The sequence below is a fragment of the Simochromis diagramma genome, unplaced genomic scaffold (assembly GCF_900408965.1).
Source record: "Simochromis diagramma unplaced genomic scaffold, fSimDia1.1 OVJJ01000746.1, whole genome shotgun sequence".
NCBI lineage: Eukaryota > Metazoa > Chordata > Actinopteri > Cichliformes > Cichlidae > Simochromis > Simochromis diagramma.
This window is the reverse complement of record NW_024386757.1, coordinates 407,389-479,477: the sequence shown is the minus strand read 5'-3', so window position 1 is coordinate 479,477 and position 72,089 is coordinate 407,389. Positions and strand designations below refer to the sequence as shown.

At 41.4% G+C, this 72,089-nt stretch overlaps 2 protein-coding genes and 1 pseudogene across 3 annotated transcripts; 1 reads left to right on the top strand and 2 right to left on the bottom strand.

Moving 5' to 3' along the window:
* Nucleotides 1-23,784: 23,784 nt before the first annotated feature.
* Nucleotides 23,785-28,410, bottom strand: gja1b (gap junction protein alpha 1b). Its single transcript, XM_040026783.1, has 2 exons — nucleotides 28,283-28,410; nucleotides 23,785-26,863 (listed from the first exon to the last, which is right to left on the bottom strand). The coding sequence occupies exon 2, from the start codon at nucleotides 26,845-26,847 to the stop codon at nucleotides 25,681-25,683; it is 1,167 nt and encodes a 388-aa protein (XP_039882717.1). The 5' UTR covers nucleotides 26,848-26,863; nucleotides 28,283-28,410; the 3' UTR covers nucleotides 23,785-25,680.
* Nucleotides 28,411-31,577: 3,167 nt separating this feature from the next.
* Nucleotides 31,578-35,360, top strand: LOC120730381 (annotated as a pseudogene).
* Nucleotides 35,361-35,980: 620 nt separating this feature from the next.
* On the bottom strand, nucleotides 35,981-69,379 carry mcm9 (minichromosome maintenance 9 homologous recombination repair factor). Of its 2 annotated transcripts, XM_040026747.1 has the most exons (15): nucleotides 69,253-69,379; nucleotides 68,362-68,551; nucleotides 66,184-66,349; nucleotides 63,505-63,611; nucleotides 61,895-62,101; nucleotides 61,651-61,732; nucleotides 61,159-61,359; nucleotides 60,946-61,071; nucleotides 59,703-59,822; nucleotides 46,822-46,996; nucleotides 43,576-43,778; nucleotides 43,226-43,429; nucleotides 42,370-42,452; nucleotides 38,345-38,490; nucleotides 35,981-37,905 (listed from the first exon to the last, which is right to left on the bottom strand). In XM_040026747.1, exons 2-15 carry the CDS (start codon nucleotides 68,530-68,532, stop codon nucleotides 36,387-36,389), a joined length of 3,510 nt encoding a protein of 1,169 aa, XP_039882681.1. In that variant the 5' UTR covers nucleotides 68,533-68,551; nucleotides 69,253-69,379; the 3' UTR covers nucleotides 35,981-36,386. The 2 variants fall into 2 exon arrangements, with proteins under 2 accessions (XP_039882681.1, XP_039882691.1); XM_040026757.1 differs by lacking the exons at nucleotides 66,184-66,349; nucleotides 69,253-69,379 and having other exon boundaries at nucleotides 68,362-68,474.
* Nucleotides 69,380-72,089: the final 2,710 nt, after the last annotated feature.

The window sequence follows — 72,089 nt, the reverse complement described above, 5'->3', positions numbered from 1 at the left end:
AACATAATAAATGTTGTTCCAGGTTCAACATTGCAAGTGACCAATCACATTGTTGTGACGTAATACTTTTGCGACTTCGGAAAAAACTACCTTAAAAAAAAATCTGTTTAACTTGCGAGAAACCGCCTCTGTCTGCCAATCCAGCAATTTGAATTCTTTGCATTTCAGGATACTGTTCTTTAATAAATGGTAAACATTATACATATTGTCCTTGCAACATTGGAATTTCATAAATGAATGAATCGCTTGGCTTGCAAAAGTATTACGTCACAAGAATGTGATTGGGCACTTGCCATGTTGAACCTGGAACAACATTTATTATGATGATGTGGGAACAACACCGACACGAGGATATCAGATCATCCGGCTTGGCACGTTCGTGCTTCTGTTCTCAAGTAGATTGACTCACATTGTTTCTTGTGCTTCAAGACTTTTCTCCAGTGTCGACTGCTGCTCACCAATTGGATATTGGTTTGTTTCCACACACTGGGAAATATCTCCAAACCTCACCTGCCTGCCCTCCTGCTCACTCACCACTTTGGATCCAACGAACCCCAGGTCAGTCGTTTCACCTTTTCCAAACTCTGAGGAATTACATCACCTCCCCCTCAACACCACACCTCCACCTCCTGCAAGTAAGCTGGAAAGACTGTTATACTCACCCTCTCTGGTAATCCACTTTAACCCAGCTCTAACTCTGCTCTCCTCTCTCCCCAGTGTGACCATTACTTACCTGCCCAGATCCAGGTGTCCTTACGTTCATGCCACTCTAATTCACAACTACGCTTCCAAGCCACAGTTTGCCACATCCCTGTGTTTTCACCTGTATTGTACATTCACCAATAAATTGTGTTAAAACGCGCCCTTGCCTCTGCTCTGGGTGTCTGCGCTCGGGTTCTGTTCAAGTTGCTGGCCTCCGTCCAGTGTGACACAGGATAAAAGACATGCTGTGGAAGAGAGCCAGAGATTAATAACAAGTATGATTCAGTGCAGAGAGGTCTATTAACACATAGTGAGGGAGAAAGGTGACTGAAGAAGAAATACTCAATGCATCATGGGAATCCCCATTTAAGGTCATTACGATAAGATGGGGCCTGATTATTTAAAACCTTGTATGTGAGGAGCAGGATTTTTAATGCAATTCTGGATTTAACAGGGAGCCAATGAAGGGAAGGCAATACAGGAGAAATCTGCTCTCTCTCTCTTTCTAGTCCCTGTCAGTACTCTCGCTGCCGCATTTTGGATTAACTGAAGGCTTTTCAGGGAGTTTTTAGGACATCCTGATAATATTGAATTACAGTAGTCCAGCCTAGAAGTAATAAATGCATCAACTCGCTTTTCAGCATCACTCTGAGACAGGATATTTCTAATTTTAGAGATATTGCGCAAATGAAAGAAAGCAGTCCTACATATTTGTTAAATATGTGCATTGAAGTACAAATCCTGGTCGAAAATGACTCCAAGGTTCCTCGCAGTGTTACTGGAGGCCAAGGTAATGCCATCCAGAGTAAGAATCTGGTTAGATACCATATTTCTAAGATTTTCAGGGCCGAGAACAATAACCTCAGTTTTATCTGAATTAAGAAGCAGAAAATAAGAGGCCATCCAGGTCTTTATGTCTTCAAGGCATTCCTGCAGTTTAACTAATTGATGTGTGTTATCTGGCTTCATGGATAGATACAGCTGTGTGTCATCTGCATAGCAGTGAACATGTATGCTATGTCTTCTGATGATGCCTAAGGGAAGCATGTATAATGTAAACAGAATTGGTCCTAGCACTGAATCCTGTGAACCTCCATAATTAACCTTAGTGTGTGAAGAGGACTCTCCATTTACATGAACAAATTGGAGTCTACTAGATAGATGTGATACAAACCACTGCAGTGCAGTACCTGTAATACCTACAGCATGCTCTAATCGCTCTAAGAAAATATTATGGTCGACAGTATCGAATGCTGCAATTAGGTTTACCGGGAGAAGCAAAGAGATGAGTCCACTGTCAGAGGCCATAAGAAGATCATTTGTAACCTTCACTAAAGCTGTTTCTGTGCTGTGATGAACTCTGAAACCTGACTGAAACTCTTCAAATAAGCCATTCATCTGCAGATGATCTGTTAGCTGTTTGACAACTACTCTTTCAAGAATTTTTGATATGAATGGAAGGTTAAAGATTAGCCTATAATTAGCTAAGATGGCTGGGTTAAGAGATAGGTTTTAAAGTAACTCTTTAACTACTGCCAGCTTGAAGGCCTGTGGCACATAGCCAATTATTAGAGATAGGTTGGTCATATTTAAGACTGAAGCATTAATTAATGGCAGGACTTCTTTGAGCAGAATTCACTATGTAATTGTGTGACTTTATTAGCAGCATCCTGCTAATAATCATAATAATCATAATAATTGAGAGTAACATATGTTACTATTCTATTGTTTTTCTTTTGCTGCTCTTAACTTTGTACTGTGCACTTCAAGGTTCAAGGTTCAAGGTTCTTTATTTGTCACATGCATAGTTATACAAGTATAACACACAGTGAAATGTAGTCTGACACGCTCATGTGCAAAAAAATTGGGGGGGGGGGGGGTGTAGAGGAAGAATATATATATATATATATATATATATATATATATATATATATAGTATATACATTGGGTGAATGTGCAGTAGTAGCAGCAAGCAGGTGAATTCTGTACATTAATATGAATAGACATCTGACTATTTTACAGGATAGACAATATAAACATATTTAAAATTAAAGGAATTGAAATGTACATTGTGCCTTGGTTTAGTGTCTGGAAGAGTCCTGTCTCAGTCAATTATAGATGATGTGAGAGGGCGGGTGTGTGTGTTTAGGGCACGGATGGCTTGGGGATAGAAGCTCCTCTTGAGTCTCTCTGTCCTTGCCCGGAAGATGCGGAACCTTCTACCAGATTGCAGAAGTTGGAACAGTTTGTTGCCAGGATGGGACGGGTCCTTCAGTATCTGCGCTGCTCTAGTCCGGCATCTCCTGGTGTAGGTGTCCTGAAGCGGGGGGAGAGCAATCCTGCAGCAGCGTTCTGCTGTACGGATCACTCTCTGGAGAGCTTTTTGGTCCTTCACACAGCTGTTCCCAAACCACGATGTCATGTTCTGTGTGAGGATGCTCTCCACAGCGCCTGTATAGAAAATCCTGAGGATCTTTGGAGAGACCCTGAACTTCCTCAGTTGTCGTAGGTGATACAGGCGCTGCCTAGCCTTTTTGGTCTGGACCTGAATGTGGGCAGCCCATGTCAGGTCTGAGGAGATGTGGACACCAAGATACTTGAAGGACTGCACCCTCTCCACTGGAGCTCCATTGATGATAATGGGCTTGTAGTCTCTGTGCTGACCCCTTCTGAAGTCCACCACCAGCTCCTTGGTCTTGCCGACATTCAGCTGGAGGTGGTTGTCCTGGCACCACGATGCCAGATTCTTCACTTCATCCATGTAGGCCGCCTCATCATCGTTGTTGGAGATGGCACCCAACACCACTGTGTCGTCAGCAAACTTCACAATGGTGTTGGAGCCATGGGTGGCCACACAGTCTGAAGTGTAGAGGGAGTAGAGCAGTGGCGAGAGGACACATCCCTGAGGTGCTCCTGTGTTGATGGTGATGCTGTTGGAGACGCATCTACCCACCCTCACCACCTGAGTTCTGCCAGTGAGGAAGTCCAACACCCATGCACACAGACGGCTGTTAAGTCCCAGATCCCTCAGCTTTGTGAACAGTCTGCAGGGCACTATTGTGTTAAACGCTGAACTGTAATCAACAAACAGCATTCGCACATAGTTACCCTGTTTCTTGTCCACATGGCTGAGAGTGGTGTGTAGGACGTGGGCGATGGCATCCTCTGTGGATCTGTTGGATCTGTAGGCAAACTGCAGCGGATCTGTGGTGTCTGGGATGGAGGAGGAGATGATGTTCTTCAGCAGCCTCTCAAACACCTTCATTACTACCGAGGTCAGTGCAACTGGCCGGTAATCGTTCAGGGATGAGGGTTTGCTGTTCTTGGGCACAGGGATTTTATAAGGGACACTTTATACCACAACCAAGCAAATTTCACACTTGTGGGACTAATAAAGGTTTATCTTATTTCATCCTATCCTATCTTATCGTAATAATAATAACCAATCTTTTTGTTTGTTTGTTTGTTTTGCAGTGTTAATAACGATTGTTTCATATTTTACATAGGTTTTTTTTTTTTGCTTGTTCTTTGCAAATGAGGGCCAGAGTATTTTGTTTTTGTGAGAAGATTATTATAGCCCTCTAATGTCTTTGACTAAAGTAAGCAGTGCTTAACACAGCAATTGGTGGAATGACAAACAGAGCTAAAAATTAACAGATGGAATTAAAACAAGGTAGAGTAGAGCTTCTTGAAGGGAACTCCGTTGCTAAAATAGCTTCAAATGGTCTGGCTCAGTTTTTACTCCAAAGCACAAAACACACACACACACATGCATGCACACACACGGTCAGCAGTGGAAGAATGAGAGCAGTAGCACCAAGCTAAGAGAGAAGGCAAAAACAGAACTATACTTGTAACACAAGTCTTGTGTTACAAGTATAGTAAGAAAATGACAGATGGAGGCAAGAGTATTTCCTTTTGAAATCCATTGAAAAGAAAAAGAGTCACTTATTTGAAATTCTTCTGTATGAGTTAGTTGATTCCATATGAGAGAAACTTTCACTGAACATCCTTTAACTAAATTTGTGCCTGTTTCCATTTTCTGCTCCTTTACAACAGTGGTCTTGTGTTTGGACTTAAATGTCATGTGGTTCCTCCTAATGCACTTAAAGCCCTTTTCAGTGCTTTGACACAGATGCATTGTTTGTTGTTACTGTCACTCTACGGGTGACACTGACAATTTTCTGTCGCCCATCAATCATCTACCAGTTAGTTCAGGAGGTAGAGACAGGTCATCTGCGAACCGGAAGGTTGGTCGTTCAGTGCCTGGCAGCTCTAGTCTGCAAGCCAAGTATTCTTCTTCAAGATGTTAACACCGTGTTACAGCCTTTAGAGCACAGGTGTCGGACTCCAGGCCTCGAGGGCCGGTGTCCTGCAGGTTTTAGATGTGTCTTTGATCTAACACAGCTGATTCAAATGGCTAAATTACCTCCTCAACATGTCCTGAAGTTCTCCAGAGACCTGGTAATGAACTAATCATTTGATTCAGGTGTGTTGACCCAGGGTGAGATCTAAAACCTGCAGGACACCGGCCCTCGAGGCCTGGAGTTTGACACCCGTGCTTTAGACTGTGAATGTTAGAAAGTAATCAGTGAATGAGGTGTCTTTAAAGTGCTTTTTTGAGTCCTCAGAGTAGAAAAGTGCTAAGTTTGCAGCACTTCATTGCCCCAAACCTTAGCACCTGGGTTTCTTGCCAAGATTCCAGCTCAATTTACCATTAGCCAGTTTTGATGCTCTTCCATAACCATAAAAACATGTAGTTTGTCGTCAGTTCAAAGTGAAATAACCTTTAAGGTGGTTTTAGAGTTCTCCATGGCAACTAAGACTAATTTTTATAATCTTTGCAAAAAAACAAGCCTTGTCCATTTCTCTGCACCACCCTTACGATTGCGAAATCCGTGATTCTCCGGCCAGCTAAAGTCTACAACCTCCCACATCCCAATAGAGAAGGAATGGAAAAGTATATCAAGGAGTCACTGGCAGCAAGAATAATCCAATTATCTCCTTAAATAAGTGGATTAAGAATGTGCTGTTTTTTTCACTGTTAAAGTGTGCTGTGATTTTTTTCTTTGTGAAGAATTAAGAATAAGCCACTCAGGCCATGCACAGACTACTGAAAACTGAATCATATCACTGTTAAAAACAAATACCCATTTCTTCAGCTTTTTGTTTGTTTGTTTTTTTTTTTGTTGTTGTTTTTTTGTTTTGTTTTTTTGTGTCCCGTTTGGATCTTTAGCCATCAGAATTGTTGTCTTAAGGCCAAGAAAGATGCCAAGCGGATTTATTTTACCAAGTGGATCATCATGGCCTTGCCATATTGGTCCATTTGATTGACCTTTATTATAATTATGAATTTATTTTATTTTCAGTTGCTACAAACGGGACAGACATGTTTCTTCAGCTTTTTGAAGAAGATGTGTAATGCATATCACCTAGTGTGGATAAGGGCAGACTGCTTTCATCACCCCCCTTGGACACTGAATATTTATCGATGCCCTTTGGCCTCACCATTCCTCCTGCAGTCTTCCAAGACCTTGTGAATGCCATTTTGAGAGATTTTCTTAAAGTTGTGCTAAAACAACTTCACTGAAGAATTTTCTGAGTGCCTTTCCTGCTGGGCAAAAAAGAATCGGTTATGGCCTTTAAGGACTGCAGCAGAGACACAAGCCACACCGTACCACAAGTAGATTTAGACAACAAGATATTCCAAAACCTGACTGACATGAATTATTTAAACTTTGAAAATTCTCCATTTTGCTTATTATGAAAGAGTTGCAAAGTCTGCTGTATTACAGAAGTGGACTGTTTTCTGGAATAGGAACCTGGATGCATTGGCCCTGTCTACTGATGATCATCAGTGTTGTCATAATGGTAGTAAGCAATAGTTAACAGAGGAGCTAGAGTTGCTATTGGCTTTTGTACACTAGAAGGAGGATCAGGAGGACCAGAAACCCCTCCCAAGAGAAATGTAATCAGATCTATTAAAGATCAGGCACCACAGCGCCCACGGAATTGTAGTTCTGTTCCACATTTCAACACAAGTTTTTTAACAAGGAATTATTTGACACAATTGTAAACAAAACTACTGACCTAAGGACAGTTGCTCCCTTTAGAGGGGAATTTTGATGCTTTTGGTCATATGGTTGATCTTGTCAACAGCCTTAATAATGACATGTCACTATAAATGCCATCTGGTTAGGCTTAACCCAGGGGACAGCTAGAACTGTATGAATTATTATTATGGCTTGAATATTTTATACACCACTTAATTTAAACTATGAGGGCCCGAAGGCCTACCTTCCCATGAGGAAATTATATCTCAGTGGGGGTAGCTTGTTGGTGGTGTACTGCTGTTACGCCCCCAGTCTAGGCGGGTAGGGACGCACATAAGGTTGGAGGAGAGAGAGACAAATCCCCGCCCTGGTTCCCAAGCCAAACATCCAAACCAGTTGTGAGTGAAAAGGTGTTTTTATTTAAGGAAAAGAAGCATAGCTCCAGGGTGAGCCCAGGCCAAAATAATAAACAAAACCAACTAAATCCCACCAAAGAAAACTAACTAAACCCTAGGAAAGAAAAACAGAACAAACAAATGACAGAGCTATCCCTCGCTCCCTACCCGGAAAACAGGAGAAAACGATTCCAAAAGAAAAGGCAGCTCACCCCTTCCGCTTCAACCCAAGAGTGCCTAAGCGCTCAACTAATTCACTAGGAGCGGCTTTCACAATTTCACACTCTCACAAATACACAAGATAAGCACGGGCTGGGAACACCAGGGTCAGGGCCGCGACGGCTGGCTGGCTACTCGCTCGTTCCACTCTCTCTCTCCCCCCCTCTCGGAGCTGTCAGAGCGGCCTTTTGAAAGTAGTCAACCGCTCCATGGTCCAATCAGTCGCTCACGACTCCTCATTAGGGGAGGGACCTGGAAAAGTCTTAAGCACAGTACAGAAAACACAGACAGAAAACAGCCCACACATGGCCACAGCCGTAACACCCCCCTTCCCAAAATCAAAGACATCTCCTTGATAGATGTTTTGAACAGTTACTTTTAAAGGAAAACACGGGATAAGGCGTCTGCTAGCACGTTCTCAGTGCCCTTCTTATGACGGATTTCCAAATTGAAGTCCTGCACCAGGAGAGACCACCTCATTAGCCTTTGGTTCGAGTTCTGCATCCGCATGAGGAATACCAAGGGATTGTGGTCGGTATAAACAATCACAGGCGAGGGACTGCCACCGACATACACCTCAAAATGTTGCAATGCGAACAGCAGAGAGAGAGCCTCTTTCTCAATCGTACTGTACCCCCGCTGATGGACATTAAATTTCTTTGAGAAATAGCCGATCGGGTGATCCACACCATGATGGTCTTCCTGCAGCAATACGGCACCTGCCCCGTTTGCACTGGCGTCCACTTCCAGCTTGAAAGGGCGTGCAAAATCAGGGGCGGCCAGCACTGGCGCACTGCACAGGAGAGTCTTAACTGCTAGAAATGCACTCTGACACGTAGAGGTCCACACAAAAGGTTTCAACACACTAGTGAGGCTAGTGAGGGGTGCGACGACTTCCGCGAAGTTCTGACAGAAACCTCGGTAGTAGCCCACCATGCCGAGGAAACGGCGAAGCTCACGCCTAGTCTGAGGGGCAGGAAAGTCCAGTATGGCCTGGATTTTGGCTGAGATAGGGCGCACTTGCCCCTGACCCACCTGCTTTCCTAAGTACGTCACCATGGCTTTACCAAAATCACACTTGGCGAGATTGAGGGTGAGGGATGCCCTTTCCAAGCGATGGAACACATCAGTGAGTGTCTCCATATGCTCTGACCAGGTGTCTGAATAGACGACAATGTCATCCAAATACACTTCACACTTGCAGACACCGCCCAGCACGATGTTCATGAGCCGCTGGAATGTGGCGGGAGCGTTGCGCAACCCGAAAGGCATGACAGTGTACTGGAGAAAATGGTCAGGAGTGACAAAAGCAGAGATTTCGGCCGCACGTGATGTTAGGGGAACCTGCCAGTAGCCCTTTAACAAATCCAGCTTAGTAACAAACGTTGCAGAACCGACCCTGTCAACACAATCCTCCATCCTGGGAAGAGGATAGGAGTCAGGTTTGGTGACGCTGTTCACCTTCCGAAAATCTGTACAAAACCGTGGGGTCTTATCCGCTTTAGGCACTAGGAGACACGGGGAACTCCACGCACTAGAGCTAGGAACAGCAAGACAATTTTCCAACAGATAAGAAACTTCTGTCTGGAAAAGAGCACGTTTAGTGGGATTCACCCGGTAGGCATGCTGTTTGATTGGAGGATGGTCCCCCACATCAATATCATGCTCCAACACGGTGGTACAGGATGGAGTGTCCGAGAAAAGATTAGGATGATTCTCAATCAACCGACACACGTCATTTCGAACATCACCATCTACCTCAGTTAAATGTGACCGTAAATCACGTAGGATTTCAGAGTTCCTAAGTCGTGCGCAACCCGCCGCACCACCGAAAACCAAATCGTCATCCACAGGGTCATACCGAGTTTCAGAAACTGGCACCACAGTCGCAACTGTCGACACACCGCCAGCAAAGTAGGGCTTCATCATATTAATATGACATACACGACACTTTTTCCTTCGTTCTGGGGTGTCGATGACATAATCCGTGTCACTCAATTTCGCCTGCACCGTATACGGACCACTGAACTTGGCCTGGAGGGAAGATCCAGGGACCGGTAAAAGTGTTAAAACTTTATCACCAACCTCAAATTTTCGCTGCACAGCCTTCACATCAAACTTCCTCTTCATCCTACCTTGTGTTGCAATGAGAGCATCACGTGCAATTGCACATGCTTTATGCAAACGCTCTCTGAAAGAGCTCACATAGTCCAACACATTTTCCTTAGGAGCAACAGTGTCGGACAGGAAGTTCTCCTTAAGCAATCGCAACGGGCCACGCACTGTGTGACCGAACACCAACTCAGCAGGGCTAAATCCTAACGACTCCTGCACACTTTCTCTCACTGCTAAAAGAAGCAGCGGCAACCCCTCATCCCACTCCTTTTGAGACTCAAGGCAAAACTTCCGCATCATCGATTTCAATGTCTGATGAAACCGCTCGAGCGCACCTTGCGACTCTGGATGATAGGCACTAGATTTCCGATGTTTAATGCCAAGTGACTGCACAACTTGAGCAAAAATCTTAGACATGAAATTAGAGCCTTGGTCAGTTTGAACAGCTTTTGGTAAACCAAAGATGGAGAAGAAGTCCACCAATGCTTTAACAACTGGTTTCACCTTAAGGGTGCGCAATGGAATTGCCTCGGGAAAACGGGTAGCAACACACATCAGAGTCAAGAGGTACTGGTGACCCGATTTTGTTTTAGGGAGTGGACCAACGCAGTCGATGAGGATGTGTTCAAAAGGTTCCCCTAAAACTGGAATAGGGTGTAAGGGAGCGGGTGGAATGACTTGGTTAGGCTTACCACTAATCTGACAGGTGTGACAAGACCGACAATACTTAGCAACGTCATTCTTCAATCCTGGCCAAAAGAAATGACGCAGAATGCGGTGATAGGTTTTCCTAATACCTAAATGTCCAGAAAAACTGTCATGGGCAAGACTAAGAACTTTGGGTCGGTACTGTTGGGGCACCAGAACCTGTTTAAACACATTCCAACCCAAGTCACCAGCTGTAGGCGGATACCAGGTACGCATCAACACGTCATCCTCGACACTATAAACACGAGGGTACTGGTCGCTAGAGTTGGCAGCGGAAAAACAACTCACAAGAGTCGGGTCACTCTGCTGTGCCAAAACTAAATCCTTTTTGTTGATTTCCAAAGACAGTAGAGGTGTCACTGATGGGCTAACAGACAGCATCGCCTCAGGGTCGCCCGTCAGTGGAACACGGGTTTCAGATTCAGACTCCGGCCCACCACCAGCACAGAGAAAAGAATCAGATAAATCCACGTCACCGTACTTGCGCCTATGCGCACGAGTTACCGCGCAAGCAGGAAAAACAGAGGAGGAACGCTCCTCAGCGACAGGGTTAGATAACAAAGTATCAGGCACCGGTATCTCAACCACTCTCGGAGTAGAAAACACTTTCCCGTTAGCCAAATCATTCCCCAGAATCATCGCAACTCCGGGCACTGGCAACTGGTCGCGCACGCCAACCGGTACCGAACCCGAAACGAGCGGCGATTGAAGAAACACATTGTGCAATGGCACACGCAGTACATCCATTTTTACACCCCAGACAAGAGCATCCGACCCACAAAAAGAGTCATCAGAAAAAGGTAGAATACCCTTCAAAATAAGAGTCTGCGCGGCTCCAGTGTCACGCAGAATCATGATCGGCACACGATCCTCCTCTTTTTCGTTCAAAGAAACAAACCCCTCCGACACAAAAGGACGGTAGCTCTCATCAAAGCCTTCACTTCCCACTTCATTGCTAGGTGAAGTGGAAGCTGACATAGAACGAACGAAACCCACACTTTTCGGCTTCCTCCCCGTGTTGGCCTGCTCCCTGCGCTGTAGTGATGGGCAAGCAGCAACGAGGTGCCCGATTTCATGACAGTAAAAACATTTGCGATCCGACACAGGAATAGCAGCAGAACGTGTCTGGCGTTTAGGGGAAAGCCTATAACTTCTGACAGGACGAGTTGAGGAAGTGTACTCACGGCGCTCTGTCGAAAGCGCAGCACGATGAGTTAACACAAACTCGTCGGCAAGGACCGCGGCTTTAGACAGTAACCCCACCTTCTGCTCATTAAGATACACCACAATGTTTTCAGGGAGACATGTCTTGAACTCTTCCAGCAGGATCAACTCCTTTAGCTGAGTAAAGTCCTCCGCGTGACTGGCAGCCAACCACTTGTCAAATAAGACAGTTTTCTCACGTGCAAATTCCACAAAGGTTTGACTGTCAAACTTGCGACAGGCACGGAACTTCTGTCGATACGCCTCCGGGACTAGTTCATAAGCCCGCAAAATAGTGGATTTGACAACCTCATAATCCAAGCTGTCAGCAATAGAAAGACTCGCACAGACCTCCTGCGCTCTTCCTATTAACTTGCATTGCAGCAACAGGCTCCAGACATCCTTTGGCCATTTCAAAGTGGTTGCGATGCGCTCAAAAGCAGTGAAATATGAGTCAACCTCTCCCTCCCTAAAAGGAGGTACCAAAACAATCTGTTTGCTAGCGTTAAACTGGTCTATGGCGGGAGGGTCGGGGAGTGTACTTACAGGAACGGGAGCAGCGTCTCTCGCTCGAGAACGATCAAGCTCCATAGCTCGAATACGGAGATGCATGAGCTCGACTTCCTTAGCCTTAGCCGCCAGCTCCACCTCCTTCAAGCGAAGGGCAAGCCTGAGATCCTCCGTCACCAAACCCGCCCCAACCTGGCCACTTGGGTCAAATACAGGAGATTGAATGGCGACAGGAGCTTCCGCCCCCGACGTCATCCGCCCCGTGGAAGGTTTCGGGACGGCCCCAGCAGCTTCCGCCCCCATTGCCGTCTCAAAACTCCCAGACCCACTCGGTGAGGGTTTTTGTCCCTCAAACACTCCCCTGTCCACCAGTCTCTCCACCAAACACTGTTTAATTTCCGCCTTCTTGGCATGCAACGGAACATCCACCCTGAACAAGTTAGCCACTACCAACAAATCTGCTTTTGTGCACCGCTCCAACTTTTCAATGGAAGGGTGTTGCGCAAAATCATCCATGTCAAACGACATCTCGAGCAAAGCAACAAAGAAAAACACAACTCTGCAGACAAACAACCACATCCGCGCAACAGAGCCACAAAACTCACGCCTAAAGCACAGACAAACGAAACTCTCCGCCGTCCGACACCCACCACGACGTTTCCCCCCCCACCACAAACGCAAAAAGGAAACGAACCAATCACACGAACGAAAAGGGACGAGCCCCCATTTATGTTACGCCCCCAGTCTAGGCGGGTAGGGACGCACATAAGGTTGGAGGAGAGAGAGACAAATCCCCGCCCTGGTTCCCAAGCCAAACATCCAAACCAGTTGTGAGTGAAAAGGTGTTTTTATTTAAGGAAAAGAAGCATAGCTCCAGGGTGAGCCCAGGCCAAAATAATAAACAAAACCAACTAAATCCCACCAAAGAAAACTAACTAAACCCTAGGAAAGAAAAACAGAACAAACAAATGACAGAGCTATCCCTCGCTCCCTACCCGGAAAACAGGAGAAAACGATTCCAAAAGAAAAGGCAGCTCACCCCTTCCGCTTCAACCCAAGAGTGCCTAAGCGCTCAACTAATTCACTAGGAGCGGCTTTCACAATTTCACACTCTCACAAATACACAAGATAAGCACGGGCTGGGAACACCAGGGTCAGGGCCGCGACGGCTGGCTGGCTACTCGCTCGTTCCACTCTCTCTCTCCCCCCCTCTCGGAGCTGTCAGAGCGGCCTTTTGGAAGTAGTCAACCGCTCCATGGTCCAATCAGTCGCTCACGACTCCTCATTAGGGGAGGGACCTGGAAAAGTCTTAAGCACAGTACAGAAAACACAGACAGAAAACAGCCCACACATGGCCACAGCCGTAACAACTGCCTTTCTACCTGCCCATCTGTTTTTAGATGGAAGTAGTGTCAAATTTTTGCAAATTTGCCCTCCGCGAATCGCTACCTTATCGTGGTGGAGGGGTTTGTGTGTCCCATGGATCCCAGGGGCTATGTTGTCTGGGGGCTTTTGCCTCCTGTTAGGGTCTCCCATGGCAAATTGGTCCTGGGTGAGGGACCAGACAAAGGGCAATTCAGAAGACCCCTATGAAAAGACCATCAAGGGAACAGTTCACCCTGCCCGGGATAGGGTTACCGGGGCCCCGCCCTGGAGCCAGGCCCGGGGAGGGTGCCCGAGGGTGAGCGTCTGGTGGCTGGGCCTTAGTCCATGGGGCCCGGCCAGGCACAGCCCGAAAAAGGGACATGGGCTCATCTTCCGTAGGGGTCGGATGCAATGTGAGTCGGGCGGCAGCCAGGAGCAGAGGCCCTGGCAGACCAATTCCCGGCTACCAAGACTGGCAATTGGGACATGGAATGGCACCTCTCTGGTGGGGAAGGAGCCTGAACTAGTGCGTGAAGTTGAGAGATACTGGCTAGATACAGTCGGGCTCACCTCAACGCATGGCCTGGGCTCCGGAACCAGTCTCTTGGAGAGGGGCTGGACTCTGTCTCAGTCTGGAGTTGCCCCTGGTGAGAGGCGTCAGGCTGGGGTGGGTATCTTGGTATCCCCTCGGCTTGCTGCTGGTATGTTGGGGTTTCTCCCAGTGGACAAGAGGGTTTGTTCCCTTCGCCTTCGGGTCAGGGAACGGGTCCTGACTGTCATTAGTGCTTATGCGCCGAGCGGCAGTTCAGAGTACCCAGCCTTCTTGGAGTCCCTGAGTGGGGCACTGGAGGGACATGCTATGGGAGTATGGTGTGTCTGGTCTGTTGCTACAGGCCATTCAATCCTTATACAACCATCGCAAGAGCTTAGTCCACATAGCCAGCAATAAATCAGACACATTCCTGATGGACATTGGACTGCCCTTTCTCACTGATTCTGTTCATAATTTTTATGGACAGAGTTTCTAGGTGTAGCCAAGTGGCAGAAAGCCTATACTTGGGTGGTCTCAGAATCTTGTCTCTGCTTTTCATGGATAATGTGGTTCTGTTGTTTCCATCAGGGAGTGGCTTCCAGCTTGCACTGGAGTGGTTTGCAATCAAGTGTGAAGCGGTGAGAATGAGAATCAGCACCTCCAAGTCTGACGCAGTAGTTCTCAGCCGGTACCCTCTCCAGCACAGGGGTGAGTAACTGCCCAAATGGAGGGCAAAATCTCTGGGTCTTGTTCAGGACTGAGGCTAGAGGGGAGAAGACAATCTACAGATGCATTACTGCAGCTGCAGTAATGCGTTCCATGTACCAGTCCATTGTGGTGCAGAGAGAGCTGAGCTTAGAAGCCAAGCTCTCGATTTACCAGCCAGTCTATGTCCCCACCCTCACCTATGGTCACAAGCTTTGGGTTGTGATCAAAAGAGCAAGATTGCTGATACAAGTGGCGGAAATGAGCTTTCTCCGAAGGGTGGCTGGCCTCTTCCTTAGAGACAGGGTGAAGAGTTCAGCCATCCTCGAGGGACTCAGAGCAGAGCTGCTACTCCTCCACATTAAAATGAGCCAGTTGTGGTAGTTTGTGCATCTGTCAAGGATGCCTCCTGGGCACCTCCTGGGTGAAGGGTTAGGGTTAGGGTTAGGGACTTCCTATTCTACAGGTGCATGTCCCACTGAGAGGAGATCCTGGGGCAGACCAAGAACACACTGGAGAGATTTTATTTCTCTGCTGACATAGACCAGCTTGAGGTGTCAGGGGAAAGCAAGGCTGGGTTTCTCTACTTAGGTTGCTGTCCCTGCAACCCAGCCCCCAGATAAGTCAAAGAAGATGGATGACAAATACCTATGGATTTCCATAGGTATTTGTTTACTGACAGCTGGGGTTGTCTATAGGCCAATACAAGGCAAATTTGAGAGGGGTTTTCGACCTACACAAATGTGTAACATAACTATAATAATACAATTATATTATTATAATTATGTTTGGAACTGACCCAAACTTAATTGTTTTTCCATTTTCTCCATCTAGACACTTCAGAGCAGATTCACTTCGATCTCCACCTCTACCTATAGTTTAGCAGTGCTTCCCTGAGCTCACCCCCTCACACCTGAAGGTACTTGTTAATCGTGAGGATTAGGAGATGGCTGTGGTGATCCAAAATCCATCCTGTTTGTTCACAGAACCCCTCTGTTCCTCAGCACAGCCAATAGTTTCTGCCTGCTCAGCTTGCCTTCTTCCCAGCCGCACTTTGAACAAAATATAAATAGAATACTACAGGAATAAATACCAAACAGGAGACATATATATATATATATATATATATATATATATATATATATATAAAAGAAGACGGCCGTAGTGATCGATGTAGCGGTTCCGAATGACAGCAATATCAGGAAGAAGGAACACGAGAAGCTGGAGAAATACCAAGGGCTCAGAGAAGAGCTCGAGAGGATGTGGAGGGTGAAGGTAACGGTGGTCCCCGTGGTAATCGGAGCACTAGGTGCGGTGACTCCCAAGCTAGGCGAGTGGCTCCAGCAGATCCCGGGAATAACATCGGAGATCTCTGTCCAGAAGAGCGCAGTCCTGGGAACAGCTAAGATACTGCGCAGGACCCTCAAGCTCCCAGGCCTCTGGTAGAGGACCCGAGCTTGAAGGATAAACCGCCCGCAGGGGCGTGCTGGGTGTTTTTATATATATATATATATATATATATATATATATATATATATATATATATATGTATGTGTGTGTGTGTGTGTATATATGTGTATATATATATATATATATAAACTTGCATCGTGATATTGAGTCTGCTTTTTAGGTTCATTTACAATAAAGTTATTACATCCATATTAGCTTTTCTTTATGCCTCCTTCTTTATGCCTCCCTGTTAACCCTCTCCAGGCAGACGTTGCAGATTTGCAACAGTTAAGACCTAACAACCTGATTACGCCACATACATATTTTATGAGGTTTTTTTTTACTCAGAAGTACCACTGCAGGACTTGGTTGTGCATTAGCAACAAAAAACTTAATTCGGGCCTGAGAGGGTTAAAACCAGAATTGAATTTAAAATCCTTCTCCTCACAAGGTCTTGATAATCAGGCCCCATCTTATCTTAAAGAGCTATCATATCATTCCAATAGAGCAGTTTGCTCTCAGACTGCAAGCTTACTTGAGATTCCTAGGGTCTTTAAAAGTAGAAAGGGATGCAGATTCTTTGGCTTTGGTAAACATCTTATATAGCGCTTTTCTACTCTCCCAGAGCACTCAAAGTGTTTTATACAACATGGCACATTTGCTCATTCACACAATTACTATGCTTTATGTTTGCTTACTTGACATGCAGACTGGGGGAGCCAGGGATCAAACTACTAACCTTCCAATCAGTAGATGACCTGCTCTACCTCCTGAGCAACAGCCACCCTTCTAAGCTTTTAAGCCCCACTTCTATGGAACTAGGCCACAGTTCGGATATCAAAATAAGATCAGAATACTTTACTAATCCCATAGGAAATTATGTGGTCACAGTTGCTCCAAGACAGTAAGAACAGTAACTAACTAAACTAAATTACTAAACTAAACTAAACTAAATATCCCAGTATAGGGCAAAATGAAAAGCAATTTGGTTTCGAAAGATTTGCCTGGTACCTTTTATCAGCTTGCTTCTATTTGTGTGAGACTTAATGAACACCACCAAGAACCTCAGCATTTCCCAAGCCTGTCAGTCAAAGTAGGGACCCTGGGGGGGTAAACTCAAGAATGAATCTTCCCTACCTCAGCTAATGAGTCCTGCAACTCAGGAATCGAAAATTACTCTATTCTTCTATGTGCTTTTAATGATTCTGGGGCAAAACAAAACTTTTTGCATATAAATCTGCCTTAAGAGCTTAACATCCCTCTGACATCTTTTTCCTAAGATCTTGCTACAACCAACCATAATACAAAACAAGTCTTGCTTCTGCTCTTGGGTAACCATTGTGAGTACTTAACTCTGTTCATTTTTGATGCCCCCCACACCTGTTGTCCTTGCACACCCCTTGCTTCAAAAACATAATCACTGATTGGTCCAACAATAAATGTCTGGCAGAAGCCCCCATCTGCAAGATCTTCAACCCCCACTTTTGACAGAGCTTTGACAGCATTCTGAGGGAGACTGAGAACATTGAGCCTGAATGGTCTTAACATCCCTCTTACATCTTTTTGCTAAGATCTTGCTACAACCAACCATAATACAAACCCCATCTTGCTTCTGCTCTTGGGTAACTATACCCATCACCATTTTATATAACTATAAAATCACCAATACACGTTCACGCTGCCATATATTGAACACACCTTGATTATCCCCAGATCGTGGCACCTAGTTTTGAACCTTCCCTATCTATCATGATCTTGCTGAAGTTTTTGTAAGAATCTGGCTTTCTCTCTCCCTCCACATGAACTGTGACTATGCAAGAGACCTTCTCCCTGGCACCCCACAACCCAAAACCTGAAAGAGAAGCCATGGAGCTTCTCTTTCAGAAGCACGTTGTGTAGCTCATAAAGCTTCTCTTCATGAGCCATGGCTCATAAATCCATGATTCATAAGCCATGGCTCTTGTGTCCTGACTCAGTTGAAAATAAGGGCTGATCACAAGTGAAGGAATGTGCAGAGCTATTTCAGCTCCACAAACAGCCAATCTGCAGTTTGTGGCAATACCGCAGACCTTGTCAAACGCAAACAAAAGTAAATCATGACACATAATATGATGAGGTGAGCTGAAAAGTACAGAAAGAGAAAATATGGAACTGTTGGCAACATGTAGCACTGTTCTTGAATTTTGGAACGTGACTTAATGTCTAGGCAAGGTGTGCGTGTGGTGATGTCTAAACAACGGGAATTCCCCACATCCCCAAAACTACAGAATCCCCTTAGTTCAAATGTACATTTTAAATAAGTTATGAAATAAATACATGCTGGAATAAATAGTTGCATGTGTTTAGCTTGGAGTAATATGTGTGTCACAATGTGTGTCACAAATGTGAGGGTAAACCTAACCTGCTGGCTCACTGAGCAAGGGGCCAGGTGTCAGCTGGGATGTGCAACAGAGGTCACTTCTGACTGCTACTCTGGCATCTTTGGTATTGAGTCCTGGTTCATTAGAAAGGGATTAAATGGGCTTAACCCTGCTGGAAATGCCAAATCTGTGCAAAATAACCGGACACTTCCAGGCAAGGTGTATGTCCAATATAAAGAAAAGCACACATGAGCGGGGTGGCTATCCGACTGTCATGGTGACTATGTTGGACTTGGACTGCACACAGGCCCTGGTCCACCAAACCCTTGTTCGGGCAGGGGCATTGTTGGAGGCAGAGTGGGTGGAGGTCAGGTGTGTGCCTTGGGACATACACAAATGTCCCATAGTGTCGCTATAAAATATAAATAAAATATAAGGGTAGAATATATAGAGTCAAGGCAGCAGTTAGCTCGCACCTGACACATTAATTCTGGGGACAGACTGGCTGGGATTTCATAACCTGTTGGGGTAATATGTGGGGATGTTTTTGTGACCAATTGTGCAGTGTAGTGTCTGTGTTGCACTCAGTGGGGAGACGAGGTTGTCCAACCTTGACTCTGTGGAGGAGACAGCAGGGCCTTCTTGCGAGGCCCTGCCACCTCTAGCAATTTACTCTAAAGGAAATTTCCCACTAGAGCAATTTTGTGATGAAAAAGAGATACTGATTTGACCAGGGGACATTGTTCAGGTTTCACACACTAAAAGAAATGTACAAATTACTGGGCATTAAATCTTTTTAGACCAGTGACTACCACCCTCAGACTGAAGGGTTGCTGGAGCAGCTGAATAAGACTTTAAAATTCATAATTCGTACGTTAATTAACACAGACGAACACAATTGGAACTGCTAATTAGATCCTACATTGTTTGCAGTGTGGGAGGTTCCTCAGGCCACCATGGGATTTTCGCCCACCGAGTGACCGTTCAGCCGGAAGTCACAGGGGATGTTGGACCTAATTAAAGGAAACTGGAAGAAAGCTCCAAGCCCAGCTAAAAATGAAATTCAGTGCCTCCTGGACCTGAGAGCAAACCTGCACATGTTGGAGAGGTTGTCACAAGAGAATGTGCTCCAGGCTGAGGAACATCTGAACATCTGCACTGTGCTGCGGCCACAAGGTGGTTGGTGCCTGCCGTGGTGGTAACCCCCGAAACAAATGGTGGACACCAGAGGTGAAGGAAGCCAGTAGGCTGAAGAATGACAGGTACTGACAGGCCAAGTGGAATGCGGATCGGACAGTGGCTAAGGCCAAAACTTGAGAGTGAGAGGAGTTTAGAGAGGCAAAGGAAAAAGACTTTCAGACTGCCTCAAAGACATTTTGGCAAACCGTCGGGCAACTTGGGGGGGGGGGGGGGGGCGTTCTACCTGTACTGTGTATGTGACTTCGACTGAGGACCTCCTTAATCCCACTGGCACGTCTTCCGTGGTGGAAGCAGGGTCTGGGGACGAGGGGGATGACTCACCTAACTCTCGGGGTGAGGTCACTGAGGCAATTGGATGGATGTTGTAGGAATGTCTTGGTTGACACAACTCTACAATGTTGTGTTGAGATCAGAGGCAGTGCCTCTGGATTGGCAGACCGGGGTGGTGGCTCCTATCTTAAAGGGGGACTTGGGGGGTGTGTTCCAACTATGGGGGAACACACTCCTCAGTCTCCCTGGGAAGGTCTATAGCAGAGTGCTGGAAAGGAGAGTGCATCTGTGAGTCGAAACTCGGATACAGGAGGAACAATGCAGTTTTCGTCCTGGTCATGGAACACTGGATCAGCTCTTTATCCTTTCAAGGCTACTTGAAGGTGCATAGGAGTTTGCCAAACCAGTCGACATGTGTTTTGGACTTGTATAAGGCATGTGACCGTGTGCCTCAGAGTGTCCTGTGAGAGGTGCTTCAGGAGTATAGGGTGTCTGGGCCCTTGCTACGGGCAATTCAAACCATATACAACCTTTGCAAGAGCTTGGTCCGCATATCCTGCAATTAGTCAGATTCATTTTCAGTGGGTGATGAACTAGGTCAAGGCTGCCATTTGTTCCCGATTTTGTTTAGAATTTTTATGGGTGGAATTTAGGAGTAGCCAAGTGGTGGAAGGCTTTCACTTGCGTGGTCTCAGAATCTCAACTCTGCTTTTTGTAGATGATGTGGTTCTATTGGCTTCATCTAGTGATGGCCTCCAGCTCACACTGGAACAGTTTGCAGCCAAGTGTGAAGTGGTCGGAATGAGAATCAGCACCTCCATGGTCCTCAGCCGCAAATGGATGGAGTGCCCATTCCAGGTCAAGGACGAGTTCCTGCCTTAAATGGAGGAGATTAATTATCTCGGGTTCTTGTTCACTAGTGACGGGAGAAGGGAGCAGAAGATCAATAGATCAATAGATGGATTGGGGCTGTGGCCACAGTGATGCAGACGCTGCACCGGTCCGTCGTGGTGAAGAGAGAGCTGAGTGTGAGAGCTCTTGATTTTCCAGTCAATTTACATCCCCACCCTCACCTGTGGTCACAAGGTGTGGGCCGTGACTGAAAGAACAAGATTGCAGATACAAGCGGCGGAAATGAGCCTCCTCCAAAGGGTGGCTGGCCTCTCCCTTAGAAACAAGGTGAGGAGTCCGGTCACCCAGGAGGGGCTCAGAGCAGAGTTGCTGCTCCTCCACATCGAAAGGAGCCAGTTGAGGTGGTTTGGGCATCTGTCAAGGATGTCTCCTGGGCGCCTCCTGGGTGAGGTGAGGAGGAGGACTCAGGGCAGACCCAGGACATGCTGTATGGACTATATCTCTCTGCTGGCATGGGAACACATGGGAACCGGTGTTTCCACGGACAAGCTGAAGGAGGTCATCATCGGTGTCTGTAATAAAGCAACAACACATGTACCAAGCTGAGTATCTAATAAAGTGGTAACATGAGTATCTGAACAGATATGATTACGATTAAGTGCACTGCATTCTCTGTTGTGGCTATGGGTTGTTTATAACTCCTGAAGGCCTGTCTAATACTTTGACAATAAATTTTAAGTATGCTGGTGTTAGATTTGTTGAAACTGACTGTGTGATTTGCTGTTATTTGCTCATTTCTGAGGCAGGATTGACGGACTGGTGATAGGGAAAGTGATTTTTTAGAGCATAATATATTATTTCAGGGATTCCCTTCTATTACATAATGAACCTTATAGAATAATGTTGTTGTATTATGGGAGTTGGGCGTTTGCCATTTGTAGTGAGACTAGTTCTTAAACAGCACTTTTCTACTTTACCTAAGCACTTACATGCCTCATTCACACAAGCACTTTTTCCAAAGCGTTCCAGCAAACATTCTCTCTGATGTTAAAACTGAGAGTGGACCACTATTATTCCATTAGTCTTTTTGTTAACTTTGATGTGTGTGTGTGTGTGTTTTTTTTAAGGTGTAACCTACAGACAAGACTGTGAGAAATTTTGTGGAGGCACCCAGTGAAAAGTTTTTAGATAAGTATACTCAAGACTATCTGTTAAACAACTGCTGAGAATTATAAAATAGGTGTTGGGAATAAAGTCTTAAAAGAATGTGTGAAAGTACATTGTAAAAGTATTTTAATAATAATTAAATGTGTTGTGTGAGGCTTTAGATATTGCTTCTTCCTCAAGGACACTGAGGACTTACCATCGTAAAGCCCTGGAGTTTTGTTTTGTGACCTTTTTGAAGAAACTCGAATTTGAAAAAATAAAAGAAGCTTTGGAAAAGGAAAATCTAAAACCAGTAAAAACCAGAGGTGGAGTTTAGTTTAAAAAGGCATGCTGAATGATGGTGTTGTGCATATGGACGTTGGGCATTAAGTGTCTGGTATCTGATTTTCTGCATAACTTGTAGTTGTTCCCTAAATTTAATAAGAGCGATTCAGAGAGTTTTTTTTCAGTGTTTGAATGTTTGGCTGTGGCTCTGTTGCACTGGAGTTTTTACCAGCAATACACAAGGAGGTTATTCTTCTTTGAGCAACACAGATTGTTTTAATCTGCTGTTCTGAAGTAGTACTAGATGAAAGTAGCCATGTGACAGATTTTCAGGTGAGACAGAATCGGCTGTAGCAGAGGAATGGTCAGATTTTGCTCAGTTCAGGTAAAAATTTGTACATTTTGTCAAAAGTGAAGAAAAATGGTTCTGGCTCAGAAGGCTAAAGGAAAGAATAAAAAGTTCAGCATACCACTGACCCCATCACAAGACACACACACACACACACACACACACACACACACTTACACTTCTTTGCCTTTTTAACTTGAGTCACATGTGGTCTTCAAGCTGCACCTTAGCTCTCTGCACACATGTGGTTTGATTTAGTGCTGTGGAAAGATTAAATGGGAAAGTTGGAAATGTGAAAAAGAGCCATGTCCTTCCTATTATGAAATTTAACTCAATTTGTCAGAAACCAAAGGTACCCTTTAAGAATAATTACCTCTGGAGCCAAACAACTCTCATGGATCTGGATTATGACTCGGTTTAAGAGGTGATCAGAAAGTGTTGAAAGCATTAAGTGTAGACTATTCTACAAATGCCATCACAGTGACGTTATAAAAAATCTAATCTTAAAATTGAAAATTTATGACTGTTTATATTTGGTAGTGCAAGTCACATGTCACATTCTTTGTAATCTTGCCTCTGTACACCACAAAAGTGGATTTTAAATGAAACAATCAAGATGTAGGTGAAGTGAAGATTTTGATCTATAATTCAAGGAGTTAAATTTTTATGCATAGTAATACATTTTAGCAATATATAATTCACCAAACAAGTGAAACAAACTACAAAAAACATAAGCATATATCCATCCATCCATTCGCTTCCGCTTATCCTTTTCAGGGTCGCGGGGGGCGCTGGAGCCTATCTCAGCTGTCAGCTGAGGCGGGGCACATTTTTTTTATTCAAAAATAATAATTCAAGAACTGTAGCTAAGGAAAAAATATTAATTTTACTTGGCAAACCTTTTGACAGCTCTAGCAATAAGAGCTGTCAAAAATATAAATCAGTCACACTGTCTGACAATTGACCTGCTCATTGGCAAGTGTTATTTCTCTTTAAGCTTGTAAAACAAAAAATACAGATAGCAAAAACTGAAACCTAACTTACCATAAAAAGTAAACTGTAAAGACTTGTTATACAATAAAGGGCTATTCTATTCTATTCTATTCTATTCTATTCTATTTTAAACATGTCTAAATATGTCTGTTCTAAAAATGTTAAAGATGAAAAATATTTTTTGTAGAATAAACCTTGACTAACATAACATTAATCAACACCAAAAATTTTATGTGAGGTAAATAAGTATTTTTGAAAACATCTTAACATAGATGACATAATGTACTTTAACAGTTCTTTATTGGCAGGTGTTTAGTTCTAACAACAGCAATGGCTAATAATGGCCACATATTAAATAAAAATCAATCACTGCTTAAGAAAGAAAAATGTTTATTGGTTAAAGAAGTATTTAAAAATGTTTTATTTTACCGTCATATACTTACACTTTACAGCAGTGGACCCCACACATGAGCATTGTCTGAATACTTGCAAGCAGTAATTATTGCTTCTCTTCTGTCATTGAACAACATTACTGTACCTCACCGAGATATTTGGTGATTAAAAGTCTGATGTTATTGATTATAATAATGTCTGTGTTATAAAATAAATTAGTAACATGTTCATCATGTCATCAGAAAACCACATACTATGTGTATCATAATGCTTCTCAGTCTCCCATGTCTCAGTGCAACTCCTATTGTAGCCAAAATATCAGTTACATATGCAAATACTCCAAAACAATGACCAACTGGCAATTGAAGCAAAATCGCAGTAAAAGACATTCAAATTGAGATTTATCTTAGTGTTTGGTAGTTGTGGAGCTACACTGGCATATCTTTATTAGAAATGACTAAATATTAGTCCGCATCTATAAGCAGTCTTCTACAAACTCACATTTTGATTGCGACACAGTTAGCTTGATTTACATTCCTAAATATCTACTTCTCAAGCAGCAAATTAAATTGAGCTACACTAAGTTTGAAAAACAAAAAAAAATCTAATATGTAAAATGCAGAAAATCATTCGAGTGTCTTTGTTTCTCACAATAGGTTAAAAAAAAGAACACATTTCAGCAAATGACTGACAGTAATAAAGCCTTTCTTAATAGAACAAACATATTTCGCTGAGTGACAGCAGCTTGCTACCATCATCCCTGCCACCCCTGTGCACACTTCAAAACATGATAAAAGCACTAAAACCTTACACTACACATATTCAAAGTTTATCAGATAATAAACAATATTATCTGACATATTACCTGATAATAAACGGCAATAAACAGTTTGTGGGGGACTTGTTTGCTTTACTGAGTAGTAGTCAATTTTCTGTCTTAGTGGTAGTTCTCCTAAAGATCCTGGCAATAAATATTAATTTACAAAACATATAAACCCTTTACTGTTAGTCACTGTCAAAGAATTAACCAAGTTATTTATACAACAGCATTGAGCAATAACTTTGTGTTGTGACTAGGGCAACTGACAAATTAGAAGAAATCAACACATCTTTGGGTGAATGAAAATGAGAATGAAAGTAAAGAAACTGAACCAAACTGCACTGATTGGTTGTGATTCCACACTTCATAACTGCACTACAAAACTCAATTTTAAACAGTGTGTTCTTGTTATCCCAAATTCTCTATCGCATGACATTTATATCACTTGACAACATTAGGAAATTTAGATGCACAGGTATGAAGATTTGTGGCTCGCTGTCGTTTATCAGACAAATACAGTGTTCACTGATCTCGACTAAACATAAATGAAACTGAGTGTGTAGTAGCCACTTTACAAAACATTAACGCTGCAAAGCTACTAATGCTTCATACCATCGTATTTCATGAAAAAGGACATCATCAACTGGAAAAACATGAGGAACATTGAAAGAAACAAAAACAGTAAATCTTTTATGTAATATCAGTAAATTAAAACCAAAGCTGTCAATTTATGGGGCTGTGTTCTTGAACAGATTATTAATGTTGGTTGTGTTATACTCTTTCAAATCCCAATTCGTGTGGCTACAATATTCTCTTGAGGCTGGGTTAAAAGCACTAAAAAGTAAAACTCAGTCAGAAAATACTTGTACCTTTGATATTATTACATAATGGTTTTAATGTTTCTTGAACTGACTAAAAGTCTCTATATTGAAGACGGTGATTGAGATTAGTCACACCTCTCAAATAAACCTATGTGATAAAGTGTTTCCTGATGTTTCTGGCTTCAACCAGAAATTCTGTCAGCCAGAGAGAGGTGGAAAGAGACGAAACCGTGTTTTAAACATCCAGGTCATCTGGCCTGGCTCGGCTGCTCATTCTGCTGCTGGCCCTGCTACAAGGCCTGGCATCCATCAACCCTATCGGCTGCAGCTCGTGTCCTGCTGAGGAAGACAGTTTCTTATGCTCGTGGGTATCATCTGGGAAATCAAAGGCTTGTGCGTGGGAGTTTGAAATAGTGCTTCCTCCACCAGTCTGTCCAAGACGGTTCTGTTCTGTAGAGTAGTTAGCCCAGTTCTGCTCGTTGGCCTGCTTATTATAATTACGGCACGAGCCAGTTCCCCGCTCCCCTGTGGCAAGCTTGTAGCCAGGGGGGGACATTGGTGAGAGTGGGGCAGTTGGGGATGAGCAGCCATTATAGTAGGCATACTTCGTAGTAGAGAGTTCTTTAGGGGTAGGGCTTAAGGTGCCTCCGCTGGGGTAGAGTGTGGGTTGTTGTTTGCCTTTTACACGATCTTTGATCCTCTTAAAGAACACATAGAAAAGTTCAATGACATTGAGCAGCAATGACACCAGTGAGACCACCAACATGAAAATAATGAATACGGTCTTCTCTGTGGGACGAGACAAGAAACAGTCCACTCGGTGTGGACATGGGTTCCTCTCACAGGTGTAGACTGCACTCAGACTGAACCCATATATGTACCACTGAATAACCAGGAAGCCCACTTCAAACATAGACTTGAAAAAAATGCTCACTATATAGGTTCTAAGGAGGGCTCCTTTCATCTTGACTTTGCCATGTTCCTCAATACCATACTTTAGCTTTTTCATCTCAATTTTCTTTAAAGGTATGTCGACGTCACCTCCGTCATTTTGCACAGCTTTGAGATCCTCTTCTTTCCTGTTGAGTTTCTGCTCTTTCCTGTTCAGATAGAAGACATGAGCCAGGTAGAGAAGTGTAGGTGTCGACACAAAAATAATCTGGAGAACCCAGAAGCGAACGTGGGAAATGGGGAAGGATTTATCGTAACAGACATTTTCACACCCAGGCTGCTGGGTGTTACACTTGAAGGCTGACTGCTCATCTCCCCAGGCCGATTCGACTGCAGTACCGAGCACCAGGATCCTGAATATGAAGAGCACCGACAGCCAGACCTTCCCACCAGCAGTAGAGTAAGCCTGAACTTTGTCCAGCAGACGACCCAGAGCACTCCAGTCACCCATGTTCAGGGAGTATTAGCTAGTGGGAAAAAAGAACAATGTTGAAGTGGTTGCAGTGTACAAACTGTGTTACACAAACAGTGGATCAAAGTTAGGAGCAGGAACCCTGTTTTTAGGAAAGATCCCTAAGATTCTTGCCATTAGCTTTATTTTGGGTTATTTTTTCCACAACTATCCAAAAAACTAAATTGCGCTGAATAATACAAAGTCTGATGTCTCATCAGTACTCAAAATAATTTGGTATATTCAGTTTAATGTCGCCTTTAAAAGAGGTCATACTATTTTAAGACGTCACGGAATCGTTTTCAGCAGGCACACCAAAAAGTAGCAGACTGTACTGTTAATTATACTATCAAATGATAAATCACATGCTTGTAACACATAATACACACACATTAAGACATGTTACTTCAGAGGGCAATGGCAGCGTTGGATATATGTTTGTAAGGCAACTTTTGCGGGGAAGTGTGAAACAGCAGCCTAATCCCCATGGTGCCTGTAGTAAGTAAGTAACTGCATGTGATCTCACTTATACATGTAAATGGTAAATGCACTGGTGCTTTCTATCTAATATTACACACATTCACACTCCAGTGGACATGTCTCACGCAGACTAGTGCAGCCAGGAGTTGAACCACCAGTCTTCAAATTAGTAGATGACCTGTTCTGTCTCCTTAGCTGACAAGTTATACACAATGCAATGTATTTCTGTGAACATTAATTGGAAATGTGAAAATTAACTTTAGTTTGGGAGTGTTTGGCCTTTATATTTAAATATAAGAAGTGCAAAATTTGAGCTACTAAGAATTTAAGGTAAATTAAGCTTTCATTGGTATTAGATAGGGAACACATCCCTGCCACTTTCCACATGAATGAGTTTGTTTGAGTGAAATGATCAAGACAAAGCAGAACAATGGACTCCAACACAATGACCTACTCAGCAAACCACTCAAAAGTACTAAGAGTACTATGGTTTTCATTGAAAAGAAACAATGTTCAAGGGAAAAGAGAGTGAGCCCTAACTCTGAGTTTCCTGACTTCAGTGGCTTTTAAGCAAAGCAATAAATGCTACAAGAGAGGCAGAGAATTTGAAATATAAAAAGAACTTTCATTAAATTAAAATCGAAAAGAGGTCATTGGCCCACTACATAAATTAAAAATCGAGATAGTAAAAACACACAAATAAATAAATAAATCTGGCTTTTATCAGCCATTGCTCCTTGTAGATGTAAACCAGGTTGTAGGTTTGATTTCTACAAAAACGAAAAAAGCTGACAAAGCATTCACCTTGGAGAAAGGGATACTCAAAGTTTCTAAGACAAGGCGCATGTGGTCTAGAGCGCACCGGAGTTTATCCGAATATTTCTAAGAGCAACAGGCGGACAGCGTTTTCCTTCGGACGCGGTTTTTTTTTAAAGCCAAACTTTCTTTTACTTACCTGGAAAGTTACAGAGACAAAAAAGGTGGCCCGTTCCCCGCCACTTGGCAAAGTTAAAATCCAAGTTTGGCATCAGTAGGAAAACTGAGTCGAACTTGTCAAACTTCCCTTATAACGGTGCCGTCAGAGAAGTTACAGTCACCTGATCTCTACGTCAAGACCGAAGCCCCTGCTGCTGGGAGGGCAAAGAAAAAAAGACTCCTACAGAAACAGCCAATGTGTGGTGTTTCGGGCTTTATTGCTTCATAAGCACATGAGAACACGTACCATCACGTGGAACTAATGTTAAAACGCAGGGTTACAAATACAAAATACCTCGAACCAACAGATATACCTCCTGTGTGCAAACTACTTTGACATGTATTTGCGTCAGTACATCAGTAGGAGAATGTAACTATGTAGCTACAATTCTTCTTCACATTTCTCTGGCAGCTGGGAATACTTGCTACTGTGCAGATGATAGTTAAATCAAGGTAAAGGGGTCCATGTGAAAAAGACAATTGGTAACGTACACACCTGCTTATCAGTTCAAAAAAACACAAACACTTTAAAAGAGGCCCTTCTACTACTTATATACTTATATATACTTGGGCGGTTTCTGTTTCACTGTGTATAATATAGTGCTCATATTGCCAATAAAGCCCGTTTTTTTAGGCCTTACACAGGGTCCTGGTTATGCTTCACCGAGCACTCAAACTGAAATTCCTCATTTAATTTTTAGTAACTTTCCATTAAACCATTCTGGGCTCCCATAACACACTTGATTGGTACACAGCACCATCTAGTGATGAAAATAAAACAATGCAGGTGTTATATCAAATAGAATAGAACAGGTAACCCTTTATTGTCATTGTACATGTGCAATGAAATTCCGGGTGCTCCACACCAATTGTGCAGGAACAAAATATAAATAGAATACAACAGGAATTATATATATATACATATATATATATATGGGTGACTGGAGTGCTCAGAGATCTCTACTCATCTCTGTGAGATGTCAGACGGATCAGCTGCTAACTGAGATTTTCTCTGCTTATTTTTGCCATGTTAGATTCAAGAGGATTTGGATTTCTGTTGTCTTCCTGCTGGATTACAACTTCCAAAGAATTCTACTGTTTTTCTATGGATTATAACTTTGAGAAGATTTGGATTTCCACTGTATTCTTGCTGGATTGAATCCACTGGACTATTATTATCAACATGAACCAGAGATAAGTGCATCTTCAGGCCTGGATAGATTGTTCTCTCCTCAACTTCTCTCATCTCAAGGACCACAACAAATGAAAATGGAGAATTCAAGTGCTTTGATTATTTTATTATTTTTGATTTGGCTTTTGCTTTTCTCCTACTAAATTGCTCTAATAAAACAATACTGCATTCAACAAGTCTAAATTGTGGACATTCCTATTTTAACCTCTTGTGAAAGAGTAACAGTAAAAACCTGCATATTATAAGATCACTCAAAGGGATTCTTACAGGTTACAAGATCCTTGGGGTCTACCATTAATTTAGTGTCCAGGCTACTAAGTTAAACCCAGTTAGTTACCAAGTACACATATTTAGAGGAGAGCTGCTGATAACAGGTGTGGCTAAAGATTTTCTACACCAGTCTTTGACTGGGTTATGTTGTTGAACCAAAGGAAAGTGTGGGGAATCAAAAAGAAATAGTGATGTACTCACAGTGGTTTCCTGAGAGATGAAGTGAGATGGGTTTGATGTGAAGTATGATGTTGGTGAGATCTTGGCCGTTCAGAGTCTCGGGGAGAGAAACCAAGGGTGTGCCTAATTGCTTAGCTAGATTAGAATCCAAAAAAACGTTGCTCTGCCTTGGAGTTGACTAATGCCTGGAGTTAATATTTTACAATGGATCGTAACAGGAATCAATAATCAAGGTAGGGATGAGTTCATTTATAACAGTCACCCTATTTCCAGCCACTATCCTCCTGCTCTGCTCCTCAAGTGTCAAATGAAACACTTTAAAGAGCAGCACTGCTCAACACTTCATTTGAAACAGTTATTCATTCCAGTGAGAGATATCTCATTGGAATTAATAAATGCCTGTGCCCACTGCAGCGCTCTGCCTCTCATGCAAAATCAGAGGCACAAGTTTTGCAAAGCCATTCAAAGATCATCATACACAAAGTTATGAAACCCAGTTTGTTTTCTCCACCTCACCAGAGAAAGTTTCGAGTTATGTCAGAACTTTCTCAGTGGGCTCTGGCAGAGAAAGCTGAGGTGGAGAAGTAGTTGAATTAGACAGAGCTGACTCCACCCCAAGTCACAGGAGCTTTGATTGGCAGGTGCAGTCTGCTGTGAATTGCAGAGAGAGTAGGAACGCTGAGAGGAGGTCCACCATTTACTTTCTAAAAGCAAAGAGTGACTGTTTCAAACTGACAGCTGGACTAACCAGCTAGGTAGCTAAAATGAGCCATTGGCTGTTGGAAAAAGTTCGTGTTCGTTAGCCAGTCCATGATATGAATGAAGCTGCCCTTACTAAAGAAATCACTCCGTTGTCCTTAAATGTTAATAAAGTCATGGGTTAGATATTAAAGCAGCAAGAAGTTTAGAGACCTGCAGCAGGCAGCTGAAGATGAGGCAGAAACAGAAAAGTCACTGGAACTGCTAAGTGTCCAACTAACTTTACTGTAATAGTAATAATTATTTAGCTGAACTTTACTTCAGCCTTCTGCGTAGAGCTGATCATTACATATGTGCAAACAGAAGCGTGTTTCTGTCTCTCTCCACACAAGCATTAACACCAACACTAACATTTATAAAATGGTGCACTACGATCTCTTGTTAACGGCCGATGTAATGCAGCTTTAATGGAAAATGAATTACTGAATTGACTGAAAATGTTCTCACTGTATTCTTCACTCAAAAACTGCCCGTAGTATCAGGTCCAGTTTACTAAAATCTCAGTTTGCTGATAACTCACAAAAAGAAACAGGATTCATGAAAAAAATACTGCAAAAACTAATATTTATGTGCTGTAACCAAATGGTGACATTTAGCATGATAAAGCAAAAGTTATGTTTTGCACTCTTTACTGAGTTTGTTTCAATTATTCAGGCTAAAAACCAGGTTAAATTATTCTTAATGAGGTATTGTTAAAATATACTGCACAGCTTACATCTTTTTAGCAAAATAATATGAATATGATACATTACCATGTCGTTAATAATTATAATTGCTGTTGGTTAGCCACTCCAAACTGGATGAAAATGGTGAAGCTGTCCCTGTCATTATAATTGGGTGACAGTAGTGACATCAGTAAAGAGTGTGGGTGGGACAGTCAGACAGAACAGGGAGGAATCTGATGATTTAGCAAGATTAGCCTGAATTATAACAAGGAAGTGAGAATAATCTGAGTTACAACCCAAGAACTGACTGGACTAGAGAGGACTCTTAGCGAGGTAGGAAAGTTTTCAAAACAAGAAAAGTCAATTTTGTATAAATGAAACTTAATCTTTGTTTGTATTATGAAAACAGAATTTAATTCTCTGATTATATTTGACAGTGTTCAGGAATTTAATTTTAACCGGATTTCACACATACACACAATCGGATACTGTCGATGTAATTCAGAATCGAAAACCTTTATAACATCCTTCTTTACTCCTTTACATTAGTTTGGTTACTATCAGCAAAGAAATATCTGCGGCAGTAAATTTAATTTCACTGTCTCTTGGTGGATCAGGAGAAAGCATATGATTGGGTGCCAAAAGAGGAACATGACATGAGGAAGTCAGGAGTAGCAGAGAAGCATGTGATAGTGATACAGGATATGTATGAAGAGTGGGGTTGGATTACATCTGGGATCGGCTCTAAGCCCTTTTTTTCTGCAGTGATAAAGGACAGATTAACTGATGAGGTGTGGTAGGAGTCTCTGTGAACTACACAGGTAACAGACATCATTATGAGGGTAGGGAGCAGGTGGAAAAGAGCCTGGAGGAGTGGTGGTATGCTCTGGGAGAGAGGACGAATGAAATTCAGTAGAAACAAGACAGAATATATGTATGTAAATGAGAGGACGACAGAAAGGTGAACATGTAAGGAGGAGAAATAGTGTGGGTAGATGAATTTTCATGCCTGGGTTAAGCCGTCTAAAACAACAGACAGTGAGCAAGAGAGGAAGCCAGGCAGGCTAGAGTGGGTCGAGTCAAGTGTCAGGGGTGATTTGTGACAGGAGGATGGTTTTGAGATCTGCCGTGATGTACGGTTCGGAGATGGAAGCACTAACAAAAAGAGAGGAGACAAAGCTGGAGGTGGCAGAGTTGAAGATGTTAGGGTTTTAAATGGTTGTGATCTGGATGGAAAAGATTAGAAAAGAGTATATTGGGGGACAGCTGAGTTGCCAGGCACGGGGGAAAAAGAGGAAACTCACAAAGAAGATTCATGGATGTAGTGAAGGAGGACATGCAGAGAGTTGGTGTGACAGAGGAGGATCCTAGGCATTCACATTCTTTACTGCATAATAATTGTAGTGCTTAATTGCTTATGTTGTCAGTATATTTATTTAAAATATCAAGGCATGCACATCCACAATACAAAGTGTTCACCTCATCATGCATACAGAGTGGAGACAGCGCTGTTTCCCAGCAACTTAGCATAACACAACAAGAGCGATGGAGAGTAAGGAAAGAGCCATGGACATAAAGTTGTAGTCAGTCAGAACTCCTCCCTTTTACTTCAAAAAGTGTCAGTCTTCTCCATTCTGCCTATTTGCCAGTTTCAAAATTTGTAATTTGTTTCAGTTTTTGTGATTACAGGTGGAGCTAGCTTCCAACAGGAGGACTTTGGCTTCAGGACAACCTTGAAGGCAGCATATTCTTTTCATTTGAATTGCACAAAAAGTAATCATTTATTGAAAAATTATGTTCTAAGTAGTACTTAAAAATAATTATACATTTAAGTTTTACAAATTATATGTTTGTATGTATATATACATGTTTAGACACATGTATATATAAATATTGTATTATATATGTAATATTATATGTTTAATTAAAGTGTGCCAATTACTCCCTTGTTCAAGTTTTAGCTAATGAGAATTGAGAAGCCTAAATTCAGAAAAATATACGTGGTAATGTAGAAGTCATGGGTTGTATTATAAAGTGGAGGTTGAATGATCAATAAGCAGTATTCATAATTGTATTACTATAATAATAAATATAATAATAAATGTAACTCCTGAATGAGCCATCATTGTTCAGCATACATTTGATTGAAATTTGTATGAATATATCACCTTAAACAATCCATCCAGTTTCAAATATGACTATATATTGCTCGTCTTTTTCTCAAGATGGACTTTTGTCACACAACTACATATTCATTGTTGTGTTTTGTTTTCTCTCTTAAAGGCTGCCATTATGGGGGAGTGGTCCTTTCTGTCTGATTTGTTAGACAAGGTGCAGTTTCACTCCACCTTCTTGGGAAAGGTCTGGATGAGTGTTCTTTTTCTCTTCAGGATCTTCATTCTGGCAGCCTGGTGTCGATAAAATATGGGGAGACGAACAATCAAACATGAAGTGTAACATCCTAACGCCTGGATGCAAGAATTCTTGCTATGATCACACCTTTCCTTTGTCTCATACACGCTTCTGGGTGCTCCAGATTCTCACTGTCTCCACGCCAACGCTCATCTATCTGGGCCACGTCTTACTAGTGATTCGTAAAGAGAACAAACGGAGAAGACGCCTGGAGGAAAAAAGGAAAAAGCAGGAGATGATTAAAGCCCCCAAGTATTCAAATGAACATGGCAAAGTGCACCTCAAAGGCGCCTTGCTGGTCAGCTACACGTTTCAATTGCTGTTCAAGATTTTGCTTGAAGTAGCATTCATTGTAGGACAGTACTACCTCTATGGCTTCATACTTATGCCAAATAAGGTTTCTTGTTTCAAGGACCCATGTAAGACAGAGGTACACTGCTTCATTAGTCGCTCCACAGAGAAAAGCGTCTTTATTATCTTCATGTTAGCAATGGCTGTGTTTTCTGTCATTTTAAACATTGTGGAGATATTTTACCTGATGATCTCAAAGATAAAGGAGAGGAAAAGAAGGACCAGCAGCTCCATTCCACCAGAAGGATTCAATCTCAACAACCCAAATCCCAATTCAACTGAGAGAGTTACATGGTGTTGAAAGACAGTGAGCTGACGTAAACATTGACATAGGTCACTATCGTTAGTTACAACATCACTCAACATCTTCATTTGAATTTTACATCTTATTTCAGGTTTAAAATAAATCAACCCCATCGGTCAAATTGTACATAGACAGCCAACAATGTTAAATGCAGAAACTACTGAAAATGAGATGTGCTCGTATTCAAAGTTATAAACTGCCAGTATTAAACGCTCACATACTGATCCATCTATCTTTAAAAGTACTAGTAGTTAGGGGTTATCATGGCTAAGCAAGCACACACCTGACATGTACACTACATTCCCATGTTGCGCATCAATTTTCAACCGGAAAACCAGAAACGTAACCTTGAACATGATCTACAAATGTCATTTGCAAAAATGTTGGGATTCTAATATCTGTTATTTGGTCATTTACTTCAACTTTCATCTAACAGCGAAAAACAAAATAAAGTGTCCAAGAGCACCTCAATCATGAACAAAGTTAAACAGGTTCTAGATTATAATTCTCTCTGGATTTTGTGTTGTTCTCTAATTCTCCCGTATTTAACTTGTTGTGTAGAGGTACGGGGAAATAATTATAAAAATACACTAAATTCGCTTTTCATATTACAAAAAAAAAGGACAATTGGTATTACACATAAAGTTCGATATCCTCTTCATACAAACTTCTTTTTTTACAGTCGAAATTATTAAAAGTTCATGACAGGGATGAGAGGGGTCATTAAATGACAAGAGGTGTTTTCAGTGTGACAAGTCATCACTGTTATATATTGTTGTTAATGTGTATTACATATACTCAGGAAGAAGCTACATAACTACATGACTGAGCTATAAATATGTGAAGGGAGTGGGCGTAAATGCTCCATTTTGTATATATGTATTCATGTGCTCTAAATAAACCATCAATCAATCAAACACTGAAATGCTATGTGTCAAGTTGGTCCTGGTATTGGAAATGGTGCACATTTTAAAAATACAAGTCAGCAAAGTTCAGGAGCAGCATACTGTTAGCCAGTTCTGAATCTTGGCTCCCGTGTATGAGCACTGACCCATGTAGTAAGCCTTAATTATACAGTGTTGATGGGATAGCTAAAGGGCGCAATGGCAGAGTAGTCATTCCTCTTATATTTCTTTGAAGTATGCTTGATGATCGGTGTCTGGGTCGCTTACACAGTTTGTCCTTTGTAATATAACGTCTCGGTGAACCAGTCTGCGTAGTCACATAAACTCCATGCTCATTGTGTGATGATAAACTTTTTGCAGACGTGAACCCAAGTTGATCCTAGCTAACTTGCAGAAAGTATAATCAAGGCCTTATCTCTTGTTGCAGGTGCCTAGTTAAACATTACCAAATATTCTCTGAATAAGATTTTTCTTTTAATTGATTGCAGTTTACATTATATGTTTGAAAATATGTGTTCAAGAACACATATTTTCACATAATAGGTTAAAACAATGCTAACAAAAAGCTGAAAAAATATATACATAATTTTTTAGGTTCACTTAAAACTGAATATAAATAAAGGCCTTTAAGAAAAATATTAACAAAACACATGGATGTGTCTCACATTATGTTTATTTTATTTGCTGTACATAAAGATCTCGGTGAGCAACTCACTTTTAACAGGTGTTAAACGTGTTACACGTAGGTGTAATACAAAACAAGCAACAAAAAAAAAAAAAAGTTGTATTTAGCACGTGTAAGGAAGGATATCTTACTATTATGAACACAGTACTTTTTCATTGTACAGGAGTAGGGGAGAAAAAAAAAAAAAAAAAAAAAAATCACACTGCAGCTAGCTGGTGAAAACTGTGTGACTAGACACTATGCTAAAGAGCTAAACTCAAGTTTATATCCCAGGAAACTTTTCTGTCAAACTTATTCATTTCCTACAACCAGATTATGTTTTCTTCAGAAAAAAAGTTCTTTATCCACAAACGTTGTGATTTCAGACTTTGGCTTTTTTCAAAACCTCTTGGTCCCAGTCAGTGTCAAGAACATCATTATTTAACTCGGCAGACTCAAACAGAGACAATCCTGAGAATAGGCCTTTGGAACCACTACTATTACTATCCTGAGGACTCGTAAAACACTTTCTCTTTAGACTGGCAGTCCTTTGACAGTTAACTGAATCCCTAGTTACCATTTTTACAGTGTTGTTTTCAGTATGACTGAATTCGGTCTGTTTTACTTTGCACTCTGACATTGTTGTACTCGTTGACTTCATCCCTAGTTCACATTTCTTTGCTGGTGTGTAATCTGTTGCTGGGGGTATTGTTTGGCACTTCTTGCCTATGTGGTTGGCGATGTTTAGAATTTTGTGGACTTTTGAATTAGCTCTCAAACAATTAGCATCACCTTTTTTAAGCGTACTATTTTCCATTTTTGTTTGAGCTGTTGTGGGTTCACTTGTCCAGATAGATGAGAATCCTGAGAGTTTAATTTCTGAGCTTGAGGAAGTTATACTGGTCTTCATCTGTTCTGATTGTAATGTAGTTTGATTAGTGATGCAAGCACTTGATTTTGAAAGTGGGGTGGAAGTAAATATATCTCTGTCATCACCAGTGCTGACTCTGGTTCTCTGACACAGGTGTGCGTCATTATGACTAATTGGTTTCTTTGTGTTAACGCTCACTGTCATTTCCTTATCTGGACTGGCATTATTGTTATGGTTGTCAACTGAAGTTCTCATCTTACTTGGTTTGAACATGAATCTTGACAACTTTCCACGCAAGTCTATGTGTGTTTCAGCTTCGACTGCCATTTTCTCCCTTGGAACAGCGCTGCTCTTCCTACTTTTAGTCAGGTGCAATTTGTCCTCCTTTACATAGCTGTCTTTGTCAGTGGACAGGTTTGTCTCTAGTACATTTTCACTTTCATCCCCAAACACCAGCCTTTCTCTGTGTCCTTTTCCAACCTCTTTGTGAAATCGCTGATGTTTCAGGTCCAGTTGCCCAAAGCCTTTATCTCCCATATTCTTAGAGTCCATTGTGCTTCTAGAAACCTTTTGAAAATGATATCCCAATGGCTCTGGATGTGCTTCATGCTTCTTTCTCTCATATTTCAGTATCTCCTCTTGGCTTTTAGAGATTTCTTCTGTAACGCTTTCATTTTTCTTACCTTGTATGTTTTGTTCTGAAACAGAGGTAATATTTCCAAAAACAACTGGAGCAACGGTCCTTCTCGAAGTCAACTTTTCAGATCGACAGCTTGATTGTCTGGTTACTTTAGACACGTCTGTTCCACTTGAAATAGTTTTTGTATTTTCTTGAGGTGTAGTTATGGGTGAGGTCCTATCATTTGGGGACAGTGACAGAGAGGTGTGGAACCAGTTCGAGTCACTCCTCACTGTATTACCACTTTCCAAATTGCTAGTGTGTGTTTTGGAGTTTGCGTCACTGAGTAGATGCTTCAGTTTAGTAGTTGATGAATCACATTCAGGAGACTCTGATGTCTGGCTTTTTGACCTTAAGAGAAAAACAACCTGCAGTTAAAATAATGATAGCTCCAAACACTCATGTGCACAAAGTTGAATCCATAAATAAACATTTCAAATCTGCTCCCAATTTGAACTCCACTGGCTACATTCATCACAAAGAATCATGTCATTAAGTGTCAAAGAATAATTATCTTATGTGTTTTTGTATACGTTTTATACAAGTAAAGACAGAAAATGGGGCCTAAAAGACTATAGATGATCAGTGGACGTCAAATCATTAGGTCATGATTTTGATATCATGGGGGATTTCTTTGCAGAAAAGAGACAGTTACTAGCAGCACTGCTTATGCATTCAAATGTTGTGTAGCAGGAGGTAATAATCTAACATTGGGATTATCTTTGAAAGTTAACAAATTTAAAAAAAAAAAACAACAACAAAAAACAAAACAAAACACCAATTTACTCACCTGGATAGTCTGTCTCGCTCCTTCTTAAGGAACAGTGGGAGGTTCAGTCCTTCGAGCAGTATCTGACACTGAGTTTGATACTGCTCAACAGGGTCAGCAGGAAATGAGGTGAATAAAGTATTCACATTTCCCTGCAGAACGCCACCCTAAAAGAAGAACGTAGTATGCAGTTACAGACTGACACAGCAGCGTGATGACAACACACCACAAAGTGAATGATATTTGGTGAGTTCAAGTGACGAGTGCAATCAACCAGCTGGAAAACTAAGGAGACTAGAAGTGAGAATGTCATCTGTAAACTCATTTTACATTCTGGCCCACTTTACTTTTAAGTGGGCCAGAATGCTGAAAATTAGTATATCAAAAAGAAGTGTGACTTCATCACTCATTTACAACAAGTGAATGCTGCTGTAACTTATGAAAGCTCTGTCAGCACTCACTCTTAGATAGTGATAACTTTTCACTCGTTTAATTGTTTATCCATTTCTTGATTACTTTGGTGTAGTATGAATAGCTGTGAGAGAAGTCTTTATAAGCACTTCACCAAAATTTATGGAAATACAATTCAAAGTTTATGTCCTCCTCTACATTTCCAGAGATGTCCAGTGGGCCAGATTGTAGTCTTGCCAGACCAATGCTGGCCCCCGGGGTCACCTAGGCAACCAGAGCCTTGAATATCTGCAATTAAAGTGGGAGCTTCAACACAATATACAACGAACAGATTGCTTGCAGTATTGTATACAACTTTAGGCTAAAGCATCAAGTCTCAGCTTCAATGTGAGTAGATTTTCAGCAAGTAAAACTGTTTTAGACACGGTTATGTTAAGATAAGCTGTTAAGATAAACTTAACAGCTGGTTTCATTCAAAAAAATTGCACAGACTTTAGTATCCTACCTTTAGTGAACACCGCTGCTAATTATTTTAGTATAATGATCATAGTACATACAAGTGGTGTGAAAACGTGTTTGCCCTGACTGAGCATAAAATGCCAGGATCAGTACTACAGTCAACCGATAACAACAATTTTTTCTGGCAAAACTTCTCCCATTTCTCCTAAGAAGTATAAAAGAGGGCTATGGTATCAGACCCTAGAAAACCACCAAGTCATTGGTCCAGGTATGTGGATGACACCTGGGTGAAAATCAAATTTCAGGATGTGCCACAATTCACGGATCACATTAAATCAGTGGAAAACCACATCAAATTCACCAGGGAGGATATGAAAAGTTGCTGGTTAGCCTTCTTAGACTGTGAGATCTCCATCAGTAATGGGGGACATTTAAAAGTTGATGTGTACTGTAAACATACACATACGGATAGGGCTGTACGATATGACCAAAATCTCATATCCCAATATAAGACATCTACCGTCCGATAACGATATAAATCACAGAAATTTTACATTTTCTGTAAATTCTGTGAATCTTGGGCAGCTCGACTTTCGTGAAGTGTTTCCAGCTGGGTGTCGTGTACCTGGAGTCGAGTGTTTAACCGATGCAAGAAACGATACATTTTTAGACATAAGTTGTAACGGCCGCCGTTTTCCTTGTGAGTATTTATTACACAGCGTGCTGCTGGAAAAAGCCTGTTCTAACGTTTGAGTCTAAGGTTTATTTTTTTAGCACCTGACAGCTCTTTTTTGCTTCTCATCCGTAAATAATCTGCATACTCTTTCACGTGATTCCGTTTATTTTGAAAAGTCTCAACAGCATCTTGAGCTTTATAGAGATTGACAGACCACGTGACTTTTCGCGCATTGCATGCCGGGAACTCGTGGCAAAACAATCCAAGTACCACATCAAATGCAAGCATTTGCAGCACCACAAAATGTTCATTCTCCGGTTCCAATACCTTCTTGCTTTTTCTTTGCCCCCCAAAAAAGGTATGTACAAAACGAAGGAGAACAATGCCGGTCCGTACAAAGTCAGACTTGATGAAAAGGCAAAGAAAAGATACGAGGAAAAAAAAATCAAAGGAGTAAAAGGGTTAGACCCTTACGAGCACACAGAGTGGACAAAATACGTTAGCGTGCTGCCCAACTTTCACCACGCTCATATTTATAATTATACGGTTCTTGGACTGAGTGCATACACTCATGAAATTTAGTAACTTCAGGTCACTGCAACAAGCCCAGGTACAGTTTACCGACGGATGGGTACAGGACCTTGAAATGCACCGTGTAGAACGAAAGACCATCGTACGAACAAAGGTAAGTTTACCAGTCTCACAAATTGTCTTCATAAGTACGCATTCGTTAACCGTTTATTAATAGGACCTTTGAGCTCAACGGTGGTTAATTAGTAGTGGAAATAATTTCTGGTTCGCATTACAGAAATGTAGCAGTGACAATAATATTGTATGCTGTAATCGTACTGGGCAATTAGTGATACAAAAAAAAAAAACTGTTTTATCCTGTGAATAAAAGTATGCGTTTTTGTCAATGTACCATGGTAATAAATGAAGCGAAACGCAATATTGTGTCAGGACAATTCACAATTTATGCACAATAAACAAAGGAGCATAGAGAGACAATTTCTGTTCAGCGCCAGACTTGCTTGTAACCTAGATCACCAATTGTGTTAAGAAAAATGACGTATTATAACTACAACAGAAGACTGACCTTTGTGGAAATGCTTGGAGCAGACTAACATGTGAGCTGGAGTGTTCTGGGACATTATATTTAGTCTTCGAATGGCTGCAATCCAGGCCATCCGTCAGCTCTTTGTTACTTCGGAAACATGACTTGAACAATTTCTCTTCAACGAGGTAATTCGATAACAACTGATCTCTTTACCCGTCAGCTTCCCATGGCTGTCATGTGACCGGCTATTGCAGTTAATAATATAACAGCTTCTTGCCATTTTTTGTGTTTCTTTTGATCGCTGTGTAACTGATTTCAATTGAAAGCCTGTGTGCACCAGTACCTCTTGCCACGAGTTCCCAGAATCCTTTGCGGTTTTATCCCTGAATGACGTCACATTTTCAATCTCTATTGTGAAAGGTTTATGTGGAAAATAAACAAGTGGACACGCAATGGTTTTACCGTCCGTAGTGTGGTTATATTAAATATAAGAGAAAGAGAGAACTTTAAGAAATTAATATAGCCACTACAGTGACCATCAAAACGATGAAAAAATATTGCCATAAACAGTTTATTTTGCGACACCACAAAACAAATGACAGTGTAAAATTAAACGACAGACATTTTTATATCGTCATCCAATATATATCGTTATATCGAACAGCCCTACATACATATCAGTATTTAAGATTTGACCCTCATCTTCCACTGGAGCATAAACTTGGAGTCATCAGGACGCTACAACACAGAGCGAACGCCATCCCCACTGACTCAACAGCCAGGGAAGCAGAAGAACATCACATCAAGAAGGCCCTGAGTAAATGTGGTTATCCTAGCTGGACTTTTGTCAAAGCTGGGAAGGTACCTAAAGAAAGCTCAAGCCGATCCAGGAGAGAAGGACAACCGCTGCCTAAGTGAAAACCCGCAGTGATCCCTTCTGTGTCAGGAGTATCGAAACAGTTGAGATGCATTTTTTCTAAACACCGAATCTCCGTGGCTTTTAAACCCCAAAACACGCTGCGCCAAAAATTGGACTACCCCAAGGATCGGGGACACTCCAGTGGACACTCTTTCAATGATGAGGATGTACACATCCTGTACAGGGAGCAGGGAGTCAAGGAGGCCTTTTACGTGAAAAGGGAAAGACCATCGCTGAATTGAGGAGGGGGCCTAAGGGTACACTTTTCATCAGTGGGCTGGTTTCAGTCATTGTGCAAATGTACTGTTTATAAGGTTGGGGAAACCTGCAGTTAGCTAAGACTGAAGAAGTCACTCGAAAGAGTGAAGAAATGTTTTTCCCCATTGAAAACGCTATGTCCAGATGAACAGAATCAACCTTTTGGGATTTCCTGCTAAAATAAATACAATGAATACAAAACCCTTTAAATTGAAAGAGACTCATAGACAGGTTTTAATTTTCAAAGTAACAAATAAAAGCCTTACCTGCATAGAGCACTCCATAACAGAAACAGCAATGACAGCGTCTTCTATGGTAACTGTCTCTCTGTACATGAGCTTGGCATGGGCTGTAAAATTAACAAAAGGTTTTCTGCCACTGCTGCCGTTCCACTTTTTTCAGATTTGTATATGCAACAAGCTTTATTGTTATTACACATCATCAGCAACTTGACAGTTCACAAAACTTTAGTTTAAAATCATTTTGCTTTTAAATAATCATATGATGAATGTTTAGTAACTAATTAAAATATTTGATTAAAAAAAAAAATAATCTCCACTTGCTCCTGTGAATGGTCTTTAACCTTCAAGATCTAGTCCTCTAACTGAATCGAATCGATTTTAGAAATCAGTGACAATACCCAGCCCTAAGGCAAAGCATGCTGTGCAAAGACACCCCTGAGACAATCAAGCACATAACAGCAGGGTGCAAGATTCTAGCAAACAGGGCATACATGGAACGCCATAACAAAGAACATGAACACCTGTGCAGAGTTTGAGAAGTCAGAAGGCCAAAATGGGATGCAGTTCCTAGGGTGGTTGAGAAAGGCCAAGCTAAGTCATGTGGACTTCCACATACAAATGGACGGCTAACAAACCAAACATACTAGCGATGGACAAGCAGAGGAAGGAGGCTACAGAGATAGATATAGTTATACTAAAGTGGCAGCAACAACAGGAAGAAAGAACACAAAAACAAAAAACATCTTGTATGCCTTTCGGTGCTGCAAGAGCAGCGTGTAAAATATTATCAGAAGACTCGTTTTAGACCTGACCACAATCAATGACTTGACTTATGAATAAATATGACCAAACTAGTCTGAAGTCAAACTTCTCATCTTACCTTCAGCCAGCCTGCTCAGACTCTCCAATGTGCGAATAGTTGTGCGGGCAGCACTGCTGCCGTCACTCCGTCTTTGTAGCTGGTAGTAGCGTGTCAGTATACAGTTGGCTTCTTCTGACATCACTGGTTTTAAATGCTTAATCAGGCTGAAATAAGCTTTCATTTTTTCCATAGACCACAGACTCGAACACTGATCGGGTAGTCCTTAAGAAAAAAAGAGAAGGGGCATTTTTACCACGTTCTCCCCATTGAAGGGTATGTGAGAGAACAATAATAATCAATTATTTATAACAACAGACTTTATTGTTTTAGTCATATTTCACTTCCAAACTCAAAAACATGTCTTCTACCTCTGTCCTCCATAATGAAAGAGGAGATGATGTGGTCCCACTCTGCATTTCTGGTATCCAGCAGAACTAAAACCAGGTCAAAACGACTTAGCAAAGGACTGGCCAGAGCTACGTTCACAGACAGTGGCTCGTTGGGATCATACTGGCCTTTAGGGTTGGTGGCTGCCAGAATGGTAGTTCTGGTATTCAGTTTACACACCATGCTGCAGAAAGAGAGAGCAGTGGATCACACAGAAAAAAAAACGAAAAAAAACAAAACAGATGAGTAAATACTTTTTTTTTTACTTAAAATGATCCATTTAAATAATCCAGTATGTGGATTAGGAGATTTATTAGTTTATTAGTTTATCTAAGTTCATTTTGTATTAGATTCCCCTTGTGTTTTCTACCCCTGTGTTAAGTTTCCTTTGTCCTTTATGCGTTTCATGTCTGCATGTCTTTTGTCGTGAAATTCATGTTGTCATGTCTGCGTTTCATTATGTTTCCTGTTTTATTTTGAAGAGGTCCTGTGTTCTACGTTCAATGTGTTTAGTTTTACTCCTCCCCTGTGACGTCATTATGTTCATGTGTGTCAGCTGTTTCCCCATGTGTTCCCACTTCCCTCATAGCTGTGTGTTATTCTCCCTGTCTTCCATGAGTTTGTTGTTGTTAGTTTCCCAGTTTAGTTTTGTTCTTTGTTTCACCTCCACGCTTGCAATAAAGCTGTGTTTTTGAGTTCACGTTTGCCTCGGTAAGGTTTGCGTTTGGGTCGTTTTCCTGCCTGCACACAGCCGTTTTGTGACAATGTATAAAAAAAATGCTGTATAATATTACTGTCAGAGTTTGAGTACAGTATTGTTGTGTGAAATAAGTGTAAATAAAAAAGGAGGGGAAAGGAAAGAGTTGTTAAGATCTCAGTGCTATTTAGGAGATGTTTACAAACTTACAAGGTGTAAGTAAGTAAGTAAATGTTTAAATGATAGGAAGGAGAGGAATGTAGAAGACTGTAAATGAGACCCATGAGCTGAGCTGTTGTTTGGGAAAGTGGAGTGAGTTGGTCCTGAGGCCCCGTTGATGAGAACCAGAAAAAACAAACCAAACAAAAAAACTGTCGGCTGGATTAAATGATGTTCTATCCAAACTGGCAGCTCACATGTAGCTCTTTAGCAAAATGAGCCAATAGGATAAAGAAAAGAGAAGATTCTGCTGAATACCAATGAGCATGCCTTTAGTAGACTAGGTCATAAACAAGGTCTTAACAAAATGAGCCACTTGGCACAAGTAGAACACGAAAAAAAAAAAGGAAACCCTGCTAAACACCCATGAGTGGACGAGGTCATAAACACAAAACGAGCCACTGATAACAGTGACTAGTGATGCCAGAACCTTATGAACATACTTAAAAGTGGACATTGTTAAGGAGAGTTTGCATAGATATTATAATGACTAAAATTACTTCAGTAGGAGAATTAATTAGTGCCCAATGCAGATTATATTTGGTAGTAGTGTAGAATATTTGAGAACAGAAAAATGAGGTCATTTTTTTATAAATCGTTAAAATAAACAATACTAAACAAAAAAAGTTTCAACAATAGCAAAATCAAGACAATAAGACTCCAATGATAATAAACGACATTATCAAAAGTAAGTAAATATTAATAAGGCAAAGGTCTACAACTGAAACGTCATATTTGGTCAGTCTTAACCTGCTGGTCAGCAATTTTGAATTTAGAGTGTATTCCCCCAAAACCTGCATCTCCTTAGAGACTGTGTCTGCCCCAAAACCAACAAAAAACACTTTGAGAGTCTTTTACTAATATACGGCATTGAGAAAAAAAAAAAAAAAAAAGTCATTTTAAGAGTATTCCCTGAAACCCCTCTCAGCTGACACTTTGAGTAATCTTTGAGTTGTTTTTGACCAGGATATAGCCTTCAATGTGCATATTAAATGCTTTCATCTACTTTCACAATATCTCTAAATGAGAAACATCCTATCTCAAAGTGATGCTGAAAAACTAGTTCATGCATTTATTATTTTTAGGTAGGACTAATGCATTTTGTTATTAAGATGATGTCCTAAAACTCTACAACTAAAAACCATCAGTTGATCCAAAATTCAATTTATTTTAATTCAATTCAATGTTATTTATATAGCCCCAAATCACAACTCAAGGCATTTTAAATTGTAAGGTAGATCCTATAATAAGAATGCTGCAGCAAGAGTACTGACAGGGACTAGAAAGAGAGAGAAGATTTCTCCTATATTGGCTTCCCTTCGTTGGCTCCCTGTTAAATCCAGAATTGAATTTGAAATCCTGCTCCTCACATACAAGGACTTAAATAATCAGGCCTCATCTTATCTCAATGACCTGATAGTACCATATCACCCCATTAGAGCGCTTTGCTCTCACACTGCAGGCTTACTTGTTGTTCCTAGAGTATTTAAAAGTAGAATGGGAGGCAGAGCCTTCAGTTTTCAGGCCCCTCTTCTATGAAACCAGCTCCCAGTTTGGATTCAGCTAGGGTTAGGGAGAACCTAAACAGGCTCTCTTCCTCCACACACTCCTCATTCATAAAGTGCTTTACAAAACCAAACATTACAGCTAACAGGTGCACTGTTTGAGTGCAGCTAGCCAAACAGCGTAGAGCCACTTGCTGCTAAAGAGACAAAGAATGAAAGTGGACACTCTATCCTTGGTTTCTTAAAATAAAACTCATTGTTGCTGTCAAGGGCAGTACTGGAGTGAGCCCTTTAATCTGATTTTTAGTTTTAGTGTCCTTATTTTCCTCCGAGTTGTAATTTCTGTCAGTAGTTAACTAACATAAACTAATGTGTGTCAATTAGCCTCAACCAACCAACCACATGTTCGGTACTGACAGAAGCTGGCGCTAAACATGTTTTTAAAACCTTAAGCACTTATTTCCTAAATCAAGCTTAACAGACAGTGCTATATTTCCATTATGTAAATTAGTTTTTCATGTTCTCTTTAATTCATGATTTGACAGTTATTTTTCCCCACAGGGCCAGGCAGGTTTCCTGTGATAAATGAAATCATTATTTAAGTTATGTTTGTCTAGTATTAAAATTTGTTTGATGATTGGAAACATTCAAGTGTGACAAAGATGGAAAAAACAAAAACAAAGAAAGAAAACCAGGAGGGGGACAAAGAGTTTCCCACAGCACTGTATACGATCGTGGTCATTCTGTGTTTGAAATTCCTAACTTCTGGTGATGTGAATTTACATGTAAATGCATGAGAGTCCTACCCAGCTTTAGCAACACTAATAGATTGTTGCTCCATAGCTTCATGGATGCTGATGCGATCCTGCTCCTTGATGCTGTTGAATTCATCAATGCAGCACAAACCACCATCTGCCAAGACCAGGGCTCCTGCTTCCAGGTGCCAGTCACCTCCATCCTTCACAGCTGCTACTGTCAGTCCTTTGGAAACACATTCACTTTATGAAGTAATACATTGGTATTATATGTAAAAATATATAGTTGATCACATGTCCGAGTCACCCTTCATTTCTTGACATTGCTTCCAACAAGGCAGATTTTATTGTATTTTTTTTTTTTTTTTTTTTTTTTTTTTAAATCATCATGAGCGATACTTCTCGGGCCTTTCAAAGTTTTGCGGTAAATTGGATGTGTTTTAGCTCATTTTCAGTCCAGTCCATGTATCAGAGGAATATTTTATTGTTTGTTAAGCCACTTAACACAAAAACATGTAAAATAATGAATCACTGTTGTGTCTACTCAAAGAAACAACACAGTTTGAAAAGCAAAAAGTAGTATTTTTGCATCAACAAGGTGATTCCAAAAGAGCTGTTAGCCCAAAACCTGGTATATTTTGTATACTTTATTAATCCCCTGTTGGGATATTACTCTCTGCATTTAACCGTCAGTGAAGCCGTGAACAGCCAATCAAGCGCCCAGGGAGCGGTGCGTAGGGACGGTACCTTGCTCAGGGGTACCTCAGGGTAGCCGTTCGGTGGATTTGAACCCCCGACCTTCCGATCATGGAGCGAACTCTACGTACTGAGCTATCTCCACCCCAATATTTCGAAAAGGTTTCAGTGTGTCTTAAACAATGTGAGAAAGGGGACAAGTAGAGGACAAAAGTGGCAGACCTAAAAAACTGCTTACAACAGATGAACAGCATCTGAAAGTTGTTACAAACACACATGACAAAGAAGTCAAGCTATACATGACCATAAATTAAGTTATGTGTAATAATGGGCCCCATCTATGAACTCGGGTTAGGGTTAGCTCATAAAACTACTTTTTACACCTCTGTCTGAAATCTTGCAGGGGAGTATCTGGTCATGGCTGTGTCATGGTGATATTTTGTTTTTTCACCTTCTGGGAAGTGGAATCTTGCAAATACAACACCTTTGTATAGGCCATCAGTTGAGACAGAGCCAGATAATATTGACTATGTGCACGAGACAATGCTAACTTCCTGGTTTGAGACCGGATGTGGGGTTGTGCATTTCCGGTAGCTTTACTTTGCGGTCAATCGCTACTGCGAAGATATCCTCCACAATCATGTCCAAAACTCGAAAACGGAAAGATCGCGTTAAGTTACAAAGAGAAGGTGGGAACACTCACCACTGTTGTGTCATAAAAAAAATCTAATGATCAATTTTGACGTTTAAAGAGTTTAGATCGATCAGTTGTTTACATCACTCAACACAAGCAGAACTGCATCACTGCAGCAGAAGACACATCGTCCACATTCAGAAGCACATCTGTATACACTGGGGCAAAAAAGTATTTAGTCAGCCACCGATTGTGCAAGTTCCCCCACTTAAAATGATGACAGAGGTCAGTAATTTGCACCAGAGGTACACTTCAACTGTGAGAGACAGAATGTGAAAAAAAAAAAATCCATGAATTCACATGGTAGGATGTGTAAAGAATTTATTCGTAAATTAGGGTGGAAAATAAGTATTTGGTCACCTCAAACAAGGAAAATCTCTGGCTCTCACAGACCTGTAACGTCTTCTGTAAGAAGCTTTTCTGTCCCCCACTCGTTACCTGTATGAATGGCACCTGTTTGAACTCATCATCTGTATAAAAGACACCTGTCCACAGCCTCAAACAGTCAGACTCCAAACTCCGCCATGGCCAAGACCAAAGAGCTTCCGAAGGACACCAGGAAAAGTATTGTAGACCTGCACCAGACTGGGAAGAGTGAATCTACAATAGGCAAGCAGCTTGGTGTGAAAAAATCAACTGGGAGCAATCATCAGAAAATGGAAGACATACAAGACCACTGATAATCTCCCTCGATCTGGGGCTCCACGCAAGATCTCATCCCGTGGGGTCAAAATGATCATGAGAACGGTGAGCAAAGATCCCAGAACCACACGGGGGGACCTGGTGAATGACCTGCAGAGAGCTGGGACCAAAGTAACAAAGGTCACCATCAGTAACACACTACAACGGCAGGGAATCAAATCCCGCAGTGCCAGACGTATTCCGCTGCTGAAGCCAGTGCATGTCCAGGCCCGTCTGAAGTTTGCCAGAGAGCACATGGATGATACAGCAGAGGATTGGGAGAATGTCATGTGGTCAGATGAAACCAAAGTAGAACTTTTTGGTATAAACTCAACTCGTCGTGTTTGGAGGAAGAAGAATACTGAGTTGCATCCCAAGAACACCATACCTACTGTGAAGCATGGGGGTGGAAACATCATGCTATGGGGCTGTTTTTCTGCCAAGGGGACAGGACGACTGATCCGTGTTAAGGACAGAATGAATGGGGCCATGTATTGTGAGATTTTGAGCCAAAACCTCCTTCCATCAGTGAGAACTTTGAAGATGAAACGAGGCTGGGTCTTCCAACATGACAATGATCCAAAACACACCGCCCGGGCAACAAAGGAGTGGCTCCGTAAGAAGCATTTGAAAGTCCTGGAGTGGCCTAGCCAGTCTCCAGACCTCAACCCCATAGAAAATCTGTGGCGGGAGTTGAAAGTCCGTGTTGCTCGGCAACAACCCCAAAACATCACTGCTCTCGAGAAGATCTGCATGGAGGAATGGGCCAAAATACCAGCTACTGTGTGTGCAAACCTGGTAAAGACCTATAGTAAACGTTTGACCTCTGTTATTGCCAACAAAGGTTATGTTACAAAGTATTGAGTTGTATTTTTGTTATTGACCAAATACTTATTTTCCACCCTGATTTACGAATAAATTCTTTACAAATCCTACCATGTGGATTCATGGATTTTTTTTTCACATTCTGTCTCTCACAGTTGAAGTGTACCTCTGGTGCAAATTACTGACCTCTGTCATCATTTTAAGTGGGGGAACTTGCACAATGGGTGGCTGACTAAATACTTTTTTGCCCCACTGTATAGTGAGACTGGTCTTATGATTTAAACAGGCAAATGTTCAGCATTCAAACTACAGGTGAAGAACAGTCAAACCAGAGGTTTCCCCCATTATGTCAGATCAGCTAGTCAAGTACACACCTACACAGCATGTTAACAAACCGTGAAAAAAGCCACACAAAAAATGAATGATTGCTGGTAACGGTTTCTACACATTAGTATTTACGAAGGGTATGTTGTGACTTACCTTCAAAATTACAGTTGTCCCTCGCTATAACGCGGTTAACCTTTCACCTCGCTGTTTCACGGATTTTTTAGTGCAAGTTTGCATGCTTGTTTTTTACGTCACATTGTGTCCTGCGTCCTGATCGCTGCAGACGATCTCCTCCGTGACGTCTCTCCTGTACAGTACAGAATCGCTGCATCGATCGCTAGCAGTGTGACTCTGAAGTGCAGTACTGTATGTCCACGATGTCCACCAAATGTTTTGCACCGTCAAAAAAATAAAATTGGCTACTTGATTTCACCTATCGCTGGTTATTTTTAGAACATAACACCCGCGATAAACGAGGGACAGCTGAGAAATATAACATTTGAATCCCTTTTCTCTTTTGCTCTGAGGCGCGGGGAAAAAATATCAACAAGTCGATGAACATCATTTACAGATATATTGGGTAAATGCCCAAGACATCTATAGAAATGTAAATCGCCACTTGATTCATTCATTTGCTTGACTTGTTTTGGACCGTAAACAGGGCGTGAATAGGACACCGGAAACAAAGCTCCCCACAGGAGTTTCCGCACCGGAAGTAGCATATGCTAACGTGCACATAGTCAATTAACTCACAAGTGTTAAGTGACAGGATTGTTTTCTAATCTGACAGATTTTAGCTGGTGCCATGTCTTCCCATTCCTTTTTGCACCCATTTTTCTTCATGTGCTCAATACTTTTCCCCACCTTTCATTTTTCGTTAATACACATTGGTTATGTGCCCAATAATTTTATATAACTGTAATTGGAATAGGTTTCAGTAAACAACCCCCCCCAAAAAAAACCAAAAAAAAAAACAAAAAACAAAAACCTTGTCTCAGTGTCCAAATATATATATGGACCTAACTAATCCTAACAAGGATATGAATACACATGCGTGTATTCATATCCTTATGGGGACATCTCATTGACATGGTGCTTTCCCTAGCCGCTTAACCTAACCCTAACCATCAAAAGACTTAAGGTCAAAGAAAAGAGACACACAGTGTGTCAAAGAAAAGTGAGACACAGTGTGAAATCCCAGTAACTCTAGGCTCCCTCCACAGAATTGCATGGCAGCATTTGTTTGAACAAACAGATTTAAATACTAACAGTATGTTGTCATATTGTGATTTATTAACCGCATGAGTGTGGAAATTATGTTTTTTATTATGAAAAAGAAAAACCAAAATGATAAAACTTTATCTTTGGAGGCTGAATCTCCTCCAGAGGGTGTTGGGAGACCTAAAGGGTGTACTTTACCATACTTTGACGGAGATCACAGTGTTTCGAGAGGATTAAAGAAATGGCGGTGATGGACAAGGTTAACAATACATGAGAAGGTATGCACAGGGGGATGGCGACAGAAAGAAGAGGAACCAAAGGGAAACAGGATGGTACAGCCGATCCCTAGGACCATGCACCGAAGTTTCAAAGAAAAACAAACTAAGCCAGAACTTCTAAATACCCTAACCAGCTGTGCCAGGGGTCTGTGTCTGACATACTCCCTGAAATGAACTGAAAAGACATTTTTAATAAAAAGAATTGTTTCCTTCAAGGTCATATTGTGCCCCTCCCCAGGTTACACAAACTGTTTGGGTGATATCAAATGAATAGATTGAAACCATTGCTTTCTTTTTTAATAGTGGTTAGGATGAGAGAATTGCAGGAAATTATGACCCGACCCAGAGAATATAACCCGAATTTTAAACTTTTTTGGGAGGGCTGGGAACGGACCATGGGGGAACCTCAAGGAGGAAGTCCCATTCTGGGACGTATAAAGACCTACACCTAACCTCTTTGTTTAAAAGAACCCTCAGAGTCTGTGAGATTTTTAGAAGATAACCCTACTCAGGCTGTATGACCCTAAGCCTAACCTTTTTGGGGACCTGATAAAGTTTATGACAAACCCTGAGGAGAAATAAGCCTGCTCTGGGATGTTTAAAATCTAAAATTTAACATCTTTATTTAGACAACCCTCAGGCTTTAAAAGACATTTGTGAGACCCCTAGAGGAAGTAACCCTTATTGGGCCACATTAAAACTCTAGGAGATATTATATTCCTCTAATTCGGTGGGACAGAGGAGAAAAGGAGAAGCTTAGGGATCATAAAGCCTAGTTAAATAAGAGAAACTATAAATGGCACATAAGCAATCTGCTTTCCTTGTTTTTGGGCCTTCCGCTGACCGACAGGGCCAGACGCCTGGTTTTATTAGGGTGAGTGTCTTCCCCCAACCATTTCCTTATGACCGAGATCGCTGTCAATATGGTGTGCATTCATATTGTAAAGCTAGACAGGTGAAGAGAAGTGGTATTGTTTTTTCCGAGGGTGCTTGAATGCATCACAGTGATATCTCCTGGGGGGGGGGTCCCTTTCTACTTGGTTTTTATATTGATTACTTATTTATCATAATTTTAGTGATTTTTTTGTCATATGGATTTTTATTTAGTTATTAATGTTCTTTATTTAGGTATAAATAAGTGAATCTTGGTTTCAGTTCAGTCCTCGGCTTCTCCCCCTTGGTCGGCGACAGTCCTAAGACTCCCTCACGGACCCCACTCCCCTACCCAACTGACTAATTAGTGTCTCAGATTTTGTTTATTCTTTTTTTATATAATTTTTTCCCCTCCTTTTTATTGTTTCATCTTACTCACGTTCCTACTCCGAATGTTACCTGGTATCGGGTTCTCCCCCTTGGTCCGCGACAGTCCTAAGACTCCCTCACGGACCCCACTCCCCTACCCAGTGACTAATTAGTGTCTCGGTTTTAGTTTTAGTTCTTATATATCCCCCCCTTATTTTCCTTTTTTCATATTTATTTTGATATTTTGATTAGTTTTGTTACTGAATAGTCTCATTTTATTCACACAGATGAGATATCTAAGTAACACCCCGAGTAGAATGCATGACAAGGTAGGAGTGACACCACACAGTTTTAGGATTTTTGTTTTTGGTACCTGAGAGGAGCATGTTGCATGGGAGCACAATGGGCGTTCCCATGTGACTTAATGGTAACCTATCCTGGGAGAGGCCCACAGGATTGAGCGTCTCTCAGGAAATGATTTAATCCCTCGTTCTCTCCTGGCCCCAGTAGCATGTATCCTCTTGAGGAAGCAGGAGATCCGCAAAATGTCAGAAACGCGAGGCCAAACCAGTGGGAGAAATTTTTTTTTTTACAGCTCTCCCAATTGACGGGTGCTGGGGACAAATTTTAGCCCGCTCACAGAGTTCAATTTTGGAAAAAGAATTTGTTAAACTGACTTTTTTTAGAAAATCATTAGTGTGGAGTTCTTTTCCACCTGTTGTGATTCCCTGTGGATTTAACTCCACCTGGGAGGTGGCGCTGGGAAGGAACGAGGCATTGGTGTGCGATTTAAACTGTTTGTTCCGAGCTTCTACTGATCAACAGAGTTTGTAAAAAGAAAAATAAAGAAAAAAAAAAGGGGGGGGGGGGGGGACGCCCGAGATTGGAGAAAGCAATAAGCTGCGACAGGAGTGTCGAGGAACAGGATGGACACACACCAGATGGGAACGCTGCGAGAGCAAGGTAAAAGAAAAACGATGGAGGAATTGAGGAAGCTACAGGAGACAGACACCCGCGCACCGATCCAGATGGGAAGCTCTCTGGGAGAAAATGATAAAGTGAGAATAGGTGGAGGTGGGGAGAAGACGGGGTAGGGTGAGGGGTCGCTGGGTGGATTAGATCGAATGTAGCGGTGGATTTAGATGTGGATAATGATATTCTGCCTGCTTCTCTGTGTTCTCCCTCTGCATGCTCTGTGGGTGCCGCGGGTTGTGATCCCCCCGGGCCGCTCCTGCTGCGATGCTCCTTCAGGCCCTTTTTCGTCTCCTCCCGTAGGCGAGCGAATGAACATGGAAGCTCCACCCGTGGAGGACGCGTCCGCAGCGAATCAGCAAAAATGGTTAAAAATCAAAACTATTACTCAAACAGGTGAAGAGGAAGTCGGTGAAATGATAATCGAGGTCCCGCAACAACATGACCAGGCGGCCAATATGAGCAGTGACTCACTGGACCGCACAGATCCCGACCATTTTAAATTAAATGTAAATTTCCACCTGAGTGAGGACGGCAGGGAAGGTGACGGTCTGCTGATGATTTTAAAGCCGTAAGGCCAAAAAATGCAAGTGATGGAGCACCTCCAGGTAGATTTGACACGGGACGAGGAGATGACCGGGCGAGGTGTCGGAGCGGGGAATGGCAGGGTCGCGTGGCACACACCTACATACCATCAGGCGCGAGCAAGCCTCAAGTTACAGGATTGGAAAATTAAAGCAAACAAGCCTATGGTGTTTGGGGAGAAACTCCACTCCCCCGCCAGATTTAACCTGGTCTTCCTCTTCTAATATTTTAAATTTATCAAGACTCTTTACTCCGTCTGCAGCACAAATAAGCTTATTAGAAAAGGGCCTGACTTTCATTCCAGCGCCATAAAAATTTTCACATGAGGAGTTTCGCCGGGACCTACATTGGTACCATAGAAGACCGAAACTACAAGACTTTTTTGAAACCGACAACTTCCACAGGGATCCCTTCGTCCTACCATCTGTGTGGGAACTGGAGTGGGGGGCGTTGAGCGAGTCGCTCAAAGAGCTAATAAAAAGAGATATTCGGTTGTTCCACTCGTTAAGGCCGCAGGTGGGGAGGGAGGGTAGTCTTACGGTGGAGGAAGAACGGGCGCTTAGAGAATTAAAAGTTAATCAGAACATCGTGATTAAACCGTCGGATAAAGGCTCAAAAATTGTAATTATGGACAAGCAGCAGTACAGACTGGAAGCCCAGAGACAACTGGGAAATGAGAAATATTACAAATGCATTTCAAATTCAATCCAGCCCGAGGTGCAGCAGCAAATTAGGAGGATTGTCCACTCACTACATCACAAGAGTTATTTCCACAAAACAGCGCGACTATTTCTTAGGTCCTGATGATCCCCGCCCACGCTTATCCTATTCTGAGATCCCACCTGGAAGACCTATAGTCTCCGATTGCAGTGGTGCAATACATAACATCTCTCAGTACACTGAGAGCCCTCTCTAATAAACATCCAAGTTATCTTAAGGACACGTATCATTTTTTTTAAATTCACAATAGATATAGACAGTCTGTACACTAATATCAATACATAGACAGGACTGAGAGTCGTAAGTAACATCTTTCAGCGGTACCCGGATGCTGTGCGCCCTGACGCGGCAATTCTCTGGCTTTTGGAGATTTGTCTCGTCAATAATGATTTCCAATTCGACAATAGGTTTCATTTGCAGATGGAAGGAACGGCTATGGGCCAGAGACATGCACCGTCCTACACAAACATATATATGAGCGAGTGGGAGACAGAAAGGCCAAGTGCTCATTACAACCGGTGTTTTATTTGTACTTTATAGATGACATCATAGGCGCATGGGGTCACGGGGAGGATACGTTCCAACAGTTCGTACACATCTTGAACACACATCACCCATCTATAAAACTTAAGCAGGAGCACAGCGACTCTGAAATCAATTTCTTGGACACCATGGTCTTTTTTGAGGATGAGAAGGATGGCAAGAGGTTGCATGCAAAAGTTTATTTAAAACCCACCGACACGCATACGCTCCTCCATAAATTATCACCCGCCACACACATTTCGGGAAATAGTGAAATCTCAAATATTGAGATTTTACAGAATATGCAGTAAGGAGGTGGATTTTCGCAATGCTACTTCCATATTGTTTAGGAGTTTGAGGAAGAGGGGGGACTCACGCTCTTTTTTTTTTTTTTTTTGAGGAAGATACACAGGGAGACGCTCTCGGGACTTCGTACGCCTAACGCATGGACACGGGGTGATTTTCGGGAGGGGCGGGGTGGCGCAGGAGAGCGAGTTGATGCTCGGCGGATGGATACTGAACTTGGGACTCCTTTTAATTAAAAACACCATCGAGGACATAATGGGAGGGGAGAGACTTTTGCCCTTTGTTAGTACACGCCATTTCTCAGCAGTATCCACCAAAATCTTTGTGAAATGCGGACCTGGGGGCATGCATTCGAAGCGCGGATGATCAGAGGCTTAAGGAAAAACCAAAGCTTGGGTGACCTTTTGGTTAGAGCTAAATTGGAGGGGAGGGCAAACGAACCACCTGACACATTGTTGCAGTTTTTGGTACAGAAGCACATCATAAGTAATCTGCACAGTGGAGCCTCTTAGGCGATTAGAGGGAAATTCTCTCTAGAGATAAAAAATGTAATTTATGCCATTCAATGTAACAGGTGTGGGACGATATATGTGGGAGAAACTGCGGTTCATTTGAGAGCGCGGCTGCAACAACATCTATATGCCATTCATGCAGCGGAGTCGCGTACTTTAGTGGCCACCCACTTTAAAGAGCATGCAGTGGGGGCTCTGATTATCATGGGCTTGCAGGCAAATCCGCGATGGTCGGTCGGTCAGCGGAGAAGGATGGAGAGGGGTTGGATAGACAGATTCAACATTTATGCTCCATTGGGCCTGAATGTACCTGCATGAGATGCGGGTTGTAAAAACTCTTGTTTCTCTTTGACCTAAAGGATCATACATGTGGGTTGAGAGTGTTGTTTCTTAGAAGTCTCTTGTAATAATTGCCGGAGGTATTGTGAAAATGAAGTATAAAGACCCCAAGGTGAGGGAAAGGGAGGGGAGGTGCGGTGGATGACCTGCTGTGAAACTCCTGAGCTGAAAGAAGCCATAGGTACATCTATAGAGGTATGGTTGATAGAGGAAGAGTGTGAAATAAATAAATTAGGAAGCTTTAATAAAGAAAATGGACTGAAGGCCTGCTGTTTTGATGCTATAGGAATAGAGATCAGGGGATGGGAGAAAGTGGAATAAACATCAAAATCGCCCTTAACAGATTTATTTCACGGTATGAATTTCATTGGAGGGGAGGGCAAATCAACCACCTGAGACACTGAGGCAGTTTTTGGTACAGAAGCACATGATCAGCAACCTTCATAGCCTCCTGAGCAATTATGGGGAAATTCCCTCTGGAGATAAAAAAAAATGTGGTTTATGCCAAACAGGTGGATGATATATGTAGGGGAGACTGGGGCCCGTTTGAGAGTGCGTTTTTCAACAACACCTATATCCGTTCGGTGGAGTCGTGTACTTTAGTGGTACAGTGGTACACCCACTTTAAGGAGCATTGATCATCATGGGTTTGCAGGTTAATCCGGGGTGGTCGGTCGGTCAGCGGAGAAGGAGGGAGAGGGGGTGGATAGAGCGACTAAACACTTGTGTTCTGTTGGGCCTGAATGTACCCATATGAGATGTGGATTGTACTTTTTTTTTTTTTTTTTCCTTCTTGAATTAGAGGACCACATATATGGGTGAAAGGGGTTGCTTTTTAGTTGTCTCTTGTATTGGTTGCCTGAGGTATTGTGATTATGATATATAATGAATATGTGACACTAATGAATCCATCAGGATCCAGAGGGGGAGGGATGGGAGATGGAGTGGATGACCTGCTGTGATACTCCAGGAGCCAAGATTGGAGGACCTGCCCGTATATTGGTGGTTTGTCTGTTCTTAATCTTTGTTCTGACCTAAATAAAGGCATAGGTTACATCCATGTGATGTATGGTTAATAGACTAAGAGTGTGAAATAAACAAAGGAAGCTTCAAAAAAAGAAAACGGACTGAAGGCCTACTGTTTCGGTGCCACAGGAGCAGAGATGAGGAGATGTGAAAAACCACCACAAGTGCTTCATGTGAGAAAGTGAAATAAACACCAAGAGAGCCCTGAACAGACTTATTTCATGTGTATGAATCTACCAAAAAAAAAAAAATAATTAATTAAAAGGTTAAGGATGTGAGAGCTGTTGTGAGAAATCCTAGTAAACACAGGCTCCCTCCACAGAAACTGCATGGCATTTGGCTGACAAATAGAGTTTAAATACTAACAGTATGTTGTTATATTCGGTGATTTACTAATCACATGACTTTGGAAATTGCAATTTTTAATGAAAAAAAGAAAAAAAAAAAACTAAAATCAAGAAGTTCAAGAAATCTGTGGCTGAATCGCCTCCAGAGAGTGTTGGGAGACCTGTGCTACAAAGAGAAACGAGTAAAATTAGGAATATGGGTGAGATTTGACTGTGTACTCTGCCATACTTTGATTCGAGATCACAGCAGGTCTTTGAGGATTTAAAATTTAAAAAAAAGAAAAAAAAAAAAGGGGGGGGGGGGATGAACAATATCAGTAATACACAAGAATGGTATGCACAAAAGATGACGAAGAAGAGGAGGAGAATGGTGGTAGAAGGAAGAAGAGGAACCAAGGGGTAACAGGATGCTACAGCCAAACCCTTAGACCGTGCACCGAAGTTTTAAAGAAAAACAAACTGAGCCACAATTTCTAAACACCTAACCATAACCTAACTGTAACCCTGACACTAAAACCACATTTTGAGTCTCAAAAATTCTCTTCAAACTTGTGGGGACCAGGATTTTGGTCCCGACAACGACTGTTGGTCCCCACAAGTATGTCTAAACAGGTACAAACACACACACACACGCACACAAAAGAATTATTTTTTTCACCTGTTTACTGAAGCATTCCAATTATAGTTATAATGGACATTGACAGTGTAGACTCTCAGCTTTCATTTGAGGGTATCCACATTCGAATTGGATTGATCATTTAGGAGCTTCTGCTCCTTAACATGTGCCACCTTCTTTTTATAAGGGATCACAAGTAATTGGACACTGGACTGAAAAAAAAAAATCCCTTCTTTCATGAGAAAGAAAGAAAGCACTGGTGAACTTCAGTAACGCAAAAAGACCTGGATGTCCACGGAAGACCCGTGACTGTGTGAAAAATTGATGACACCCTAAACCTAATACCTGGTTGGGCCACCCTCAGCAACAACACTTTTTTTGTAATTTTTTTTTAGAAAAAAAAAAAACAAAAAAAAAAAAAAAAACCCCAGCCCTGTGGAGGAATTTTGGCCAACTCGTCTTTGCAGAATTCAGCCACATTGGAAGGTTTTCGCACATGAACCACCTTTTTAAGATCATGCCACAGGATCTCAGTCGGATTCGGGTCAGGACTTTGACTAGGCCACTCCAAAGTCTGCATTTTGTTGTTCTTAAACCATTCAGAGGTGAACTTGCTGATGTGTTTTGGATCATTCCATTTGTGGATAATGGCTCTCACTGTGGTTCGCTGGAGTCCCTAGGCTTTAGACATGGCTTTATAACTTACTTCATTTCTCACTTATTCCTGAGTTTCCGTGGATCGCAACATGATGTCTGGCTTTTGAGGATATTTTGACCTACCCCACTTTGTCAGGCAGGCTCTATTTAAGTGATTTCTTGATTGAGAACAGCTGTGGCAGTAATCAGGCCTGGGTGTGGCTAGAGAAACTGAACTCAGTTTTCCGAGATGTGATACAATATTTTTTTCCCCTTAATAATAAGAAGCGGCATTTTGTGTCTCCTTTGTGTGTGTATATATAGTTTTTTTTTGTTTGTTTGGGGTTTTTTTTTTGTTTTTTTTATAAAGGGAAAAGCAGGACCTACCTGCACTTGTTGAGCCAATTCCAGCTGTGAGTACAGAACGACACATAATCTTGGCAGCATATTTCAGGAACTGAGACTTCCCTGTACCTGGGTCACCAACCAGCAACATATGACACTCGCCTAGAAGGAGCAAATCATGAATAGACACATTTCACAGAGGGCCATTTGTAAAACACAAAAAACAACATAGAGGCACTGATTTGTCAGAGTTTACATTCTGTCACAAGACAGTCACAATTTTAATTTTCATGAAGCTATTTAAAGGGCCCGAAAAAGCAACATGGGTCTGTCCTCCTGTGGGCTGACCATCTCTGTGGCCCCTCCTGTGGGTGGTGAGCCCACAGGTGGCCTCAAAATCTCATCATTGCTTTTTGAGGATGATGTGATTCTCTTGACTTCATCAGGTGAGGAACTTCAAGCTCACACTGGAGCAGTATGCAGCCAAGTGTGAAGCGGCGAGAATGCGAGTTAGCAACTCCAAGTCTAAGTTCTCAGTCGGCAAAGGGTGGAGTGCTGATTCCAGGACACGGATGAGTTATTGCCCCAAGTGGAGGAGTTCAAGTATCTGTTGTTCACGAGTGAGAGGACAGGGGAGTGCGAGAGTGACAGACTGATTGGAGAGGTGTCTGCAGTGATACGGATGCTATGCCAATCGGTTGTAGACAAGAGAGACCTGAGCATAAAATGAAAGTGGTCCATTTACCAGTCAACCTATGTTCCTACACTCTTGTCGCAAGCTCTGGGGAGTGACCAAAAGAATGAGGTTCCAGACACAAGCAGTAGAAATGAGTTTACTCCAAAGCGTAGCTGGGCTCTCCCCTGGAGGTAGGGTGAGGAGCTCGGTCATTCGAGAGGGACTCAAAAGGAGGTGGTTCTTCTGACATCTGACTAGGATACCTCATGGACTTCTCCTAGGTGAAGTATTCCGGTTGTCTTACCAGGAGAAGGCCCAGGGTTTGGAATGTCTCAGTCTCCCCTCAGATGAGCTAGAGGAGGTGGCTGGGGTAAGGGAAGTTTCAGTTTTTCTGCTCCAGCCACGACCAGAACCCAGATGAGCAGCAGAAATTTGATTGATGGTTGGTTCAAAAGAAAATGAACTGCAAAGGGCCAGATTCCACTTCAAAGGCACAGCTTAGAAATGTTTTTTTAAGTTTATTTACTGGTTTGTAGGAGTCATTCTTTGCAGATACTTAAGAATATTAATATGTATTATTTAAAAATTTAAAAAAGAAAAATCGCATACCCCTAATTTTGGTCCCAGAAGAATCTATTCTCTGAACTCCCCCAGCCAAGACCATGGCCACTGCCAGTTTAATTACATACATGCCAAAAACCTGTGGACACAGGCTCAATAAGATATGGTTCCTACCTACAAATAAGAGAGAGGGAAACAAAATAAATGGATATAGAGCAAGATACACAAATATAATAGTCTTACACAGTAAATTATACATACCAGCTATAGGATTATGTTTGTAGCTATTCCAGAATTCTTCAAATTCTTCCTGAGCATCCTTTACAAGCTGTCCAGCAGCAGCCTGCTGGTTGTTTACCTCTATGTTGTTAGCTTTGAGGACCAACTCCACATCACAAAGTGCACCATCATAAAAGGTTTTCCAGCGCAGACACATCACTCCATAAACAGTGACATCATCTCCTGGGAGCATACAGTCCAAAAGCCAATACATGAGATTAATTATTAAAATTTTATTTTCAGTTCTGATTTTGGCAAAGTAATCATAATACAACTACCTTTGTTGCATCATTTTTCACTACAAACATCTATTAAGAGTTAGAAAACATACATTTCCAGCACTGATGTGGATTTCCAGTGACAAACTTATGTTTGCTTTGCTACTCATTTTAAACTCAACTTGCCTTGAGCCACAAACTGTAAGCTATCAGGAGAAGCGTATCTGGACAGTTCTTACACATTAATGTTTCTTACCAGATTTACAACTGTCGACGAGGTCATTCTCCAGAACTACCAGTAAAGAACGAGGAATACTGCCCACTGAAAGTTTCTGCACCTGTTGTAAGATGGGTACAATTCGATAAAAATGACATTTTACACACTCAGCAAGTGAAGTTTTAACAACATAACTTAATGCTTTAACTATATTTAGAAAATTTTAAAATCAATACATAAATTAATTAAATAAAATCAAGAAGCTCATGTTTAAAAGCCTAACCTGCTCTTGAATTTTGATCTCCTGGTAATCCCTGCAAGCAGCAGGTTCAGATCCTTCAGACAGACAAGTGAATTTATATGAGTTACAGCTATCAGGGTTAGGGCAGGCTACGGGTGGGACAAACGTGTAGAATTGCTCAAATTCTGCCTGCACTGTGAAAACATGACGACACTTTGTGCACATGTAATCACGCTCATATTCCAGAACCTACGAGAGGAGGAAAAAGACACGGCTGTCAGTAAAACTCAAAGAAACCAAAGTGGATCTGCATAAGGCTCTGCTCCTTGTCCAAACACCACCTCAAAGTTTACAAAGTGACTTTGTGTCTCGTTGAATTTTTAACTTGCATTCAATTTTTTAATCGAATAACTGTTTCAACAGTTAAGCTTAACTGTAGAAGGCTTGTTAGACATTAAGAAACATTTCTCACTCTCTGGATGTTACACATAACTAATAATGGTCATGAATAAGAATAAAAACTGGAAGTTGTCTGTGGGGAGGTGTGGTTTTGGCTAAGCTGCAGAGGAGGCATGGAGCAGTGGGTTTAGGGTGGGACGTCAGGGGAGGCTAACCCACACAGCTGTTCTCAATCACCTGATCATGCCTTCCCCATTTCAGTAGGATGCCGGGACCTGACGGGAGGACAGCTGGGAAGTTGTACAAACCAAAAAGTGTGCTGTATGTATAATATCAATCGACTTGCAATGCTGTGTGCTTCGGGTCTTTTTGTCACAATGATGCCGAAACCCAGTCATGGGATGATGGACCGCAACCTATTCGGCTGGTGGAAGTGCTGGCGAAGATGGTGGTGGAGCTAGCCGCTATGCATCAGTAGCAGGCTGCAGTGCATCATCTGCAGAGCAGCACCTGATGGTTCAACTAACCCTTTTCCCCTCTACAGACACCATCCTCCACTCACTGGGAGCTGCTAGGGCAGGAGTGTTGAGTGCGGGGGGGCCAGGACACGTCTGCTGGGAGCGCCCACAGACGTGTGAGATAGATGTTCCATTTTGCTGGCCCTCCAACACCCTCCTTCGGTCTAAGAGGTACGTACAGCATAACGGTAAGGTGCGAAGGGGGTACATGCCAGGCTATGGTGGATATGGGTTGCACGCACACCCTGGTCCACCAAATCCTTGGTGGACACTGACCCCCTGTTAGGGCTGTGTGTGGGGATGCATTCACAACCAGTAATGGTGTGTAGTGTCTGCACTGCACTAAGCGGTGACGTGGGGTCATCGAACGCTGACTCTGGCCTGGAGGACACGGCAGGGCCTTCTTGTGATGCCTCATCAGCTAAAGAAATTCCCTCCATGGAAGATTTCCCACTAAAGCAGTCTTATGATGACACTATATGCTAGGTCTTTGACCAAGTGATAAAAAATGATGGTCACATGTTGCACCCTGACCTACCCAAAAAAGACGGGTTTGTATCAACTGGGTCCTTTCACAAATATTTAATTCAAATATTGACACGATGTGTGGGCGTCTAAATCTCTACTCCACTATTAACTGGTGGCTTATATGTATACTGCTCATGTTTTTTGCAGTGTTGGAAGCAGCATTCAGTTTAATTGAATAGCACATGTACATATATGAAATGCTGTTACCTTGGCAATACTGGTACGTATTACAGTACCAGTTACAGACAAAAAGTGTCCTACATCTCTAGTCCTAGGAATTGTATCTCTTGTCAGCTCTGGGCACACTGGCAGACCTGGACACAGGAGAAAAAAAAAGTTATGTGAAGTGACTCGAACAAGCAACAGTGACGAGCAGCAACGCTCGAAAACCCTCAAATGTGGCTGTATTACAACAATTCTGCAAAGATGAGTGGGCCAAAATTCATCTACAGTGGTATAAAAGACTCATTACCAGTCGACACAAATGCCTGATTGTAGTTGTTGTTGCTAAGGGGGGCCCCCCTTAGCAGCAACAACAAGTTATTAGGTTTAGGGAGCAATAACTTTCTCAAACAGGGCCCTTAATGATAGACACCATCATTAGAAACTTCACTTTTACATTTGTTTGATGATCTGAAACATTTAAGTGTGACAAACATACAAAAAAAATAGCGTATCAGTCAAGGCATGTAATACTCTCTACTTTTAAGATTAGGCATTCCTTTTTTGACAGAGCTTAAAGTCAGGCCTTTATCGAGTGACCTTGGAGCTACTCTTAGTTATGCTGCAATAGGCTTAGGCTCCTGGGGCTTCCCATGATGTACTGAGCATTTCTCCTTCTCACACCCATTTTCACTACTGTGATCCCGAAACTGTCACAGTAGACGGCTGTGTCTCCCTGAGCCTGGTTCCACAGACAAGGGGCCTGAAAGCTGAAGGCTCTAACTCCCATACTGCTTTTAAACTGGACATGAAACGCTACAAGTATAAAGGGTAATTTACACCCTGGAGCCCTGCACTGAAAAACTGATACTGATGTAACACTGTCTGTGAAGCTGGATTTAAGAGACAAATGCTGATAGAACATGTTTAGTGCCATCTTGTGTCAGTACAAAACATGACGTGACCAGCTTGGTTGGTTGTGGTCAATAGACTTTAGTCTAACATTACTTTATGTTAGCTAACTAGTGACAGAGCCGATAACTCAGGTGGCTCCTTATTTTTAAGTCTTATTTTCTACTAAGAGGGGGTCAATTTTGTACTACCATTGGCTGTAGCAATGAGTTTTATCTTAGGAAACCAAGGATCTACTGTCAGATTTATAAAACTAGGTACACCATATAGGAGATGCAAAAACTAAGTGCAAGCGCATAAACGCTAGATCAGGCGTCTCCAACTCCAGTCCTCGAGAGATACTGGCCGGCAGCTTTTATATGCATCCTTGTTCCGACACACCTGAATCAAATGAATGGCTCGTTACCAGGCCTTTACCAAACTTGATGGCATGCTGAAGAGATAATTCAGCCATTTGATTGATTCAGCTGTGTTGGAGTAGGGATGCATCTAAAAGCTGCAGACAGTAGCTCTCAAGGACTGGAGTTGGACACCCCTGCATTAGATATATACATATAATATAAATACATAATTCCAGTTTTGGTTATTTGGACAGTTATACTGACATAACTGTGGGGACTTGGACTTTGAGCTTAAGGCAACAACTAACGTACAGCTGCACGCTGAAATCTGGGAACTAAGGTTAAAAACATTTTGAGTGTCATTCTCTAATATATTTTTCTTTGTGACGGCATAACCATGTTTCCAATAGTTGGAATTCTGTTTCCAAGTTGGGATTCTGTGTAAAATTTTGATCTCTGCCAAGAAGGTTATATTTTCAGTACCATTTGCTCCATGTGTGCCTCTGTGAACACAATAGCTCAAAAGGTTTTGAATGAATTCGAAATAAAACTTTGCAGGAGTACAGAGTGGGGTCATTGCGTTAAAATGTAGCTTGCATTTACCAGCGTCTTCAAGGTCAATTATTAGTCGAAAAAGTACTGTGCCGAATAAAGATTTGAAATAACTGACCTCTCCTTCACAGTCAAACTGATCTAAATGTCAAAGTGATAATAAGCCTATATTGGACTCTCAGATTCTTACTGCCACTGTTTGCATTGACAACATATAAACTATTAGAAAATGATATTTGGGGATTCAAGGTCAAATAGGGTCAAACTGGCAATATTTAGAAAATCATATGAGAATTCTAAATATGACATTATAGTTTTCAACCAAATACATCACATTTGACCTCACCTTTACATTTCAAAACAAAACAAAACAAAAGGAACATATACAAACTAAAATTGGAAGTTAATACTCCCCAGAGAGATTGAGCTACCAAGGCAGAGGTTTGTACTCAGGGTGCTTCTTGTTTTTAATATAACATTAACATGAAATATTTTATATTAATATAAACTTTAATTTAATTTGAATGCACCTACTAAACTACCAAACTGGGAAATTGTATTGTTATCTTTATTAAAATATACACATCTGATTAAGCACTCAAACTCTTTATGCAGACAAAGAAAGGCAACTATTCCTAGTTAATTAAAATAACAGTTTATCCAGTTAAATATTTTAAAAATCAGACTGATATAAAGGCTTTTTCTTAGCTTCCTGAAAAATACAATAACAAACTTGGTCACCATCTTTAAAAAAAAAAAAAAAAAAACTGCTTTTGAAACTATGTGCTGCTTTCGTAGAGAGTGACCGGTTCTATAGCATAGATTTATAACTCAGTATATTTAGGCTTGACGGCATTTTGGTTGACATAAACACACAATCCAAATTGAGAGCTGTAACTAGTATAACTGCATGACTAACCTGTGATGCGAGCATGAAGAGTGTGGACCAATCTCTGGTCTTGTTTTCTTTGCCCTTCATTATGTTTGAGTGAGCCGTCGTCTGTTACCGCTTTGGCTTTTCTGTTTAATACTTTATCAAATATAGCCAGGATATCAGTGGGATATGCATTGAAATAGTCCCCAATCTGTGGGAAGACAGTACAATAACCATGACATTAGTGCAAATCCACATTAAATAATGAAGTGTAAGTACGTCAAAATAATAAATGGAGTGTTTGGATAAGAAATACTTAGAGGCTAAATATTCAAGAAAGAAAAACAATGTTTCAAAATGAACTGCTCACTGGATTCCAATTTAGAAAATTTATTTTTTAATAGTTTAACTGCATCTGTTAAAAATATATAAATAAACATTTTAAGAAAATATTTTTTCTTAAAAGGCAAAAATTAAAAAAACCCAAGTACAGACATGTCAGCTAAGCCATAAAATAAGATACTGTTTGTCATTTTACCAGATGGAGCATCATTGTTGAGAAACAAATCTGATCATGTGGGCCTGATCATTTTGTTAACATATTATTGTTCGTTCTATTAAAGACGAAAGAATGAGATCGCAGGTACGAGTGGCATAAATGAGATTTCTCTGAGGGTTGGATGGATCCTTTACCGATACGGTGAGGAGTTCAGTCATTGGGGAGGGGCTCAGAGTACAGCCACTGCTCCTCCACATTAAAAGGAGCCACATGAGGCAGTTGCCTCCTGGGTAAGCTGTTCCAGCTGGACATGTCCTACCAGAGGAAGGTAGGACAGGGAGGGGGAGGTTTGGGCTTCCCTGTTTGGCCTGCTGACTTCAAATAAGCAGAAGAAAATGAATAGATGATTTATCGTTTTGTTACTCAAGCTGTCTGCCCTAATCTTAGTATATCACTTTTGCAATTTATTTTAATAATCTGGTGCCAAAAAGCAGCACTCCCCGCCACCCCAAAATAAGTTTTTTTGTTTTGTTTTTTTAAACTATGCTATCAGTTTTCAAATGATTGCAATATCCTCTAACTATACATAGTAAAATATCTTTGTATAGTCAATTGAAAATTAATTAATTTTAACATATTTAATTTCACTTTGGTCCACTGTAAAACCATATCTCCTTTATTAAGATATGGGATAGTAGCATTTAATGTTTAAATTTATCCAGTTTAAACAGCAATATAATAATTAACTAATAAGTAACCACTCTGTGCCCTAAGTCCCAAAAGGATTAATCTCTTGTCTCATGTTCGACGGTGTTCCTAGGGATGATTTTTGTGTATAAAAAGATTAATGAACTGAAGAAGACCCCTTTTATATGAGCGTTCACAGAGGCTAACCCAGAAAGCCCGGCTTAACAGAAAAAAAAAGTATCCCCACCGTCAATATACCCTAACTAAAACAAATAAAACTTTGATGTGAAACATTTAAAAGTGACAAATATGCAGAAAAAGAAGAAACCAGGAAGCAAATAGTTTTTCCACATGCCATTTGTTGATGGCATGATGACCTATACTCACAAATAGTGTTTTCTGGCAGTGTTCCTAAGCACATGCTGACAGTGCAGGGCCACCTGATGGCCTAAAGATCACAAGCTTCCAGACTTGTCACACAAAGACTTCTCCTGCTCCTCAGAATTATTTGATATTATGTACTGTATATAAGGAGATATAAAAAGTCTATATTCCATAATTTGTAGACATAGTGTTTGGCAGATGGATGGTGAAACCCTGCCCATGTTTATTTCTGAGAAACATTAGCTCTCCAAGCTCTTTTCAAACCTAATCATGTTACTGACCTGTTGCCAATGAATCAAATTAGTTGCAAAATGTTTCTATGATTGCTTCACTTTAGTATCATTTACTTTTCCAGCCTTTTCTTCTACAGTTCCCAACTTAAAATGTTAAATTTGGTCAGTTTAAACATTTGATATGTTTTTGAGGTGCTTTTGTGAATAAATGTGGGTTTGAGATTTAGAAATCATTGCCTTCTGTGTTATTTAAACTTTACACTCCAATGCCCATCATTTTAGGAACCGGGATTATAATAATACTATTCTGAGTTTAACCATGACACATGACTTTTTTTTTTCTTTTTTCAACAGACATACAAATCTCAAGGAGCTTACTTTATCTATATCCCCAAACACAGAAACCTGTGTTAACATTACCTCCATATTGGCCTCAAACAATGTCATGGCATTAACCACTAGAGGGCGATGAGTGTCTTCATTATCTTCAGTCTCTTCAATAAGTTGGAGAATGTCATTGTGATGATGATCTGTCAGATAGGTTTCAAACACCCGATCAATCAGTGCCTCCTGTTCCGGGCTTATCAACATGATGCAACAATTTGAATCCCTGCAAGAACATAAACAATGAAACTGACGTTTATAAAGACTAATGTTACAACACACGTTGTGTGCTGGTCTTAAACATCATTTTAAATATTCCATATCCATGTGCATTCACAGTTAAAGATCTCTCTTTATGCGTGCTCAGCAGTCAAACAAAGATGTTAAGCTGCTGGCTAGTTGCACACAAAAGACATGGAATACAAACGTGGACAGGTCTATTGGCAGCAGAGTGGCCACTCTCAATATTAATATTAATATTAAAAACCCGTAACATTAGAGAATATGATTAGGTTAAACACATAATTGCAACACAGCTATTGCACATTTAAAGAAGCCGTGTGGGAGAGAGGAAACAAATAAAATTCAAATGCAATACTGCTCTATTAGAAGTTCTCAACTTTGTTCTAACTGCCTAAAACTGCGCGACAAAGCAACAAATAATGTTCCCATGTCTTCCCGGTGCTCATCAGGCAAAGACAGATTTTAACTATAGACACTCCTACTGTCTACCCGAGAGTTACAAAAGGCACTTCTTTGTAATTGGATTAGTACACGTCAGTCACATTGATTTCAAACAAAAATACCACTTTACATGTTATCTATTAGCGTAAACATCCTGCATACTAAAAGTTGTATAACAAGTTTCTCCCGCTGATGATTACGTTCATATCCTGTCTCGCTGTAATAATGTAAAGGCTCACATACCGTTTGTCAGACACACGAACATTTTCTAATAAGAAACCCACTTGTACAGCCACAGCGACTTGTGCTGCGCGGGCTTACAGCTGTCTTCTTCTACGTCTAAACTGGCTTCTGCTTCTTCTTCTTGTTTGTAAACGTTTGGCAAACAACAAAAGAGTCTGTCATTGCCGCCAACTGGTATGGAGTGTGTATCGGCATATTCTCATGCAATCAGAATCAGAATCAGAATACTTTATTGATCCCTGGGGGAAATTATTTAATTTCCAAGAGCTTGGAACGGTGTGTATGGAGGGCTACAAGTGCCAAAAGGATATAAATAAATAATTACACAGTTAATTTAATATTTCATTTATTAATAATGAAGGTAGAAAATAATAATTCATTAAATATTGATTTATTTCATTTGAAACGTTAAATAAATGTGTTTATTTGTAATTTCCATAAAATATTGACATATTTAGTTCAAACATTTTGACACTCCTCACTCAAAAAACAGCTTCAGGTCCTCCTTTCAAAGAACACATACAAATTTTGTTAGTTGTTCATAAATGTAATTAAAAAATACCAAATTAATTAGATTTTCTTTGTGTAAACCTAAAATTATTCTAAACCAGCAGAGGCTGATTCTGAACACAAAATGAATGAGTTTGTTGGGGCACTGGGGGTAGGAGGAGTACATTTTTGCAATTAAGTATTTGTAAACTCAAAGAAATAAATTCAAGCCCCTCTTTAAGCTTAAACATTTTTTTTTAATCTCATTCAACGCAAATGTAGCACTCCAGCATTACTGCAATTATTATTTGTGTGGTGAACCTAAATTATTTTCTCTCAAAGCAGTCTTTGTTACAAGAACACAAAGTTATTGAGTTACACAACGGTCCGCCTTCTTTGAAAATTTTGCGCTCTTTCAGGATCACCTAAATGAATGCAGCTGCTCTTGGCCTTTCTGTACTTTTTGGATAAAACTACACCTTCAGGTAAGGTAACATATTATTTTTTCATATATCCAATTGTGTATTTCTTTATCAGCTAAATCTATGGCAATGCTATTTATCATAGAAGCTTGTAACAGTTGTTTTTTGAACTTTTGGTGGTGCTACCATTCTCTTCTCTGCTTGAATACTCTTTTTTTTGACAATATAGACAGGTCTTTTCAAAAGTGCCTTGTTTTAGAGGAGAAATTGTGTAGCTGCCAACTTTTAAGTCGGAACGTGTGCTAGCTTATTAGCAGCTAGCCATTGTGCTCAATGAAAGATGATGTCCTATAGCTAACTTCTTTCTTACTGTTTTCTTTTTATAATCTAAAAATATGGTATTCTGTGTTTATTATTATATAATGCCATTTTCTAGTAGAAAGTATCGTTTTGAGGTGTCTTTAAAAGCACTACATAGTTTACTGAGGGTGCTACCAAAAGCGAACCATGTGGCCGGAAGAGTAACTGCAGGCAGCACAATGCGCACTCCCGTGACATTCAAACCTATTTATTATTATAAAAGATTCCGGCTACGTCCACACTTACACAGGTATTTTTGAAAACGGAGATTTTCCGTTTTCGTTTTAAAAAATAATCCCGTCCACAGGTAAACGCAAAAATGAAGGAAAACGCTGCTAGGAACATGCCAAAGCAACAGGTGGCAATATATTCCTAAACTCAGCTAAAAACAGTTTAGGTCTTGACAAACTTCACTGATGGTTCAAATGTTTAGCAACTTTCAGTGTGTTGATTCAGCAGTCTGTATTTAAACTTCTAGTTTACTATATTTACGTATGTTTTATTTCCAGGTGAATGCAGAGTTCCTGCAGATCACTACAAAACCCCTGCAGGCGAAGTTCTTGGCTCAGCTGGACAATTTAACAGACAAGCTGATGCAAATTTTTGAGGGGAGCAAAGGAGCAAAGGGCCAAAAGATCAAGGATATCATGGCGATCAGTAGTTTGGTCAGTACTAATGATAAACCCATCAGTTAAATGCAATCAATCAATTCCATTTTTTTCACCCTTTTTTTCCCACCCTTGCATTAGTGTGATGACATCGACATAAAGAGGGAGCATACTCTTAAAAGCCTGGTGATCTACTTTAATGAAGATCCAGATCTACTGTTCAAGGAGTATCTGGTACGCTTATCACACTTTATTTTCTAGCTTCAATTTGAGTTAGGTTCATCGCACGCAAAATGCTCATATATTCAAATAAGACAATATAATTGTGAAATATGTATTATTCTTAATAGTCATTGTTGAAACTTGTACTGGAGAGCACCTTTTAAGGGGACAGATTCAGTAAAAATTCAATTGTTCATTTTTTTGGGGCTGCCATGTAGGTATCTACTGCCTCTATAAACACGGTAAATGTGAAGAAAACACTCATCCACTTTCTGTCAGTGTTTAAATTCAGTTTATTTATATAGCGGTATATCACAACAACAGTCATCTCAAGGCACTTCATAAAGTAAACACTCCAACGAAGTTCAGTTAATTATGCCAATTAGTAAAAAGTCTTCTATATAAGGAACCCAGCAGATTGCATCGAGACACTGACTAGTGTCACTGGCGTTACAGCGATCTTCTGGTTTCCGGAATAATGTGCCTAAAACAAGCTGTTTCAAAAGGTCCCCAATTGTCATGAAATAAGGGAAATTGACCCAGCCCACACACACACACACCTACACCTATAGACACTTGAGGAGCTGCTCCTCTATTTCAAGCCCCTCCCAAAGGGAGGTACATAATACCTTAAACCCAAACTATTGATAGAAAACAGATTGATGGGTTTTATTCATGTTTGGAGTGTTTATAGAGGCAGTAGAGACCCATGTTTCAGCACAAAAGGATACAAAGC

Coding starts and splice junctions, on each gene's coding strand:
- gja1b (XM_040026783.1), bottom strand. CDS start 26,847: ATGGGTGACTGGAGTGCTCTGGGTCGTCTGCTGGACAAAGTTCAGGCT.
- mcm9 (XM_040026747.1), bottom strand. CDS start 68,532: ATGTTGATAAGCCCGGAACAGGAGGCACTGATTGATCGGGTGTTTGAA. Junction 43,430..43,575: donor TTTCATTATGGAGGACAGAG/GTAGAAGACATG, acceptor TTTTTTCTTAAG/GACTACCCGATCAGTGTTCG. Junction 38,491..42,369: donor TTATGGAGTGCTCTATGCAG/GTAAGGCTTTTA, acceptor TTCTTCTTTTAG/GGTGGCGTTCTGCAGGGAAA.